We start from the raw sequence: 72,089 nt of genomic DNA, 5'->3' as shown, positions 1-72,089 counted from the left end.
ACATCACTAATGGTCCATACGTCATCAAAATGATCCATACGTATCATAAATTATCTGTACGTCATTACTAATGTTCCATAGTCCGTCCTCATTAAATTATTCATACTAATTCAATAATCATCCATACGTTATCATTATGATTCATACGTATCATAAATTATCCATACTCTATACTCATGGATGATGAGCCATGCACTCATTTTACTCCTAGGACACCAAGTACTACTTTGATAATATTGTTTTTAACGGAGACTTAAGAATTAATATTACAAAACACAGCGAACATCCAGAGTTGTTGCGCCACTTGGCCCTCAAGGTCATTGGTGATATACTCTATCAAGCCTTGAAGATCTACACTGGTGGACGCAAAACGGAGTCTGTAAGAACTGTAAGTAGCATATTTTTAAATTCAATTGAGGGGAATGGAGGCATTGTTTTAAAAACCCACACCACAACTCAGTTTTTCGATCTTTGTTTCTCAGTTTAGGTTTTGGACCTCGCCTTGGTGACTGATAATTCCCAAATGTGGATCCTCACATACAGCAAGAGCTCAATACAATACATAAAGGACTGGCCACACATTCTAGACAAGTTGGGCCAAGACATTATGTCCAAATTAACTACATTCGAAAGGATCGGGTCAGTGAGCAAAAGTGAATCCCTTCTCATGCGGACATCCATGGAAATATAATTGCAGGAATCTGGAAATTGCAAGATTTGACCAAGGAAGGAAGCCTAAGTCCCAATCCCTCCTCTTCTAGACGGCAGGTTGCAGAGATTCACGCCTTGTTTAAACTAAGAATTAAAATGTAATGGTGGATTCCCCCAGAGCATGATTGGTATGTTGTCCAGGCTTGTCTTTGGCGTGCACCAGTCCAAGGAGTATTCAAATGCTAGGCTATGGTCTGGCCATGTCTGGCTTTCTTCATCAAAGGCCAAAAGATGTACACCCATTGCCGTTGCTCAACTGACGCTTCTTCCCCTCTTATCATTGACTGTATTGACGCCTCTGTGAGGCTGCTGGTGAATGAGGGGGGTCAGTTTACAATCTTATCATGCTAATCAATCTTTTGAACTTGGTTTGAATTGGGGTTCAATCCGAGGGGTATAAGCAACAATAACATATTAAGTATTTCAAGTCAAAAGTTAGAAGAGGAAAGAATTATTATTATTTATCAGTGGAAGCAATAATAATTATTATAATTCGATGACTATTTTTATATGCTAAAATATATGTCAAGCCATTGTCGAAATACTAATTTGCATACATTGCTTGATAAATCCGTTATATCGAGGCAAATTAATAATTTATTGCACATATATTCAAAATAAAAATCTGAAATATCGATTGGACCCAATCTTGAAGAGTAGGTACCTAGAAATTTTGTATCTGATATTTAACCAAGGTATATTTCGATGTGTAATAAAAACTAAGATATAATTCTATACATATCTGAGTTCATGTAAGAAATGATATTTCATAGAAGAGTGGTTTGGAGAAAAGAATTCCTTGGATTGCAATAAAAAAAATTTATGCTGTTTAAAGATAATTAAAATTCAACTACAAAATTTGATTAAAAGTGTCTGCAATTTAAGTTCATAGCTTAATAGTGCTGAAAACAAGGCAAATGCAGCTATACAAATTTCTAAAGCATTATTTTTGTACCATTTTATGTAATTTTCGAAATCGACATTTTGATTACTGACTTCATCACTAGATGGCCCTGTATGCCTGTTCGTTGAGGAATGCACTAAGATATTGCTATATCTTAACACCACTTCTGTTATTATAATTTTCAGTAATCAAATAAACTTTGCTGGGTACATGTTATAAAATTAATAAACATTATTATCCTTTGATAGCAAGACTCTTTGTATTTAATTTGTCATTACATTTTATTTTTCATACAGAAACGGTATTAAAAATAACATGTATTCTGTAATGTAAGAAACTGGCAAAAAGAAAATTAAAATCGGCGGAATATGTTTTTAAATTAATTTATTAATTATAATTTAATAAGGGATAGTGAAATACATATCCATAATAGGATTTTCTTATTCTTTGTTGTTATTCTTTGAAGAATGAATTAGTTAAATATATACTGCAATTAAAACTGATGTCGCAGAAAATTCGATTGATAAGAAAACTGAGAAACAGTAAAAAAGATTTATCTAGGTTGCTTTTTTCGTAGAAAAAGGCTATTACAAAAAGACATAACAAAATCAAAAAGGATAATTACTTTAAATATTAATTATTTATCTTTTTCACGACAAATGATTTAATGGCCATCTAATTTTTTAGTAAGAACTTGTGCACAAAATATTCTTTATTTTTTTCCGAAATTTAAATGAACAATCCTCTTGAGGAAATATTATTTAATTCATTTTATTTGAATTTCTAAAGTTAATACTTAATAACTTTCAACTCTTCCACTAGGAGGCATTTCGAAAGTATGTTGTTTACATTTGTATTTCAGAAAATATATAAATCGTTTGCTACTTTTCAACGTTTTATTTCATTTTATTTATTTTTATTCACTTTTCTTACTATCCGAACTCTAATTTTTTTTGTATAGTTTTGCAATTATTTGTTCTTATTTTTTAACTATTATCTGCCTTAATATTTAATATTCGAATTTATTTTTTTAATTCTTATCTGGGAGTATGTAGTTTTATTCTTTGTATTAAATTTATATTCTAATGATATTTCTATTCGATACCTTGAGCAAGATTTTTTTTCGTGCATTCGATTGGAAAATTATTTGTATTTGATCGTAATCTGAATTCTAAATACAAATGAAATCCTTTCTATAAGGTTTCAGTTTAATTTAAAATTTTTATTAAGAAAACGAAAGTTTTGTTTTATTTGAATTTACTTTATTTATTTGAAACAAAATGTATTAAAAAGAATAAAAGAATCAAACTTTTCGGAATCTTTGACGTCTACCAAAGTAAACGATTTCATTACCACTTTTTAAGTGATTATGAATTTGAGGTTATAAACTTTCATGTGTAAAATGAATTTTTAAGAATGAAATAAAAGTATGCACTAAACATTTAAAGAATCTTTGATTACTAAACTGCAGCAGTTATTTTATTTTAAAAATTTAATATCCTAATTTATTTTGTTATAATGCAGTATCCTATTTTATTTAATAAAAATCTTATATTTTTAGAGGATAAAAGAATATGACAGATTTACTTTGTAGCCAAGATAGGAGTCGATAACGATGCTTGAAGAAGTGAAGAAAAGCAAACCAGAATCGAAAGCAGCAACATTTTCAGCTAAAATAGAAAAAAAAAAAATACAAGAAAAAAAAAGAATACATTTTATAATTTAAGAGCAATCCGATTAAAATTTTGAAATTCTTGAAATAGCAGGGTTTCTTAATAAAATAATGCTATTAATAACATTATTGTATCATTAATACTTTTTAGTACATATGCGCAGAAAATTAAAAATTGACATAGCAATAATCTTGTAGCAGCTAGAATCATATGTGCGCTGCTTAGTAGTTATATTTCGTAAGACATTTTACATGACTTGGTATCACTTTTCACTTTACCTTCAATTTTATTTTCTGATTTAGAGTAATATCATAAAATTTTATTGAATGTTTATTTGAAAGATTTTAATTTTTGAATAAATATATTGATTAGCTTCAGTTATATATCATATAATTCTCAAGATTTATGATTAAAAAATGCTTTTATATACAGTACACTCACGAGGATCTGGCTCGCGATTATTCGGCTTCCGCACTATCCGGCCTAGTTTTTCAAAAACTAAGAATGTAGGTTCTGACACTTATCTTAGGATTACCTTTTCATATCTGTGTGTCATTTATAAATAAAAAAATGCAATCAGTTTAAGTCAATTAAGGATATATTTTTTCTCAAATAAATTCTTGAAACATGCAGTGAAGTGTATAAACTACCAGTACAGAGCTTTCTATTTTAACTCGACACGTTACCGGCAATGGCTTCCACGATTCATCGGGCCGCGGCCATTTTTACATTCTACGTGGCTTGAGATAAATGAAGGGTTTAGTACTCAATAAGAAGAGAGGAAATAAACGCATTATAACAGTGAGTTTTAGTATAAAAACTTTGTCTTCTGGTATTGGTGGGTAAAGAAATACATTCATAGAACTCCGGTCTATCCGGCTATCACATTAGACCGGATACTCTGGAGTGTTCAGTATTTTGTACCCAAACAAAGTATCTAATATGCAATAAAATCTGCATTAATAATCAAAAGAAACAATATGAAATAATATTAAAAAATTTAAGCATAAGTATTTTATTTAAATTTTATTCTTAAAAAATTGTTAATTAAATATTTAAAACTTCATAAAGCAAAATTTATTTTAAAATTCAAAAATTGTAATAATATTATTAGCCTTTATAACTCAGTAAAATCAACCTTTGTTAAAATTGTACTTCTGTTAAATAATCTTTACTGGTTCATAGGTATAACAAATTTAATATATAAGGTTTTTAATGTTAATTAAATAATTATCTTTAATTTAAAATTCAAAAGATCTTTTCAGTTACATTGAAACAATTAAAAATTCAGCCACATACCCTTACTCGTAACCAACAACTTCTACGGAAAAGCAATGAAATGAAAATTATTTTTCAAAGTATAAAAGAAACCTGATGTAGTAGTTCTCAGGATATATCTGATCTTAAAGATTAGATTAATATTTTTATCTTTGTGATAAATGAAAAAACATGATTATTTCACTTGGCCATTGTCATATTAAAAAGGAGATTTCTATTTTAAGAAGGTTATCATCAAGCGTGGGAAATTTATACAGAATTATAACTTAGAAGTCTATACAAGTAAAAGAATAAACTACATATGATTTACTATAGAAAGCTTTCACAATTTTAAGAAATATTTCTAATTTTTGTGGAGTTTTGAATTAAATAAATATAATATGATCTTTCTTTACAAAATCTTTTTAGATTACCAAAATGCAAATTTAACTTTGAAAAAAGTGGGGAAAACTTTCGTTCTAAAATTAAAATTAGCATCATATTTATACAAAAAAAAATATTTTAGCTTTATATCTCAGTTTTCAGAAAAAAGCTTTTATAAGCAATCACATTAATAAATTATGCACAGTATAATTTCGTATTTCTGACAATCCTGCCTAACATTTACGAACTAAATTCTCCATTTAAATCGTAATCATGCATACATATTTTTCTTTATTGTGCTAAAAGTTTATATTAAAAGAAAACCGCAAATGAATCACAAATACAGAGGAGATCGTTTAATTGGAATTTTTTAATTCAAATTTATTAGTAATATGAATTCTTTTACTCTTTCTTCAGGTTTCTTAGCAGCATAACGTTAAAATACTTTTCATTAATAGAAATTATTCTTATTTCTGATTTACGTTTTGTAATTCAATTCGTCTATACTGTGTATCCTCAATAATCAAAAGTGAAATAATTTTGTAAAATAAATTTTTATGTATGTGAGAAATATAATTTTAAAATGTAATAAGCTATATAAATAAAAATGGAATGAACCCCAAAAGATTTTCCAAATTGTAAAATTATGTTAAATTCCGATTCCAATCAAAGGAAAGGAAGCATTGACAGTAAACGAAGCTGAGGCAACGTGAGCATTGCTTCTTTTTACACAGGGGCACATTTACGAGCTGGAAGGGTCTTGTAATTTGATGATGCCATCACATCTGTGAAAAAGAAGGTTAATGTAGGCTGATCTTCCTAAATTTATATCCAAGGGAAATGAGGCGCCGACGGTTCAAGACTGATATAAGAACAAAGATTTAGGAACTAAGATTAAGAACAAAAATTTAAATAATACGAACAAAGATTTAGATACAACGATTAAGAACAAAAATTTAAAGGATAAGAACAAAGGCGATGCGAATCGTTGAAAAATAGCTAAAACTGAAACATTTTTGAAAGAGGTAAGAAGTCTTATTATTTTACACAGGTTTGTTGTATTAATTATTTTCATATGAAAACAAGATTTTTTTTAGCTATTTCTAAGATCTGCAAATATAAATTAATAATAAATATTCATGATAAAATAGAAAAGTGCATTTAATGTATTTGTATATCGTGAACATTTTAATTATGAATATCAATTCAATTTGAATTGGATTTCGAAGCAGTTATAAATATATATGTTGTGATAATTTCTTTTCTAATATAACAATTTTAACTGTCGAAAATAACAAGATTTTACTCTTTCTCGCACGATTACTTAAAACATTTACTGCGATTTTGGTATAAATCGGTGAATTATTTATTCATTAATCGTATATTTGATACATATTAAATCTTTCTCTTTTTAATAAGTCAAATTCCATGAATCTTTTAAGGTTTTAAGGAACACTTTAAAAAGGTCGATTTTCGCCAAAAATGGCACTTTTTAAAAAATTCTTTTATTGGATAGACCAGTCTTTGAGCTATCCAAAACAGGTTTATTTTTATCTCTACGTTAATTAGAAGTCAAGATGTTAATATTTTCGTAATGATCGGTAAACCGGAAGTGGACATTTAAATAACCGGAAGTACCGATTTAAAAAAACCAAAAAAAAAAAAATGTTAAAAATTTGCATAAACACAAATTTAGTTTTAAATACAGAAAATTTTTCGCACTGCAAAATGAAAAATGCTAATATGACTTTTAACGGTGTTTTGTGGAAATTTGTACCTAAAGATGTCTTTGTTGATCTCCGAACCCTCAGATTAGGAGCATTTATGTCTGTAATACATTTTGACGAAGATTTCAAAGGATTACTGAATATTCTTACGTTTATTGGAGTGTATAACAGTGCAAATGCAGTTAGAACATTTGCTGAGCAGAAAAAACAGAATATAGTAATCTAGGCGGCATTCACTGCCAAACACAAAAATTGCCAAAAAAAAAAAAAAAAATCATTAAAAAAGGGAAATTATTAAATGCTGAGGAGAAAGAAGGTATAAACTATAAATGTGGTGAATTTTAAGTATGTACACACATAATTTAGTATTAAAACATATTAGTGTATAATTTAAATGCATTTTTTTTCAAAATTGATTTTTCCTTATTTTTTGCTTATTTCAAATTAAATAACTCAAAATATAATTATCACATTACTATGAAATTTGGTGGACTTTGTCTTTATACTATTATCTACGGAATGAACTAAAAGAATTTAGATTGAGGCAATACTTATTAGTTTACAGCCTATTGTTTGAACAATAATGTCATAAATTTACTAAAAATTTCATGATAAATTCTTCGACTGGTTCTAAAATTATTATAACAATACGATTGTAGTTCATTCCCTAGAGAAATCTATGTAGTTTACTTTGGTGTAAGTTTTGTTCGGATGAGAGTAATAGTTTTTAGTGTAGTCAATTTGAAGTTTTTAAAGAATTTGCTTAAATTTATGCTATTAAATGCCAATTTTCAAAAAGTTTTAATGTTTATTTCAAATATTGGCATCCTATTACTCATTTTGAATAGTCTTAAACCCAGAATATGGTTAAAGTATGTCTATGCCATGTTTTTCTAAAAAAGTGCTCCGAACGTGTTCGGATACCTTAAAACGGTTATTTTATTATGTTTATTAACCAGAGCAGAACAGATTGTTAATCTATACTTATATATAAAGCTCAATGTGTGTGTGTGTGTGTGTGTTGGCGCTCTATAGAAAAGACCATTTAATCTACAGCCAGGTCATTTGACATACAGCTATCAAATTTGGTACATATATACCTTAGAGGTCAGGAATGTGCACCTGGGATCCCTTTTTTTGAACTTTACTTTACTTTAGAAAAGCAGAAAAAAAGTTCAGGGAAAAGAACGGAGGGAGGGAGTCCAACAAATGCAAAGAAGCATCGTAAATGAAACTGTCACAGAAGAAAAACACGAAACTGATGGCTGACATATTTGCAGAAATTAAGGTCAAATTTATGAATTGTCAAAAATAAATAATAATAAAAAGTACTTATTCTGCTCTGTAATGTTTCTTGTTAAGTAATCATTAAATGGTTTGTATCATGATAGCAAAAATGTTATTCTATGTTTTATTTTATTTTAATTTTGTGCGTCTTACAATGAAAAAGCACGAAAAGTTATCAATATTTCCCCCCCTAATATATTAATTTTATCATGCTAAATTCTAGGCAATAAAGAAAATTTTTTTTTGCATGTAAATATAAGCATTTATTTAATATGCTATTATTTTAAGTAATCTATACTTATAATAAAGCTCAATGTGTGTGTGTGTTGGCGCTCTACAGGCCAGGTCATTTGACATACAGCTATCAAATTTGGTACATATATACCTTAGAGGTCAGGAATGTGCACCTGGGGTCCCTTTTTTGAAATTTTAATTAGAATTTTAATTATTAATTAAAAACTAACTTTCCCGCCAAAAAAATCTTCCATTTTCCCCACCGCCAAATGAGTAAGGCTTCACTTTTTTTTTCTCCCAACAGTAATGAGCCCAGGGTTAACATTTTTCGGCGGATTATTTCAAACGATTCTGTTTATTTTCTTAATGTTTTATGCATTTAAAATTAAACATTGTTCATTAATCGATCTTTCAGATTCATTCTGAAGTACTTTCGAATTAAAATAAAACTGAGTAAAGGAAATTAAAAATTTCTAATCTGCACAGCGTTACCGTAACTGGCGTTGAAAATTCACGCATGAGCATTGTGTTCTGATTGTTTACAATATTATCAACGGATAATTCTTGATTTAAATTATTTTTAGGTTAGTTGCATGCTTTTGTAATTAAATTGTATTTATGTTAGTTATATATTTTTTGTATATGCTTATAGTTTTAAATACATCGTTTTTTAAGTAGTTAATTTAAATCTGTTTTCGACCTATTATTTTAAACGATTCATTTTATTTTCTTAGTGTTTGATGCATTTAAAATTAAACATTGTTAATGAATCGATCTGTTCATGATGAATCTGGGAAAATTTTGTTGACAAATTCTTGAGATATTTCATAAATTAAGAAAGATATTCTTTAGTGCCCATAAAGTTTAAACGCTCAGTGACTCTGTTATCAGTCATCATATTATAAAAAAAATGCTTTGTTTCAGTAAAAAATATTATTATATTAATTACAAATTAATTCTTTCCACTTTAATTTAAAGCATAAATTCTATGAGAGCTAACAGAAAATTAGAGAGATACATATTACGTTAAGACTGAAGGCCTTTATAATATTATGAGTAAATTATATGACTATTAAAATTTGAAGTTTTGAAATATTTTGATGAAGAATTTATTAAAGCAGGAATTGCGTAAAATATTTAATTATTAAAATTTAAACGAACATTGAGATTGGCGAACCGGCTGGTCGCCAAAGGCGGTTAGTATGACAGTAAAGAACTTGTTGGCATGAAATGTTGTGTTTTGCAATTATATCATTTAAAACTTTATAAGTGAAAGTTTTATTAGCTTATCTTAAATTTTAAGTTTTGAAATGTTTGCCATTTGTTAAATTTACAATTATAACCTTCAAATTTTTCGGTGTTAAAATTATCACCAAAATAACAGGTTAATGCTTTTTATTAGTTTTCTTTTGGTAATTATAGCGTTAGTTTATTTTAAACATTATATTTTATTTTTAGTCTTCTTGAATTGATAGCTATATGGTTTCTCATAAACATGTAACAGATTAATCAAATTTTAAAGTAATAATTTCAGTAATTCTATATTGCTCCACCCGTGAATCTTTATGAAATTGATTTTTTTTTTTTTTTTTTTTTTTTCAAATTTTGTTTCATGATTTAGTCTTTATTTGTCAGTATAAGGAAATGAAATATTTCTGTTATTTCAACTTGTTTTAACATTTTTTTTTTTTTTTGTTTAAAAACTCTTTTAATGAAACATATTTATATATATTGAAAAAATACACTGGCTTACAAGCCAGATTGAAACCAGTAAGTAGCCTGTAAAACGGCTACTTACGTTGCTTGTGCTAGTCACACTTTGAATTTAATAGGAAATTGTGCAGTAGAAGCTTGCACTGCTGCAGAGAGTTACTTTCATTTCATTCAAAAGATATTTATATTTTTTTCTTCTTCTACAAGATGATGGGATTTTGTGCTAAAAATATATATAAGACAGTGATCTGAAAAGCATCAAAAGAGTAAGTGATACCAGATGGTCTGCCAGAACCGGTGCAGTAGCAGCGTTGAAGCGGAATTATAAACAAATTAAAAATGATTTAATTGAAATAAGTAATAATGTAAATGAAAAACAAATATATAAATTAGAGGCTAAAACACTTGCTAAGAAATTTGATGAATTTGAAACTGCCTTGCTGATCGTGATTTGGAGCAAACTTTTGCAAAAAATAAATTGCGTCAGCATGTATCTGCAAGATATGCAAGCAAATTTATTAAAAGACTCATCTCACCTTAAAATCATTATCAGATTTCGTATTGGTAGTTAGAAAAAAACTTCCAAGATATTGAAACTGAAGCCAATCAGATTACTGATAATGGGAAATATAAAGGAAGAGAAAGCACCACTTTGATGAAAAGAAAGGAGAAAAAGCTTGCTCCGACGAGAAACAATCATTCATAATTAATGTTCATAGTGCAATATGTGATGCTCTTATTTCAGAAACTTTTCAAAGGAGCACTCTATATAACAGTATTTTCAACGATTTTCAAATTTTTTGACGGTAACTTAGAAGAAAAAGCTTTTGACATTTGCATAATGAATTTAATGACAAAATATGGTGATGATATTGAAATATATTTTTTCAAAGATGAAGTACAACATTTTATTAAATACGCAAGAAACGAAAAAATTTCAAACCCAACTGATATGTATAAATTGATTGTGGATGGCCTACAATCACAGCTAACAACGTGGAAACAATTTTAAGAATTTTCCGCATTTAAATGAGCTTTCACTGTTATTCCTTGAAAATGAGGTAGTACAAGAAATAGATTATGAAAACCTTATTGATAAATTCTCCAAATTAAAAGTTTTTCAAAAATTCTCCAACTAAAAATTATAATGCTAAATGATAACAAGAAAAGTGATATTTTAAATTGTTTTATGGCTTTCAATACTTGTTTCTGTATTTGTAGAAATTTTATATCCATTATTTTTGAAGTCTGTTTCTTTTATTACCATTTATCATTTTAATACTACTTAATACATATTTTTGTCCTCCCTAGAAAAATATAATTTCTTGTTATCATTTAGCATTATAATTTTTATCATCATCGTCTGCAAAGATATAAACCTAATTTTACTTTCTATATCAAAAAATATGTGAATGAACTAAATTTATATATTAGTGCATTTATGATATATTTTTGTTTCATTATATTATTTTGGTCCACAATGTCTTTTTTTTATATATATATAATTTATATCATAACTTTTTTAGAATAGCACTTTTTAGAAAAAAAGGTGCAATTTTTTTTAATGATTTGTTTTGTAGAGTTTTAACTAGAAAATATTTTTAAGAACTATTTTAAAAATTATCTAATCTTAGAAGAGAAAGTTTTATATATATTCTTTTTTAATATTATTATCTGCATTGTTAATAGAAAATACCACTCAATCCTTCGGTCAAAGGATGTTGACACTGTTTATACCAATTCAAAGTTTGAAAGGAATGTAAATAATATTTTCTCCTAATAGTTACTGAATAGAACTGTCATTTTATCCTTTTATGTTAATATTTTTTAATAATCTTTTTTTAATAATTTTTTCATCTATATGATATATATATAATGCAGGAATTGCACAAAAGTAAGCGCAAAGTTAAAATTAAAAGCTAAAATATGTTTAATTCTTATTATTTTCTTGTTATAAATAGAATTTACGTGGAAGGGGACCTCAAAATAATTTAGCGCATGTGCCCTCATGTTGTCAAAATCCGCCACTGGCTGCATGGGTACTTTAATTCATTTGAGCTGCCTTACTGATGAGGATATTTAATTTTTCTTTTGTATTATTATCATTTTTATGTTTTATTAGAACCGCAAAGATGTCTGGAGATTGTTGATAAAGTTTTTCAGTTCTTTAATTGCTTGCAAAAAGGATTGCCAATTTGGGTAGTCATGTTTCCAAATTGTTTATCGGTTAAGCTGGTCGCAGGCGCCATCTGTTATTCACAATTTTTATTAAAAACTGAATTGTTTATTCCAATTATTTTTATGATGTTAGTTATCTAGGCAAAGGTTTGCCCTTCTTGTTTGGAATATTGGATAATTTTCCATTCTGTTTAAAATATTTCTATAAAAGCTGGAAATTTTTATAATTTTGATTTGATAATCATATTCTTGATTTAAAAAATAACACTAGAGAAAAGAGTGTACTTTATAATTATTCTAAGATTATTTTGATCAGAAAGTGTTATTAGAATTTCTCTGGAGAATAAGTCCTAAATTAAAAATTGTCTGATATGCTTTTCGGGGGTTCTTACCTTACCGTGGATTGTCGCCAAGAGTTATCGCCAAATAGTAAACAAAACGAGCGATAACTCATAGACGCCGGGTACCCATTCGTTTCTTCACTGTGAATGTTATGATCCATTCATTTGTAAGGTGTGAAGCGGTTCTTTTACATCCACTTTGGCAAATAGATCCTAATTTTTTTTGCCTTCGCTGTAATTCGGTTTTGTGCTTCCGCTTTTGCATAAAGTTCCATTTAGTAATGATATTATTAAAAAAGATTATTAATAAAATTGAATAATAAAGGTTTAGTAATAAACTAATTAATTAAAATTAATTACTTATATAGTTAAACGTTTTTATAATAAATTATTCCCTATAGTAATAATTACTCTGTTCGAATATATATTATTATTTTTAATTGATACCTATAATTTTGTTAATATATTTTAAATATTTAGCGTCATTAGTTTAGTCGCATTCTGTTCCTTAAGTTGTATTGAATAATTATTCGTTATATTATTTTCAAACTTTTTTTTAGAAATTAATATTTTTTCTTCCTTTTCAATTCAAATTTCGGTATTAAACTGACTTCAATGTTGCCAAAAGAACTGAAAGTTTAAAAAATTGTTATATGAATAAAGTATTATAAAAATGGCAAAAGGAAAATGCAAAACTATAGGAATATGCTTACTTTATCCCTGTAACATCTTTTTCATCTTTAAGCTTCCTTTCTTCATCATAATGACATTTTTGTGTGTTTATTGTGAGAAATTAGTTTCAGATAAATGGGACGGGGCCCCTAAAATTTGCATAAAATCAGGAATAACAACTTACATTTTTTTAATCTTTTGATTATGTATTTTTATGAAAATAAAAAATCCTGTATAAAAAATGTTTATAAAAATTATTAATCAGTATAATTAACATTTTCTGCATATTGCTAAAGTTTTCATACCAATATAAAGAAGTATTAAATGTGGCATTTTTGCAGAACTGTCTACAAATAACAGTTTGATTAAATCTGTAGGTACATTTTTTTTAACCAGAAATTGAAGCCAAGAGCATTTGTAATTTTTGCTTACTCGAGATATAAAAAATTATATTTTCTTTTTTTTAAAATAATAATTGGAAAATATTGTGATATATTTTTATTGTTATGCAATTGTTATTAACAAGCACAAGCTTTTATTTTAATCAATGGATTTAAACAATTTCCGTTCCATGGTGTTATAAAAGTTCAGTGAATGTCCAAAAACAAACTTCTTATAGTATGAATATTTTCAATGTTTTTCACTTAAATTATCTTGTATTACTGTCACTTAATCAATATTCTCTTGCAAAAAAACTTAAATAGATCAGGCCCACTTAAACGCGGTACAGTGTAAGTAATTTCGTGTAGGGCTGAGCATGCAAAAGTAAATTAGATTAAAGAAAAAAAAAACCTTATAAGTTTTAAATGAACAAGAAAAAAAATCAACTTTTTAAAAAATTTAAATATTTTTGAAGAGATGCAGGGGGATTTCTGACTGAAAGAATTCTTCAAAGCAAAATCTGAAACTAAGTAACAATAGTATATTCTTCTACAAAGCTCAAAAAAATTATTTAAGCTAATACCACAATAAGGTGTGGAGTATAAGAGAATTATATGTATTATAATATTTAATATAAATAGGATTTTAATATTACGTTATACTTGGCGCAGTACCCGTGGCCCCATCATCATTAATTCGTTTGAAAATAAAGCAAAATAACATATTCTTCATTTAACAGCTTTCGATATTCTTACAAGCTAACTTTAAATGTAGTTGTTGTGACTTATAGCACTTCACAAGCCCGTTGACAGTTATCCATCAGCGATTTAAACCGAGTGAACGTCTTTTGTTTTTTCAGTAGCTCCAACTAGGGCCAGCAGTACAACTTAGCTACTTCATGCGTCACATTCGCTTATACAACCCCTTTTTACAGGGAGGCACATTCACACACCTCACAGATAGAACACATCAGAGGAACAACCATGCCCGAACCGAGACTCGAACCCGGGACGCCAAGATCACGGGGAAGACGCGTTACCCGTATGCCAGGACGCCGGCTTACATGTAGTAATTAATTAATTACTACACTAAAGCTTTACGATAAACGGCAGCTTTAGTTTTGCCATGTGGCAAATAACAATGCAATAAAAACTGACAAACTTATTAAGTAAAATAAAATTTTATTTTATAAATTCAATCTGAAAAAAAAAAGTGAGAGAGAGAGCGAGATGATATTTGCTGACTTCAAAGATTGGTCGCGGAGTATTCGAACTCGAAGTTCTTAACCTCCGGTCCTAATAAAGTTGATAAAGTACAAAACACGCGCAATGACATGGAAGATTTTGACTGCAACGAAAAATATAAACTTCAAAATACCTAATAAAAAGTGAACATTTGTAGATGCGAGGAGAATAAAATGAATTTTAAAAAGTAGGAACGGGGAGCGGGGGAAAATTTATTTAATAGAAGTTGCACAAACGCATTCCGAGGATGCTGTCATGCCTGGGAAAGGAAAGAAGATATGTCAACTGAACGCATTACAATTTTTTAATCAAAAGAGAAAAACATAACTCAAAAATAGGTCAAACAGCTGAAGAAAATGCGATAATTTTAAAAGAGTGTCTAATTTCTGCATGCGCGCATTTTTGCTTTTATTATATGTATTAAAAATAAAAATATTTTTAGAAAGCAATTTAATATTAGCATTCGCAAAAATGCGCGATCGATATACGTGATTAAAGAGTGAGCTAGTTTTAATATTTCGATATCACCGCACAAATTTGTTTAAATTAACTTTGAACACTGATTAGAAATGAGAGGGAAAAAAATCGCATGACGATGGAACTAATACCACTATAAAGCTAACTTTTTTTTTTTTTTTTTTCAATTTTAAGATAGAAACATTTTTTTAAACTTTTTTTGGGGGGGAGGGGGGGCGATTCATTCAAAGAATAGATAAAAACTTGTGGTCACAGTTAAATAATTTCATTCCGAAATAAATCTGGTTCAATCCATCAAACTGCGTAGTTCCCAGCTCGTGATTTTCAAAATCTATTCTAAATTCTGAAAAAAAAAAAAAAAAAAAAAGAAAGAAAAGAGAGAGAGAGAGAACCGAAATCTTAAGGTAATTATTTTATCGATGATCTTTATAATAATTAGAGAGTTTGGGATATTTTCTTTTACCAGATTTTTTTTCTTTAATTTTATTCGGTTTATTAAACTCTTTGCAGAGAGAAATTTCAATAAAAATTATAAATTAAAAACTATAAATATAATAGTAGGATTAAAATAATAATTATTCTAATAGTTGCCAAAAAATAAGTGATAGTTCTTTGAGAAGGATTTTTTTAATACTTCTCATAAATAACAGTTTTAAGGATTTGGTGGTTCTCATTTAAGTGTTACGGCGTTTTACTAAAATTCTGAGATCTTCTGTTTTTTTTCGTTATCTCTACTAATAATATATATGATTTTTGTTCTTTTGACGACAATCAGCAGGCTAGGACGTTTGACCTAGAGTTATTTAACTTGGCATGAATGCATTTTGGAGGGGGAAGAACGCACACTTTAGGCGGATTTTGTTTTATTAGAATTTTAATTAAAAATAAGCGAATTTCTGGCATTTTTCAGCTACAACTTCTGAAAATATTTTGACACATTGATAATTTTTACATTAACATTAAAAGATAACGCCGAAATTCAAAACATTATCTTTTTAATTAAGCAAATTTTTCTATTTTAAAGATATTATTTTTAAAAAATTCATTGAGCGTGTTTTGTAGCAATAAATTTCATTGATGAAATGAAATTCAAATCGTTTTTCTTCGTTGCTATTAATATTTCATCCTGGTCTTTTCCCCATTGTTTCTGAGCGAAATAGAAGGATTGACATCTATTTCCAAGTTGAGTAGTCTCCAGTATGAAATATGGTTTTAATAAAATTTCGTTTTTCTACAATTAAGATTTTAACTTCAGAATGGCAACATTCCTGTCATATAATTGAATGCATAATTTCATGAGTAGAAAAGTAAGAAAATGCATAGCACAATGAATTGATCGGTGTAAGGTTTTTAAAATAGTAAAAGTTATATATATATTAATGTTTTGAAAATTTTCCTGAGGAAGCAAGGAAAAACATGAGTACACACACACACACACACACACACACACACACACACACACACACACACACACACACACATATATATATATATATATATATATATATATATATATATATATATATACAAGAATTTTTTTACAACCATTAATACTGGCGAAACAATTGGTCGACAAAGGCGGCTATTTCACTCTCCAGTGGTTCCTTTTGTAATTAATATATAATCGGAGGAAATCATTAATGATTAATTACCTAGGTAGTAAAATGTTGAGTTAACACTCATACAACATTTAATTCTTGCTTTAAACAAATGTGTATATTTAAATAACAAAATTATTTTATAAATAAAAATTAACCAGATTAAATATATTAAAAGATAGTACATCTTATTTTGACAGAAATTATTTCACCTGTCTATTAATAGGAATTCATTAAAATAATAGTTTATTATGCACGATGTATGTTTTTTCGTTAAAAAAAATCAAATTTATTTCCGATTTTTTTAAACCCTAGATTAGAAAATGAATTTTGGATTCAAATTTGAATTCGAAACCTCTTATCTACTCTTTCAAATCACGGTGTGTGCAAGGAGCCTTTTTCACACCATTTAAAGCAAGAAGTAGGGTCATAAACTTTCCACCCCTCCTTCTTCCATTTAGGGATGACGAATATTTTCAGAGCGGTTATTAAGTAACCAATATCAAAAAGTCACAAATACAAGTGATCAATACTTTTCAAAGAGGGGTGTGATTCAAATCCTTCATACGATCTTACTGATGATATTTCAATTACAAGTTTTGGATCACGATAGAAACTAACAATCGATACGATATCACTGAAATTTGCCGGAGCGGTGACGATACGATCTGTCCAATGGAAGCTCTCGAAAGAAATCTGTGATTGGATTGAAAAGTGAACGGACCGGTTATTGGAATTATCGTATCGTATCATTGAATTGCATATCACTGAAATTTATCGCAGCAGTGATTTCACCGGAAAGTGCGAGGCTTCACTGGAAAGTGCGAAGTCTCCGATATTCGTATTTGATGATGCACTATTCCATACAGATCATTTTTTATTGCTCGTGACATGATTGACTTTGATTACATGTACTCTGTTTACTGCTGGCGCCATCTATTGGTAGAATATAGGACTAAAGTAAACATTTTAAAGAAATGACATATATTTTTAACTCATCTTTTCCAGAAAATGGTTCACTCTAATAAATAAATTAAATAAATAGTTTTGAGAAAAAAAAATTAAATTTAAGAAGTAAGCTGAAACAGATAAATTAATTCAATCACACGTTACTTAAATTAGTAAATTAAGTATTAATTACAATTAATAAATTTTATATTTAATATTAAGTAATAATTTTTAATTAATAATATGATTGAAATAACAGATATTTGGAACGCATATTTAAAAATAACAATAGCAATATTATTTGTTATTCAAAAAATCGCGGATTATGCATCTCTACTTCCATTAAGAAAGAGAGTTTCCTGTCTTTCTTTCCCGATGGATACCCGAAGGGTGTTAATAAATTAATGGCATTCATTATTTGGCAGGAAAATAGTAGAAAGCCAGTTTCTAGTAACTAGACCAACATGAGACCACCAAATTGGTGGTTTTGTATTTACGCCTACTTTAGATTTGGAAATTTTTTTTTAATTAAATGCCATTTTTTAAAATTTCAAATTAAAAGTTTAAGGAGAAAATATTTATTACATTTTGTTTTTTAGAAGAATCTTCAGAAAATTCTACTTTTCAACTTTTTCTCTTAAGTAGAATATAATCTTCTATTTTCAAAAAGAAAAAAAAAATCTTCGACTTTGCAAAAAAAACAGAAAAAAAAAAGAATTTTTTTTTTATCTGATTACTTTATTATTATAGTATTGTGTTCAAAGCAGCATAGAATAATGTAGATTTTTCCACGATTCCTTGAAAAAAAATACACAAGGAAATAAACTTACAATTAAACATTAAAAATTGAGAATAAAGAGTAAGTAATATTTTCTAATCTCTTAATTTCAATTTGATATCTTTTAATCAACTTCTTCATTAATTATTAATATGATTTCTATACAGCCTTTTTTCTTTATATTTTTCAATTATCAATTTATTTTCATTATTCATTCTGCAATTCCATACTTTACGTAAAACGTTCATGAGAAATATAAAACGTTCATGAGAAATATAAAACGTTCATGAGAAATACCCTTCCTCCTTTCATTAATTTATATTTGCCATACATTATTTCTTGTTCTTAGTTTTTTTCAGATTATTTTTATCGCTCCCTAAGCAGAGAGTTAGTTTTAGAAATAGAAGCAAAAAACACTTCTAAGGTAAAAATTATGTGCTTGTCCGTACTGAGTCGTGATACAGCCCATAACAAATACATGTATCGGTAAGCCATAAAAAAAGTGTTACTGCGCCTTCCACTTCACGCAGGGTTTACCAGAGAGAGCCGTGGGGGAAATAGCAGTAGTTCGATTTGGCGATACGAAGAGTAAACAAACTGGCAACATTCTGACCATACAGAGTAAGGTAAGTACAACCGTTATTTTGATTAGAATTTCTTTGGTAAATGAATCCTAAATTAAAGATTGGTTGATATGTCACTACGTCTTAAAAATAAAGGGGGGAGGGAGAGTTTATGCTTTTTGTTAATTACTAGGCGCCCTTGACGACCATATTATTTGTTGGGCATATTATTCATGTTTGAAAGAAGCTCTTATACATCATGTTGATGTTCATGATTTCTTCAAAAGGATATTTTTATACCTTAATTTGTTATGATTTAAAAATTACTATTTTAATAGCCTTACACTTATTTTATGTATGCCGCACTTATTCTATGTATAACTTTACTTTGATTCCTCATGTGAACTGCACATATAATAAACAGGATATTTCTTTACATTAGAAGAAAACTCCATAAATATTTCATGAAATAATAAAAATGGTAGTTCCTTGTTACAGTGAAATCTATTGTACAAAATTAGGCAAAAAAAAAAAAAATCCTTAATTATCAAAATATAGGAAAACATTACGCGATAATTAAATTTTTAAAGTTTTTAAATGGAGCAAAAATGAATTTTGTGCTATTATGATCTTGGTATTTATGGCCAAAAAAAGGCCAAAATTTCACTAAATTTTTTATTAATAGAAATTAAAAAATTTGCACAAAGGAGCTCATTTTCATTTTCTAAAACACACTTCAGCCAAATTTGGTAGCTTATATATATAATTTTTTTGTAGCAACAAAATCTTTAAACACAAGAATAGAATCATAATGCCCAATGGATGAAAGATATAATACTTGTTTCAGTAATACCAAACTATAACAGGTTAATACTTAAAATGCAATCAATTAATTAAAATTAAGAAATGAAAAACACAAACAGAAAGACAGCATGAGCACCAAAAATAAACCTATTTATGAAAGGAGAATAAGAAGTTAATAGAAGGATAAAATTAATAGGAAAGTAATAAAAGGATAAAATTACATAAATATCCACACAAAGAAACAAAAATAAAATTGGAACAAAAAAATATACTAGTAGCTGATACAAAGTAAAGAAATAAAATTGAAGATTCCAAACATGGTAAATATAGCAAACAAAAAACACAAATAAATGAATTCAAAATTTGCACAGAATAATACAATTTTGTATTTTGAAAAAAATTTGTTTACTACAAATAAAAATCACCAGAAGCTGAGGTTAAAGTAAATAAATGAATGAAATAACAGACAAAACAAGACAGTAAACAACCCAGAGCATGGACCTATCAATCCACCCTCCCTGAATTTCATTACAAATAGATTGAGATTTCAAATTGAGATTTTTAAAAAAATCTTTTTCTTCCTCAGAGATATCTTGTTCCTTGATATACTAGATTCTAAAGCATATCAACAATACTATCAGGAACATCCGAGTTATGTAAGAGATTAAATGAAAACTACACACAGTCCAATGAACCAGCTGATAGCCTAAGTGGTGACTAAAACAATAAAAACTTGGGGAAACGTGTCATTCGGAAAGAAACATTCTTAGTGAATTAGAATTTTAGTCACTTTTGTAAAATATTTTAATTTTTCTTGTAATGAATGTCCAAGAATAACTTTGCTATGATATTAATTGTGGTTTAATATATTAATAGTAACACCAGCTTTTCGATTTAAAATATTATTTCCTACTTTTTACTGTATTAATAAAAGTATGCTTTAAAAAGTTTATATCTATTCTAGTATTTAATATATTTCATAATTGTGATTTATAAAGGCATATCCTGATAAAATTATTGCTTCTGAATTTGATTACTAGATGGCGCCAGAATGGAATAAATGTTAATTTAAAGCATTAATTCAACGAGCCTTTTTTACTGGCGTAACGCTTAACCGTCTTCACTGCGCCATATATCCCAAGCCCATTCATTACTAACATCTATATACAGATACAGAAATAGTAAAATACAGGTAAAGAGATGTTTTTACTTTTACTGTTTATGCAAATTTAGCAAACGTATATTAATTGAGTAACGCTGAAATTGTTCGAGATATTCCAGATACAGATATTACTGTAAACAACAATGAATCGTTTGCTTACTTAGTGTAAATATTACGGAAATGTATATATTATTGACAGATGTCATCGGGTGATTTTATTGTTCTAGACAGTTACTGCTTCTGTAAATAAAAAATATACTTAAACTGAATTTAAAATATTCATAACTGTCTAAATTTAATTAATTATGATTTTTCTTGTTAAAATATAATTCGGATTAGAAATGTGAATTGTTATAAAAGCTTTTTATATTTTGTTTTATGTTCATGTTATTTTATTCTATCAACATTCATAATTTAATATTTTTTCTCGCAATTTCTCACGGTCATTTGACATACCCTCCTAAGGAAATTAGTATCCTAGGTTAAAAAATGCTGCATTAATAATAATTATAGACTAAATATATATAAAGGCATAGGAAATAAATAAATGTTTTAAATTTTAGAGCTCTTGCACATTGTAAAAGAAAGAGAAAAATCGATTATCTAAATAAATTGCATCTTAGGTAAAAAAATTTAAAAAATATTTTAATAAAAAATTATTCATTAATTTTTATTCTTTATTTTTTATTTTAATTATTAATTATTTTTTATTTATTTATAATGATGATACATTAATTTTTATAGACGGGTTATATAGGGAATTAACATAGATGTGAGAAATATTAGTTTGGTCTATCATATTAGTTTGATAGATGTGAGAAATATTATCCTTAAATATTCATTTTTTGAGATATACTTTATTTTATATGTTTTCTAGAAAGAGTATGAATTCTAATCATATCATTTTTTAAAAAAACAAATTTTATGCTTGATATGTCATTAAATTTTGTAATTATTTAAGTTAACATATAAATTATTTGTTACATAAGTTAATTAAAGTAGAAAGTTAAGCTTTGGTTATGATATGAAAAAATTTCGAAACATCATAGCCAGATAGGAAATAAGATATAAAAAATTAATATTATTATTATTTTGCTATTGTATGCGTTTTGTAATGTATAATTAATAGTCTATAATTGCAGCAAAGTAAGTGTATGTGTCGTATTTTCAAATCATTAAGTAGAATATATAAAGTATTTGACTCAATATTTGTTGTTTTAAAAAGTATTGTGTTAATATATATGGAACTTCCGTTTTCGCAAAAACCAAATTTTGAAAATGCTTCTTAATTATATTCTATCTAGTATTATTATTTATATAATACAGTATTTTATCTAATTTTAATGAATTTTTAATTATCTGATCTTGAGAAGGTAGAAAACGAGAATATAATGCAAAGGAGGGTTTGAGCGTTTTTGTTAACATTACAGACGCGTAACTTCGAATCATAGCTTAAATCGGGTTCCTTCATTTCTCCCTTCTTATGTATATTTCTCTCTAATTGAGCAGAAAAACTTTGTGTATTTTTTTAAACGATGGCATTTCAATCATAGCTTAAATCGGGTTCCTTCATTTCTCCCTTCTTACGTATATTTCTCTCTAATTGAGCAGAAAAACTTTGTGTATTTTTTTAAACGATGGCATTTCAATCATAGCTTAAATCGGGTTCCTTCATTTCTCCCTTCTTACGTATATTTCTCTCTAATTGAGCAGAAAAACTTTGTGTATTTTTTTAAACGATGGCATTTCAATCATAGCTTAAATCGGGTTCCTTCATTTCTCCCTTCTTACGTATATTTCTCTCTAATTGAGCAGAAAAACTTTGTGTATTTTTTTAAACGATGGCATTTCAATCATAGCTTAAATCGGGTTCCTTCATTTCTCCCTTCTTACGTATATTTCTCTCTAATTGAGCAGAAAAACTTTGTGTATTTTTTTAAACGATGGCATTTCAATCATAGCTTAAATCGGGTTCCTTCATTTCTCCCTTCTTACGTATATTTCTCTCTAATTGAGCAGAAAAACTTTGTGTATTTTTTTAAACGATGGCATTTCAATCATAGCTTAAATCGGGTTCCTTCATTTCTCCCTTCTTACGTATATTTCTCTCTAATTGAGCAGAAAAACTTTGTGTATTTTTTTAAACGATGGCATTTCAATCATAGCTTAAATCGGGTTCCTTCATTTCTCCCTTCTTACGTATATTTCTCTCTAATTGAGCAGAAAAACTTTGTGTATTTTTTTAAACGATGGCATTTCAATCATAGCTTAAATCGGGTTCCTTCATTTCTCCCTTCTTACGTATATTTCTCTCTAATTGAGCAGAAAAACTTTGTGTATTTTTTTAAACGATGGCATTTCAATTTTATTGCAATGTTTGCATTTATTTTAATATTTATTTTGTTGAGCCTATTTTTCAACGTTCGTCAAAATAATTTTGATGCAAATCTTACTTTGCTCATTGCACTCATTAATTTATAAGGAAACATATGTAAGGAATTTGAATCTAATATTCTATTATTATATATAAAATACTATTAGATTTAAATTCCTTGCATATGTTAAAATAATTATCACTCTGTGCATAACAACAACAACAAAAAAAAACAGATAAAAATTATATATATTAATATCTATTTAGAGTCATTTAATTAATGAAACAACGAAAGTTAATCAAAATAATATATATCTCAATATATAATATAAAATATATAATATTAAGTATCGACGATCTGTCTTCTAAAATTATTATGACTAGTTAAGTGATAAAAAGTTTACATCTCTAATTAATAAAGATGAGTGCTTTTTAGTGATCTGCGGAACACACACTTGTTGAATTTCAAGGCTATCAGATTTAGCCCTGATATGTTTCGGATACTGACAAAATGCATTTGAGAAATCCTAAGAAAGAATCATTAAGAAAATTATTTTTTTATTGTTTAAAAAGACAAAAAAAAAATCTTTCAAATGATCTGTTTATGCAATGTACAATATTTTATTTAATTTGAACGAATTTTTAATTCAACAGGTCGCGAGAAGATCTGAGAACGAGAGTATAATGCGGATGAGGGATTGACTGCCATTTTGGTTTGTCCTCACAGACGCGCGCATCTTCAGAGAGGTTCTCCGTGGCTTCGATCGGGCTTTCCTCTTTTTCCTTAGGTACGTAAGTTTTTCTCTCTAATTCAGCTGATAAATTTACATGTGTCATGTATTTTCTAAGATGATAATGAAATGATAAGTTTTGTTTAAATATTTGTAAAGTTATTTTAGCATTTATTTTGATCTGCGCTTATCTTTCAGTTTTCTTTGTATCACCGTATGTTTGACGCAGTGCGGATGATCCTGGCTCCTGCTCCTGCTCCATAAAACTCCTACACATTAATCAATCAGTCAACAGAGGCAAATTTAGTGAGTATTTTATCTTATTCATTACAGTCATTGGCTTAAAACTTCATTTGTTTTAAATATCAAATAATTAGATTCGAGTTCTTTAAAAATTAGATCTTTTCTGTCGGTAGTTGTATTTCTTAGTCATTGTAATCCGTTGAATATACTTTTATAATTATATTAATTAAATCGATTTAAATTTTTCTGATGAAATTCCGTTTTTGTATATTTTATAAATAGTAATGCATTTAAGTTCATGATTGATTTCTTTAAGATTTTAGTTGAATAGGAATAGTTTATTTATTTATTTTTTACGTGGCAGTCCTTTTTTTAAAGAATAACAGTATATTAAATTCAAATTATTTTAATTTCAAATTGTTGAAATTAGTTTTTTTTTACATTTAATGTGAATGAAAAGTAAGTAAAGTAGTTCAAGTAAATTATTAAAATGGAAATGAAATGCTCCATTTATTAACATTATATTATATAGAATGCATTATCGACAAAAATAAATTTAACTCCTATAAACTATGAAAAAAATATATTATTGAATATTACATTTCTTTTCATAACAAAAAAATTGCAAAGTAACGGATCGTCAATTAAATGTTCTGAAATGTTAGAAATAAGTAAATTAGTAATATTTAAATAAAAATTTAATTAAGTTGAAATTTAGATGTAATTGAATATTTTCCCTTTTTATGTTTTTACTTTAAATTAAATACAAACCTTAAAAATATCAGCCAGAAGGTGAAATTAAGATAATTTATAATGAAATAATTATATCTCTCTTATTTCTTTATAATAAAATTTATTTGTTTTAAAACTTTTCAGGAAATAATAAAAATTTTTATCATATTTTCATTTTTTTTTTTTTTTTTTACCCTTGCTAGATTGTTAAATTAATTATATGTCACCAACAAAAAGCACAGATTTTAAAAGCTAATCAGTGAAGACTTATTCATTGTATATATGAATATTAATCTGTTAATACTTCTTAAAGATATGCAATCCATCATTATTATTTACATTACCGTAGAGTACCGTACCTTACTAAAATGTAAGATTTATTTGTAATGTAAGATTTATTTTATATTATTATTTATATCATGTAAAGTTTACCAAAGTACTGTATCACTCAGTGCATATATAAAATATATGATATTTAAACATCGATGATATGTGTTCTCAAAATGATATGAGTTACTTTAACGATTAAAACTTTACATTTCTAATACTAAAAATTCTTTTAGCAATTTATTAAATAGACCTGTTGAACCTTAGAGCTAACAGATTTGGCCCTCTTTTATTATTATTATTATTGAATATATGCACCCTATAGTACTTTTTCGAAAACAACCCCCGAAATAACTGTTTCATAAAAATTATTTTTGTACTATTTAAGAATGCCAAGGGTATCAGTTTGTATATTTTACGATATTTAATATAATTTAATGGATTTTTTTTAATCATCTGATCATGCATCTTTATGAGAGCGAGAGTATGACGCAGAGGTGGGCTCAGCCGTCATGTTTGCTTGCATCACACACGCGCATGCTCAGTGTGGTTCTCAGTAGTTTAAAAAGGGTCCCTTCAATCTTCTTGACTCATACATAACAAATGACTCTTGCCAAGCAGAAAGTGTCATAAGATCATTTGTCATTATAAGATGTTAATACTTCAGATCTTTTGGGGCGTTTGCAAAGTTGTTTTAATATTTATTTTGAGCTGGGCCTATATTTCAATGCTGTCAAAGGTAAAGTTGATATTATATTATTTTGTCCATTTTTTAAATCTTTGTTGTTATAAACAAGGCAGCATTTACTGTAGTTAAGTGGGTTTAAAATTTCCCTAATTGAGTATTATATGCCGAATTTACTAAACATCAAATTGTAATTAAATTTCTCCTTTATGTTATTTATATATAGCGTTATAGGTTCATATTAGTTTTATTATTTTCATAAATGAATATTTATTCATTGCAAATAATTTTAATTTCTTTAAAATTTTGAATTATCATGTGCGTGCGTGTTTGTGTAACATGGTAGATTCAGTTATTTTCAGAACACTTTTCAACTGAATCTTAAAGAGAAAAAAAGAAAAGAAAAAAGAAGGAGACGGACTTAAGAGTTTATTTCTGTAAGATCAAGGTTCTTTCTACAGTAGTCGGAATTTGAAATATTTCTTTCATGAAAATGAATCACATTGAATTGACATCGTTTAATACTCTATTAACAAAATAATATAGAAAAAAAATAACATTTCTCTAAAAACATTTAGAAACAAAGATTTTTTTTTATTTGAAATAATGGAATAAAGGATGTCAACTCGTGCATGTGTTAACAATAAAATCCAATATTATTTTTTAGTTATTTTTATTCTATGTTCATAAATAACTCAATGCAATATGTATATAGGATATTATCACGTTTAAAAAATAAATGAAAACTTGCATCTTTATTTTTATTTATTTTTTTGAAATTGTTTAAATGCTCGTGAACCAAAGATTTAATGACTTAAAGAAAACTAATTAAATAAAAAAAAAAGGCCCAGTTAGATGTGTTAGCAATAATTCACAAAATTCATCAACTTTATAAAATACCGAAAGCTGCTTGTACTTTAATGCTTTTGAATGGATCCTCTATTATTAGCATATTATGAAGTAAGAATTTGAACATTTTATTTTTATCTTTATTTTATGTTTTAAAATAAATAATTCTCTCCCCCCCCCCCTAAATTTGTATATTTTTTTTTCATGGCAGTGCTTGTATATGTGCATGATATAATATTCCATTAATATAAATAATATAGATTTTAGATTCGTAATATATCGCTTCACATAAGTTTTTAAAATTGAAAAAAAAAATAATAATAATTCATGTTTGCATAGGGTCAAATCCGTCACTTCAACGATTGCAATCTAAAACGAAAAAGAATAACAGAGAACACGGCTCTTGGTATCTATGCTTCTTCAAATGTTTACCCGTTTTCCCGGGACATCCTTTAGCGCATGCGCCATTCGATTGATTTTTGAATCGCTCGGAATAGCTTTGGGCTAAAAGATGACGAAGAAGGAAGGAGCAATGGCGGAAACATTTATTTTCATTGGTTGATTTGCTGTAAATTTAGAAAAGGGGAACGAGGGTGATAGTTGTAAGTTTGGAAAAGGGAGTTAAGCAGGAATAACTGTAAATTTGGAAATATTACAAATCATTATTATTTTTTATTTATTTAGATATGAATGTTTAACCCGTAACTAGAAGCATGAATTTCCTCACGCGGCCACAGACATAAAATCAGTATGACTCCATTGTTATTTTTCTTTTTAGTTTTTTGTAAACGGCATTGGAAATTATTTTGGAAACACAATATATTCTGGAAATCAATTAGTTACCAAAAATATTAATAATTTTAATATTAAAATTGTTAAACGTTATAATAAATGTTGGAAAGATTTTATAAGAAAAATCTGAACGATCTTTTAATGAGTATTAACTTGGCTTAGATACTACGGAATGACACTAATGTTAATAACTGTTAGAATTTAACAAACAAAAATAAAGAATATATTATTTTAATAATATTTCTTTATTCTATTTGGATTATTGAAAGCAGTTTCAGAGGCATGGAATCCATGATTCTATAAATAACAACAAAAACTTTGAAAAAGAATGGCTCAGTTAAAAGCATGTGTTCATGCTTAGACTTTTGCCAATTGCTGAAAGAAGCAACTTTAATTTACTGAGGAGATGATTGTATTCAAGGACAAAATATCACGTGATAATCAGAGCTAATGAAATTTCTCGATGTCAGTTCCTAATAGAAGAGAAACTAAAATTCTTGTATTTTGCCAAAACTCCATTTTTGTAGCCAAGCGCATTGAAGCATCCGTTCAGAATTCCTGTAAATTACTGTTTTTTACTATAAAGATAATGTGGCAGGAATGTTATATTATAAATTCATAACATTGAGCGATCTTCTCCCTTATGATCATCTCATATAACCAATATCTACTCTAGAGTTTTCAAAATTCATGAGCAATAATGGTATTTGTGCATGTTTATTTTGGTTTTAAAACTATTCAGTAAACTATATAAATTGAGTAAGTCAGTCAAATAAAGTTAAGTTAAATATATATCAATTATTTAACCCTCCGGCAGAATTTAATTTTCAGTTTAATATGGTTTTTTTCACCGTTATTTCAGCGTAGTTTTAAGTATGAAAACTAAATTATTTTTTAAAAATTCTTTTCTTTTCTCTTCTGCAGGCTATTACAGAATTCAGATCGGAGTTGTAGATAAGATGACCTTGATGGCCTTGTTCCCCTTTTCCTCCCAACAGACTTCTGAAACCTTGACTGCTTTTTAAAATATTGCGTTCCTCTGACTTTTACTCCTCTAACCAAAGATAATAACACATCTTGTTCTCATTTTAGTGTTAAGTTAGGGAACAAGACTTTCAGAACAAGATGAATTTCCATTTCATGCCCTCTCTTCTGCACATTGCGTCAGTCAAAATCGCCTCACATCTCTTACTGGATCCTGATGTAAGAATTATGTTGGATAATGAAGTAACGATGATGCATCCATTCCATCTGTTCCAGAGCAGCAGACTTGCCCTATGGGGTTTTATAGAGAAGACGGCAATGGAGAAGCTGCCACTTCTTCCACCATCTATTCCGCCTAAAGTGGCAAAAATGATCCAGCCGATGCACTATGAAGTGGTCATGTGGCTGGAAGACCACGTATTCATATTTCCAGGGGAGGAAGATTTTTGCTCCGAATTTCTGAATTATATTTGTTGGAAGAGTAATGGAACGATTGATAGGGTGAAAACGGCAAAGAAGATCATTCACAGTGACAGGATTGACATCAGCGATCGTTTTAAGTTGGCTTGCAATTATTTTTTTCTGGATGAAATTGTGAATCTCTGGCACAAAATGAAAGCTAACGGTATGGTGCATATTAATGAGAGACAAACTAATACTGCGGTGAGGTTCTGGATCAAGTTGATGAAAGAAGGTGGTACTAAAACTTTGGAGGAATTGATTGCACATTATTTCAGACCTGCATTTTTAAGGTATTTGGATATCCCGTTGAGGATAAGTTCTTATTTTCGATTTTTGTCCAAGCAGTGCAGGAGGGATTATCTCCTCAATAACAACTACCTCATTCACAAAGATGATTTCCGCCAATGTCTTTACCAAATGGACGAAGCAGAACGCCTGGAATTGTTCCATGCTAATCCTGCAACTGCCCTTAAACAGGCTTTGATGTGGCCATTCCAGTCGCTATTCATCAAATTGGCGAATGAGTTGTTGAAATACATGCAACTTGCCGATTTCATAACGATCTTCGATCACATATTAATTTATTACATAATGGATGGCTATGATTACTACGATCACTTCAGAGAATTGTGGCTTATTGTTCCCGAATCTTATAAAATTGAAATAAACAGAGATGAGAGAAGACGCAATGCTTTCCGGAAAATTATGCAAGCTGAGAAGAATGCGCATGTCGCTGAGTATGTATTTCGTGTTATTGAAGGATCTGACTATCCTTAAAAATAGCAATGTGTATGTTGTCAATTTGCAATGTGGTTAGCTGGACATATAAAAACCACAGAAGCCTGGATTTCAGATGTCTGAACGTTATTTGAGACTATTTTAAAAATAGCAATGTGTATGTTGTCAATTTGCAATGTGGTTAGCTGGACATATAAAAACCACAGGAGCCTGGATTTCAGATGTCTGAATGTTATTTGAGACTATTTTAAAAATAGCAATGTGTATGTTGTCAATTTGCAATGTGGTTAGCTGGACATATAAAAACCACAGAAGCCTGGATTTCAGATGTCTGAACGTTATTTGAGACTATTTTAAAAATAGCAATGTGTATGTTGTCAATTTGCAATGTGGTTAGCTGGACATATAAAAACCACAGGAGCCTGGATTTCAGATGTCTGAATGTTATTTGAGACTATTTTAAAAATAGAAATGTGTATGTTGTCCATTTGCAATGTGGTTAGCTGGACATATAAAAACCACAGGAGCCTGGATTTCAGATGTCTGAATGTTATTTGAGACTATTTTAAAAATAGCAATGTGTATGTTGTCCATTTGCAATGTGGTTAGCTGGACATATAAAAACCACAGGAGCCTGGATTTCAGATGTCTGAATGTTATTTGAGACTATTTTGACTTGCAAGTTCAGAATAACATTTATCACTATCTTATCTGTATTTAACTTGTCTATATTTTAATATCATGAAATAAAATCATGTTTTGTTAATGTTGCGAATCTCAATTTTCTTCACGTATTTTGAATCATTTTTCATAATTTGCATTTCGTTGACGAGATAATATGTTATATCTTCATTCTTGTTATTCTTTGATTTAAAGTTAATTCACGTTTCTTTTCCTTAGTAAGATGTACATGTGTCTAAATAAATTTGTGTTCAAATAGGGTTTTGAACAAATTATCTTCTTTTATTGGTAGTTTTGGAAATATAAATCCAGTGTACGCATCCTTTTCAGGTAAGTCATGTCAGAGAAGAAATTGGCTGTTGTTATTAAAAAAATGAAAATAATTTTTATAATTTCAATTTTTTTAGGCATCTGCATTTGTATTTATTAAATTACTTTATATGAAATTCAACAAACAAAAATTAAAAACTGAAGAGGGATTGTTTACTTAAGTTATTATTAAAGTTATTACCATCGACATTTTTATTATTTCATTAGAGTCGGTATTCACATGAATGAATTTTTTTTTAATTTTATGCTTGCATTTCATAAATCATAAGTATAAAACCAAGTTTGTAGCCTCTTTCATATTTTATTGAAGATTTCCTCTGAATTCTACTTGAAATTCTGTGATATTTTAACCTTTCAGATACCGATCTCTACTAATAATAAAGGTGTGTGTTGTGGCGCTCTATAGGCCACACTGTTTGATCTAGAACTACCAAATTCCATCTAGTTATATTTGGAGAGTGAAAATATGTGATAACTTCCAAAAATATTCCCGCACAAATATGATTTTTTAAGCTATTTTAAAGCACAAAGTATCGTATTATCTCTGATAATAATTTAGTTGCTGCAACATTTTTAATTCTAGATTTAATTAGCTTTCGGACATACTTTTAAATATATTTCACAACAATATTTTCATTATTGTAAAGGAAACCCAAATCGTTTCCATTCTTTCATCAAATACTTGGTTGCATCATTTTCTTCCATTGTTGAAAGGTAAAGAAAGATTCTATTTAATATTTACGTAGTTTACATGACAAAAAAGTGTAATTACAATACCACTAAATTTAAAAAAAAAAAAAAAAAAACAGATTATAGCGGTAAAACGTCATGGAATGGGTCTCTCTTAGAGAAGTTCATATATGCAATGACTTGAACAAATGTAAGATTATTAAAATAACATGGCTTTAATTAAAATTTTGATAGAATCATAGACATGAAGTTATATCTAGACGATTTAACTAAAATTAAATATAACCAGACCTTGCAGACCAGAATCAGCTGGTCTACAAGGACGACTAATAAGTAATTTAAACGTTTCTTTAAATTTAATAACTTATCTATACTTAATTAAAATACACTTAATATATTTATATATAATACTTAATTAAATGCAATTAACTTGTGGTGAAATATAGATCATTATGATCCGTGCAGTGGAAGCAACCAGACGGATCCCATTTCTTTAGGTGTTGCCATTGGAGTTTTCCCTTCTTGCTTTTGATTCTGAGGAAAAGTATGAGGGTAAATTAGGGAAAATTGAAAATATAGCAACAGGTACAAGCCCAGAAAAAAAAAGTGGAATTCTTAGATAAAAAAAAATTAGTAATTTATTAAAACTTAAAATCAAAAGGAGAATAGATATTTTCTTAATACATAAACTAAAAGCTAACGTATGTTGGACAGTATTAAATAAAATCATATTGAGTATTAAATAATAAAATTTAAAATCAACAGAAACATTCCTTAATCCAAAATAAATACCTAGTTCAATATTATGTTGGAATATCTATAGTAATTATTTATACTACCATTCAAGTAATACAATATTCTACATGAATTAATCAATTGATTTTACACGGTATGAAAAATTGATTTAAAAAGAGTAACTTTTCATTACTTTTTTTTTTTTAAAGTTTAAGATATTTTGTAAAAGTTGCATTCATTTATAATTAAAGATTGTTTAAACTAATATATTTAAAAATAATAATAAATATTAATTGTTTTATATATAATCTGATGATTTATAGATAAACAAATAAAAACTACATTTTCTAAACCTGTATGAGCATGCAATTCATATTGTTTTTACAACTCAATCTAACTTTTTTACATAATATTTTAGAATGAAATATACGTTTAATCTGCTACAATCTATAGTCATGATATATATATAATTTAAAATTAGGTTTTATTATTCATTAGATGATTTTAAACTTTTTTTATAAGAGCACAATAACAATAAATCACTTAAGTACTTTGTAAGATTTTGGTAATAATTATTAAAAATTTCTAAAAAATTTGCCTTTTATAGTCCAGTGGTACTTGAATAAGTTCTCATGTACTGGTATTAAACGCTTCTCTAACTGTTAAAAGCTGATTTCCTTGAAATTGTTTAGCATTTACAAGGAAAGAAACAAAACATTTTAAATATTAGGAACAAATAAAAAAAAAAAGACTATGAGAAGTAACAATAAAACAAAGAAATTTTTTATTTAGCTCAAGCAAACAATACCAAAGTAATTGAAAGCATAGGCAACTAAATGTAGAGCAAACAAAAATGACAGAAGATAAATGGAAGTTATACATAATTTTAAATGTTTCGCTTTTCAAAAGAATTAATTAACTAAAAATTATACAAAAAAAAATCAAACTTACCTTACTATATTTAGTCGGCACGAAATTGTCCCGCTTTATGGCAGACATCTATGCTCTTCTAGCGTTTTCATCGCTTGGAAACGAAAATACAGAAACACTGGAGCTATTTTTTGTGTAATTACTTTTACAATTGGGAACACAGCACGCACTAGGCATCTTTATTACGATAAATTAAAATTAATATGCAAAAAAGTTCAGAAAACTCAAACAAAGCCAATAACACATTTCCCGTTCTGATTAACCGCACCCTTTTACACCACTTGCCTTCAGAATTTTCCAGAGAATTCATCCAACCTCATGACATCACGAGCTGAAAGGGTTGGGAGTTGTGAGGCCTTGTATTACGAAGGTCGTGTCCTGGGGTGCAATGCATACGTCCTGGTTAGGTGCAACCTCCAGTGTTTAGTTGTCAAGCATGCTTGGTCCTCAGTTTATCAACTCACTGAAGGGATGAAAAGCTTATGAGTCACAGCTGTTCAGATACTGACCGCCACTCCTATAACATAGGAAAACCCATCTCACCACCTGCACGACAAGACTTCCACCCAGGCCCGGAAACTCCAACCACCAACGCAGCGCATCCTCAAGCTCAGACAACTCCATTCAGTCCTGCATAGCCCATGACATCCCTGCTCCAACCCAACCTAAAACCAACCATTCCTGCTCTAACCCAGCCAAGTCAGCTCCTCACCAGTCTAACCGAATTCAGCTCGCCTACTCCAATGCAACCCACTGCAGCTTAAAAATCTTTAACCCAGCCAACTACAACTCAGCCAACATCAGCTCCACATCATCAGCCCAATCACCATTACCTCCACATCATTAGCTTAGCCATCTGCAATCCTTCCAGCCTCAAGCTCCTATCTAGTCGTTCCCACCTCAGTCAGCTAATTCAGCCCAGTCCCTCAGCATAGCATTCACCAAACACAAACCAAATGTGGTTTTACACCAGAATGGTCCACACATTTGTAGAGGGGACCGCAACTGTAACCAGCAATGTAACCTATCTGTATATCAAAAGGAACATTTTCTGTACTTATTGTAAATACTTTTTTTTTTCTCTTCCGTAACCAAGTATTTGATTTAAATAAAGTGGCACGGGGGTCTGGATCTACTCTCACTCTCCATGCCCACCCAACTGTTTAAATAATCGTAAAGATTATAGTCGCAGGGGCATGGAGAGGTGTTAAGGTTAAGGAATGAAAAGCTGAGTCGATCTTGCCCAGCCCGAGACTCGAACCTCAGAACTGCCGGGCTTCTGAAATGAAATGCCAACAGTTCGCGGTTTTCCCATGCGGTGACCCTCCGAAGTACTGACCGCGCTCGAGGCTACTTAACTGCGGTGATTGGACAAGAATCGGTGTTTTCAGCATGATATAGCCGTTGGAGAAAAAAAAAAAAAAAAAAATAGGCACATGCTAAATTTTTATTTCCATAGTTACAATTTTGCAACGCAACAACCAATCACAATGTAAATTGTAATTGGTTGTTTGAGAAGAGGAGAGGGTTCATTTTATCACGTGATAGTAGATTGGTTGATGGGGAGTAGACTAATATTTTGCAGGTGGCCTCAAAGATCGCAAGAACTTAGCATTTGCAATGTTGTTGTTGGTGTTTCTTATGGCACTTGCCATGGACAAGCCCGCTGTTCTAAGACAGCCAATTTTAGCCTGAGGGGGAGCGCCTCTTGTTTCTATAGTAGCGCCCTCTAGGGCCAAGAGAACGACTTAGCTACACACAAACTCTTTTTACTTGGCGAACTTCATTCACAGATCGTAATTTAGACCTGAATCAGAGAATGATCACCCCTGATCCAGTACCCCCAGTGATATTACTCCCGACATGGAGGACTTTGTGACTACGACAGATTTAACGCGCGTCAGCCACCAAGCACGTGGGGAATCTTCGGCCGGCGGAGTTCGAACTCACAACCTAAGGGAGGCGAATCCGACGCTCTACCAACCAGGCTATCCCGGCCTATAGAATTTGCAATACTTTTACTAATTGAGTTCAATGCATATTGTGTATTGCGTTCGGTGCATATACTCGTCAATACAAATCTTCATTTCTGCGCGCTTCAAGTGCAATTTTTTATCTAATAAAAAAAATCTTATTTGTTTTATTATTATTATTTTGCAAAATTTGCTAAGCGACCATTTGTATTGTGCTCGACTTTGTATATGCATCATCTCTTGAATTTAAAAAGTAAGACTTTAAAAAAATAAATTCTGCTTTTAACTTAAAATTACATTAAAACACTTTATATTTGATTTGCACTTTGTAAACAAGATCAAAAAATCAAAATTATGCCATTTTACAGAAGAAGAGTCTCTAAACGGTAAAAAATAAAACGAGAAAAATAGTAATAATTTTTTTTATAAATATCTTTCTCTCTCGTGTAGGCTTTTAAATTTATAAAAAGTACCGGAAAACAAGTATTTTCCACAAAACAAGTATAAGTAAACAAAAAAAAAATCTTCACAATTTTTTAAAATTTATCTTAGTCTATTTATTAAAATACTAGCCGCCTTTGGCGACCAGCCGGTTCACCAGTATTACCGCTCGCTACAATTTTCAATTAAATATTTCAAATAACTTATCTCTTAATATTTTCTTCTCAAACAAAACATTTTTAATCTTCAAATTTTGATAATCATACGAAACTTATACTGTTGTTTAGATCGTTTCGTTCAATTTACTATATATATTTTTCTAATTTGTTGTCATTTCCGGTAAAACTTCAACTTTAATTTAAAGTGGAAATGCTGAAATTGCAATTAATGTAAAGATATTTTTGAATGAAACCAAGCATTTTATTTTATTTATCATTTTTATTGTTATTTATTTATGTATTTATTTATTTATTATTATTATTGAATATGAGTACTGCAAGCAGAATCTCTCGGTATTTAAGTCTTATGTGAACTACAAAATATTTTTCATAATTTATGTAATATCTCAAAGAAAAATTCAACAAAAATTTCTCAGATTCAGCATAAAATTCAGTTTTTAGTTTTGCTTTCAAAAGGATTGAGATGAAATCAATAATAATATTTTGTTTCGACCTATAAATATATTTCAAAAATTATGAAGTTTAAATTTAATGCAGTAAGGTATCATATTCTGAGAAATATTCTGGACACACCAAATTTTAAATAAATGAATGAATGTTTCTATTTTCCACGATCAACTAAGGCTGATTTATGAAACTTAGCATGTTAAAAATTTAGAAACCCTCAACATTTTCATAATCTTAGGCCAATTAATCTTGAGAAACCTGGGCGTTGATTGGTCTATTTTCTTTGAAACGATCGATGGAAAATCTAAAATTATCTTTTTTTATTGAATATTGATATTCAAATTTTCATAAATCAGTCAGTTTAAGTGAGTGATTTAGTTGATTGGAAATTAACTCTTTTTATTTAAAATATTAGTGTTTTAGGAACATTTTGTTAAACGTGATTTCCACAGCAGAAGCTTTATGTAAAATCAAAAATTCGTTATTTATTAGAGCATTTATTGAATTTACATAAAATATAATCATTTTCCATTTAGACCATTTTAGCAGATCTGTGTCTATTACTAAAGGTTTACAAATTAGCTGTGTGGCCATGATTTGAATGGATATCCTGTTCATATTAAACAAAACTTGCCTTAAAATATAACTGATTTATTGGATTAATAATATAGATAGTGTAAAAGATCATAAAATAATTTTTCTTAAATTTATTTTTTAGAAAAAATAATATTTCATGTTTGTTTCATTTCCTACAGACACGTGCTGAAAATTATATTTTTGCAGATTTTATTTCCAAAAAGATTTAATTTATTTTTAATTGGAGCTTTAATCAATGTGATGGCAACACTTTGAAAAAAGCTAATTTCCCCCCATGAATGCGAAACGTGCTCTTTCAGCTTGAATTTTATTTTTATTTTGTACGAAAAAAATTGTTGAAAAATATAGTTAAAATATTTATTTAAAAATTCATTAAAAATAGAAATTTAATTTTAAGATTAAAATATTGGTATCATTTAAAAGATAAATTTTTGATCTTTAACTTGATGTAAAAATCTTTTTTGTGTGGTAATATTTTCGGAAGTTATAGCAGAAACACGCTAAAATTTCGCTTAATTTTTAAATAAATAAAATTCTAATTAAAAATTCTAAAAAATAACCCCGAGGTGCACATTCCCGGCCTCCAAGGTATACACGTGCTAAATTTGGTAGCTGTAGGTTGAATGGTCTGGCCTGTAGAGCGACAACACACACACACACACACACACACATTGAGCTTTATTATAAGTATAGATTAGCTGTTAAATCTTCAACTTCATAAGATTAATTATCTTTTTATTGAAATTCGATCTATAATAATCGGTTTTCCTTATTTAAAAAAAATTACAAAGAACAGACGATTTTTACCTCTTTTTAAGACATTTAAAATCAATGAGGACGCAAAAAGTATTAAAAAAATGAATAATTTTTTTCTCGTAACTTACCAAAAAGTACAAGTAAACAAGGAAATAAACAACATTTACTATTTTTTAAAATTTCTTTTAGTCTATTTATTAAAGTATTGGCTGTTAAAAATTCAACTTCATGAAATTAATCATCTCTTTATTGAAAATCGATCTATAACAATTGATCTGTAATTATCTATTTCCATTAACTAAAACAAGTCACCCTTTTACCAATGTTTAAGACTTTTAAAATCAATGAGGAAACAATAAGAATTAAAAATTTGATAACTTTTATTTATTGTTGCTCTCTACAAAGCTCAGATAAACAAGAAAATAAATATTCTTCACTTCTTTTTTTAAAATATCTCTTGGCCTGTTTATTAAAATATTAGCTATTAAATGTTCAACTTCCTAAGATGAATTATTCTTTATTAAAAATCGATTCATAATAATCGACTTTTATTAATTAAAAAATAACGAGCAATATGCGATTTTTACCATTTTTTATGATTGTAAAGTCCAATAAAAAAACAAAAAATATTAAAAAATTTATATTTTTTTTTCTTTTTTTTTTTCACGAGAATTCACAGCTTTTCCGCTGTATATGAGATATATATAAAAAAAATGATTTGATAGCTGTGTTGAATCAGTTCCGGAACAGTGTAATTTATTTATACGAATAACGATAAGACATCTCAGGAAAAATTGAATTTAAGCATTCATGTTTGCTTCTTAACGAAAAAAAGACTCATATAAAATCTGTGGTCATCTGGAAAAAAATGAAACGTTTTCTGTAAGATATCAATTATAACAGTGGAAATAACAGTTTAGTGCTTGAAATATAATGAATTCAAATACGAATGTGATTTTATGATTTATATTTACACTATAGAGTGTATATTTACTTTTTCTACGCCACTGAAGTCAAAGTTCGCATCAAACATCTACAAAAAATAATCTGTCAGGTAGTTTAAATTGAAAAGAAACGAAGAAAGAGACCCTTTAATATTTGAAAATAATTACAATCATGTGCAATTCATAAATATGATAATGCAATGCAATAAAATGCATAGAATGTTCAACTTTTTATTTGAATATAATGCGATTCATATGTTAATATCCACTCACCTCGAAGCGCTCTCAATTATTACATAATATTACACTGAATAATGATGTGAGATTTAATTTGCTTTCTCATAAAAAAATTATGATGTATCAAACTGAGATTGACAATGATGAGGCAAAAATGATGCGAAAGATTTTTTTTATTAATGAAAATATTATTATTTGTTTATTAGTTTTACCATGCAGAACCAAAAGTCGACCGTTTTTTGACATTAATATCAATCTCTCGAATATGAATATCCATTTAATTATAAAAGTAACATGGATGTTAGTAATAAAGAATACCCTCCAATTGTTAATAAAATTGTAACATCTATCTTGGATCAGTTTTTTTATTAAGAAACAAAACATTTTCCGAGTAGATATTTAAAAGGTCACGTGATTCGTAGGCTATCTTTAACCTTTTCGCACAAAGTCGTAAACTCATTTTCGTTATTCTCTAATTTATGACTAGTTAATCGAGGAACAAAAGGACGAATTTTTATTTTATAACAGTTTCAAAATTTTGTTTAACATTAGCTACAAATTAGTCCCAGTGTAATGTAGATATATAGTGTCTCACAAAAGTGATGGGACACTTGTGCTTTACAAAAGGAAAGTGCTTTAAAATAAATAAATAAACATGTACAAAAAATTTTTGGGTGTGTTTCATATTTAAAGTTAGTAACAATTATTACATAACATACATTTTGTCAAAATATTAAAATTTTAATTTAATAAAAATACAATTGTTTAGAACGGTGCAAAAAATGGCTCACATAAGTGATGGGACACTTACTTTTCCATCAAATATTAATCCAAAAATTTTACTTTTTAAAAGGTTTTAATATTTTGTTGGATTTCCTTTTACTTTTAAAACATGATTTAATCTTCTTGGGATGGATTCGACTCATTTTATTGTGATTTCTGAAGTGATTTTACCCCATTCTTCTTGAAGCACCGATTTTAATTGTTGTTTTGAAGAAATGGTGTGTTTGCGAATTCTTGATTCCAATTCTTGCCAAATAGTCTCTATGGGATTTAAGTCTGGAGATTGTGGTGGTATTTTTATTATTTCAGGACAGTTATACAGCAGCCAGAGTCTAACGTTCAAAGCAGTGTGCTTGGGGTCATTGTCCTGGTAGAATTTAAAATCGTTAAGAAGGTTCAATTTTCGTGCTGAAGATTTCAAATTTTGCTTTAAAATGTCAATATGCTTGTACTGATCCATTATACTGTCAATAAAAACAAGATTACCAACTACAGCGGACGACATACACCCCCCTACCATAACTCCTCCTCCACCATGTTTTACTGTTGGCACCAAGTTCTGTTTGCGAAATTCTTCCCTGGGTTTTCTCCACACCAAGATTCTACCGTCAGAACCAAATATATTAAATTTACTCTCATCAGCAAATATAACTTTATTCCAGTAATTAGAATTCTTATTTATATTGGATTTTGCGAAAGCTAGTCTGAGTTGTCTATTCTTTTCACTTACGAAGAATTTTTTCCTGGCTACTCTACCGTGATATCCAGCAGATCGATTTACCCTTCTAATAGTCTCAGGATTAACAATTATTCCATATAATGCTTGTAAATCAGCATCAACTTTAGGAGCACTCTTTCTTGGATTTTTTTTAATATTTCGAACGATAATTCGCTTTATTCCATTGGATAGCTTTGATGGTCTGCCAGGTCTTCTTTTAACCCGAATAATATGATTCTTTTTATATCGTTTAATGATATTAAAAACTGTTGAATGATTCAAGTTAACTGTTTCAGCAGTTTTTGTAATAGATTTTCCACGTTCAATATGCAAATTAATAACTAATTTTCGAATTTCAGGCGAAGTTTCTTTTCGTTTAGCATTCATGGCTGCACAGAGCTAAAAAACACAAAAATTCCAAAACAAACGAGATAAATACTACAGACGATTTTATAAATTATTGCCAATTGCTTTTGAGTAAAAATAAAACCAACAAAAATATTTTTATTGCTTATTTCAGACGATTTTTGTTGCATATCTAATGGTGTCCCATCACTTATGTGAGCTATTTTTTGCTCCGTTCTAAGCAATTGTATTTTTATTAAATTAATATTTTAATATTTTGACAAAATGTATGTTATGTAATAATTGTTACTAAATTTAAGTATGAAACACACCCACAAAAATGTGTACATGTTTTTTTAATTTATTTTATTACAGTTTCCTTTTGTAAAGCACAAGCGTTCCATCACTTTTGTGAGACACTGTATAATACGTTGAGAAGACGATAGTAATTGCATAAGTTGCATTTAAAGTGTTTAATTAAATATTTTCAATATCGTGAACCTCATCATTCTAACATTCCTGAATTATATATTTCTACGTTATTTATTAATAACTCATAATTAACACATAAGCTTTTTAATTTTTTTTAAATTTGATTTAACAGTTTTTTTTTAAAAAAACCTGAAAGAAAATCATAATTACTTTTGTCTTCTTTTAAAATACATTTGAATCAATTAAAAAATTATATGTCATATTTTAACAATAAAAAATACCTTACTAGTTTTTCATTCTGGTATCTACCGTTTTCTTTCAAACGTTTTCTTTCTGGATTCCTTGCTAAATATAGGGCAGCATTACAAAATTATCCAAGAATTCAATAAAATTTTAAAAAATCAATAGTAAAGAAATTTATCTTGAATTTAATGAAAATATCTTGACATGTATCTGCTAAAGCATTTTTCTAGTGATGAATTAAGAACATGTAAATAAAATGATATTCATCAGAAATTTGTATTTTTGATGCCAATATTGCAAATGAGCCATTTACAAACCGAAAAAAAAAATGGATGTGTGCAACAAGAATAAGACATTAAATATAATGGACTTTCAATGTGGTTTTCTCTAAGCGTGTCTGAACAGAATATTTTGATGTTCATTGCTTTATTATTTTCGGTTAACATATATGCATATTCCTCTTGTGAGGGTCTTTGTGTACATCTAATAATATCCACCACTAAATACAATAATTCAAAAAAGATAAATGAATCATGATGAATAGTATTTTTCAATAAAGTAAAATTTTCCAGTCCAGATACTGTTTGGCAACGAATTCTGAGACGACCACATTTTGACGATTCCATCTCATTAAGGGGTTGAGACGCGGAACGATGAGCGCATTTCCGGTATTCTCTTTGACCTTGGAGTTCCCCCCATTAGATACTTTTTAGTTCGATTTTTTTTTTTTTTTCATGTGTATGTGAGTGTTGTGTTATTTCTGACCGCATTTTATTTTAACTCAAAATTTCGTATTGATATGGCTAGTTCAAGTGGCAAAAAAGCTTCCAGGAGTGGTAAGAAGAAAATTTTATATATCTTTCAATATTGTGACCAAGAAGCAGAAAACGGGGAATAATTTATTCCTGTCGCACATTCTTCGAAACGATCCAGTCAAATTGCCAGTCAAATTAAGAAGATCTGACTAGAAGCAATAGATGAACTTCATCCAACTTTTGTTTCACCAAAAAAAAAGTGAAAAGGGATGTTCTTAAAAAAACATCAATTGATGAATTCAATTGTAGCATCGTAAGACGAACTGTGCATGATTTTTATATCAAGGGGGAAAAAAATCCCTTCTTTGAGTAAAGTTCTTCCAGTTTTGAAAGAAACAATGAACTTTAAGTGGAATAAGGAATATTTATGGAAAATTCTACATAAAATTGGATTTAAATGGAAAAGATGCCAGAATAAACGGAAAATATTAGTTGAACGCGAAGACATAATTTCAAAGAGAATTCAAGATTTGAGAACCATTATAAGATATCTTACAGAAAATAGACCAATAATTTATATTGATGAAACTTGGGTTGATAGTAACCTGACTTTTAATAAATACTGGCAGTCAGAAAATGTAGATGGCGTACTCCAAACAGGCAATGCTTCACGTCGCATTATTGTGCTGTGTGCTGGGGGTTCCATGGGATTTTTGCATAAAGCAAATCCCATCTATAAAGCCAGTAATACGAAAGGGGACTATCACGGAAAGATAAACTCGCAACTTTTTGAGAAGCGGGCGAAAGAAAAATGGATCCCTAATTTGCCAGAAAATGCTGTGGTTGTAACTGATAACACGCCATATCATACTGTACAGGTTAGTAAAGTTCCAAATTCAAATAGCCGCAAAAGAGAAATTTTAGATTGGTAGTAAATTCCATCATTCATTCACCTGATTCCTTAAAAATAGAATTATTACAAGTTGTAAAATTAAATGCTCTCAAATTTAAGACTTATAGATTTGATAATATGTTAAAAGAACACGGTTTTCAAGTACTTCGCCTTCCACCATACCATTGCGACATCAATGCAAATCTAGTATAGTCGGGCAGATATAAAAAGACAGATTAGAAAAATCAACCGCACAGTTGACATGGAAATGAACAAATTACACCGAGAAACGGAATAGGCCATACATAAAACGTCTAATGACAGGTGGAGTCTCACTGTAAGCACGTTGAAAAACTTGAAAAGAAATATTGGGAAAATGACGCTATTATTGAAGAAATGTGCGAAACTCTTCAAATTACTTTAATAAATGAAGAAGAAAGTGATAGCGAATATGACAGCGAAGCCACCCTTTCAAGTGAGGAAGTGAGGAAGACGATATTTAAAGGCAAAATTTTGCAAATTATTTCCTGTAATGTATTTAAAAATGTTAATATTTTTAAGTAGAAAAATCATTAATGATAATGCTTTTTAAATATCAAAATATTTAAAATATCATATATTTTAAAAATAATATTTATAATATTTTTAGGATATTCTAAATTTACAGCAATTCCTTAAATGAAAATCAAATGTTTTAAATAGAATAAAATCTCGATTATCCATTGTTGTTAATCTTAAAATATGCCAAAAAAAAATTAAATAACATATCAAAAAGAAGCATTTTAATATAAAAAAGATCATTATTATTTTGTAAAAAAAAGTAATTACAAAATTTTAAGAGCAGAATTTTTTTTTTTTCATAATTTAATGTTTATTCCTTTTACATTAAATAAATATTGCTCTGAATTATTTTACAGTGCATTAGTACCTTTTTCCTTCTGTATTACTAATTATCTGTAATTTTAACATTTCATAAAACCGCGAGTCTTCATTGTTGAATGTAAACTTCTCCTCCTTATTTTGACGAATTAAACCCATCCTAACGCATGCGCAAAAGCGCAGAGGGCTTTACAATCCGTTGTTGAACAGTATATATATATATATATATATTGAAGAAGCAGACATATGTGCAAGCGATGAGCACACAGAACGACACAGAAAGGAAATGAGGAAAAAGCCCTTGGACATTTTATTCCTGGTCTTATATAACCTAAGATTTTGATAAGGAAAATATTTCTTCATAGTGTTAATATATTATTAAGATTTCGATAGGGATTTTCGTTACACGTGCCAACAAGGTAGGGGAAACACGAGGATCTTTTAAAAAAGAATGTGTCCCGTCAGCGATATTTGGTCTCTTCAGGCGGAGTGTGGGAAAGATAGGCTTTTAGCCGATTCAGCAATTTACAAAGCTACTCTTGAATTAATTAAGTAGAGAATATATATATATATATATTTGTGTGTGTGTGTAATGATATTTTAAACTCTTAATTTCAATTTTAATTAATTTCCAATATTTTATCTTAATTTAGCCCATAGTAACTTCATTCTAAAATATTCTCTTATTTCGTGATCCAATTCCACTTTCGGTTTAATTAATTCCTCTGTAAAATTAATGCGCCATCAGAACTACGTTTCAAATGAAAGTGATACTTCGGTGCCCTTAAAAAGGTGTCAAAGGTCAACACATGTATTCCATTGGCGCATGGCCGGAAATCCTATGTTATATAAGGCGAGTGATCATTTGTTTCGCCCCTTTTTGCCTTCTGTGCTTGAGCCGCGCTGCGTCTTGTTAATAATTATGCTTTCTCGAAATGGATATTAACGAAATGGATAAAACGAAATTAAAAATACCAAGTCCCTTCACTGCTTCGAACCTGCATTTTATTTAAACAATATGTTACATATTATTTAGCCGACAGGATTCGAAATTCATTGCATATATATATATATATATATATATATATATATATATATATATATATATATATATATATATATATATATATATATATATATATATATATATATATATATATATATATATATATATATATATATATATATATATATCACTAATTTTCTGTCGTGCATTTTAAAGCTTCAAAAACTCCAAACCAAAGCAACATAATGTTTTAGCATGATAAAAAGAAAAAGAGTATCTCGAACTGAATAGCGAATAATTTTCATACAGGGTTAAAATTGTTTACATTTTTTTCAGAAATATGTTTTTTTCTCTTCAATTGAATTTTATTCTCTTCGAAATTAGAAAATACAAGTAGAACAAAAACCATAATTGACAAAAACAGTGATTGCTGTTCGATATACTCGTAAACGGTAAAACAGGTTTAAATAGAAAGACAGATTCAACTCGAAACATACACACACACACACACACACACACACACACACACACACATATATATATATATATATATATATATATATATATATATATATATATTAACTAAGACCATATTCTCAAGGTGTACGATACATACGAAACATTACAATACCGATGCTTTGCTAACAAAAGTACGAACATCTTTGAAAACAAGATTTGGGATTTCAACAACCATTCATTGTGGTTTTGTATTATACAGAACAAAAATGTATGTAGTTAATCTTGAGTCTTTTATGCGGCTTTCGAGAATGATCATTAATAATCTCGGAATACATTTTTTGCTTGACAGTTTCCGACATTAGATACAATTAAATCGGCAGAAAATTTATCTTAAGAAGATACTAAGAATATTACAAATAGGATAAAATATATTGTTTTGTTTTTCCCAATTATGCAAGTTTATTTTTGCCTTGAATTTGATTTTTTTAAAGTTTTCCAAACCTATTCTACTTGTTAAAAAGTGTAAAGTAATTTTAAAATACCGACAAAGCAAAAGTGCGGGTATGGAAAAAGAGATAAATAATTACATTAAATAAGCTTTAATCATAAAATTCGCTATGCTAAAATTAGATTAAAAAATTATAATTTAAGATAATAACTACAGCAAAATAAAAATTAGGATAAGGTGTGAAGGGAAAACTATTTAAAGCCACTTTCTGGTAATGAATTATAAGTAATTTCATAAAACTTATGAAATCTGCAAAATAAATAAATAAAAATATAACGAAGTAACACACGATTATCAAAATTGAATGTATCACTCACGTATGCAGACTATCCAGATATATGATCTTTTACTATTAAAATACAACGACTCTGCTGGCAAAAACCTGAATTTTTCAAACATAATTTTAAAATTTTAGATCCTTTTCTCTAACTCAAAATATAGAGAATGATTTTCAGCTCTTATTTCTCTATCACCAGGCACCAAAATTTCTATTCTCTTAAAAACCAAATCCTTAGCTCGGATGTTATTATATATAAAGGCAAATTTTAATGTTTTATGCCATTTTTTTTCCAAAATTGCCCGTTGCGTGAACTGAACATTAAAAGTATAATTCCTTTCACTTTGAAACTATCAACCCAAAAACAATCAATATGAAAATCCACCTATATAAAATTTCCTGAATCTATATAATAAAATATACATTGTAGTTAGAGAGCGCTAAAGCTGCTACAATTAAAACACAAATGAACTTAACCAAATTAGAAGAATTATTATTAGAAATAAATATTTAGTTTACAGGCAAAGAATCAAAAAGAAAGATAAAATGAATCCTGCCTGAAGACTTTCTCAAGGGTCAAGACAAGGATTCAAACCAGGGATTTTTTCTGTGAGGGGTCTGACTTTCGTCCAACAAACTTTAATTCGTTTGAATCCTTGCTTGAGGGTGACCCTTGAGAAAGTCTTCGGGCAGGATTCATTTTATCCTTCTTTTTGATTCTTTGCCTGTAAACTTAATATTTATTTCTAATAATAATTCTTCTAATTATTTTTCTATTTATTATCAGGCGGAAATGCGAATGCTTAGACTTTTTAGAATTCGGTATTCCTGAAATCGAATTTTTGACTCCATGTGCTCAGAAAGACGATTATTCTCCAAACAAAATTTCAAAAAATAATCAAAAAATTTAAAACTTTTTTAAAATTTCACTCGTGTGTGTGTATGTAAACAGTAAACAGTGCGTGTGTAAAAAGAAACGCCTTACAAATGAAAAAAATTCGAAATACGTGGAATCAAACAAAACTTCGCAGTTTTTAAAAGATGAACTTCAACCACGTGATTATTATTCCAACCATCGAGCGTGGTCTCTCCCAAACGTTCTCGCATACTCTTTAATAGACTTGTCATGCCAGAGATCGCCTTACATGGCTTTGCTGTACAATAGTTACGAAACATTAATTTTTTTCGTAAATTTAGCCTTTTTATTGAATCTATTATTTCATCCTTGATGAGTTATTTGGCAATCAATTTCTGGCATACGTTAATAATCTCCAAAAATGCAATTTGTGTTATAGATTCGTTTTTCCCAATCGATTTAAACACATCTTAGACACAATACTGTATTTGTAGCCAAAAAATCTCCTACCAAATTATGATGTATTAATAAATTATATTACATGTTTCTGAAAGTGCAAAGCAACCGATAGCCAATTCCTTGTCGGATTTGGCTCAATATACTACATATTCTCTACATATATGTAGTATAGAGTATACTCTATACTACATATTTGTATAGATGTCTATACTACAGACTTTAAATATGTGCACCGGATTTTATCTATCAAGTTCTCTTCGTTCTGTTATTATCGTGTTGATTTATATTCGAACAACCAGATAGACGGACTTCCTCTGAACGAATTTCACTCAAAATTTGATAGAAATCTGGAAATTTGGTGTAAAGACCGTATACCAAATTTAAACCATCTAGATCAAAGTGTTTTAGAGTTATCTTTGTCACAGATAGACAGACGTCATTTTCCAAAAATGTGTTTTTCGAATTCAGGGAGATCTAAACGTGGAAATTCGTCAAAAACTCGAGTTCAAATTTTTTGACGATTACTATATTTTTTTATACGTATACGAGAAAATAAAAATTTATGATATATTGCAGTCTGTGATGATGATTATTAAATTAAATAGTAGGTATTTTTATTCAGCAAGAGAAGTTTGAAGCGGTAAAGAAATCAAAATATTGTTCCTATGTTATATATTTTGGTGCAAAATCCGAAGAAGCGCAAAATTATAACAGATTTCTGAAAATCAACTTCCTAGAAATATTTCATGAAGCTGAAGCTGAAAATGGCTCCATTCCATAAAAGTATTTTGTTGTTTGCTATATCAAAAGCAAGATTCTTGAGAGTTGGAAAAATGTCAATGCTGAAAAAAATTATGATTATGTATTATATTTATATCATTAAGAAAGAAAAAAAGAAATTATATATAATAATTATAACATTATAAACAATAAAATGTATAACAGAATTTATCAATGGAGGCATTCGATTGTTGTCTAGGGCATTCAATCACAAACATCTGAATTCAAAATTTCATTTTCCTATTTAACGAATAAATAAATTTGTAAAAATACAGCCTCCTCCATGAATTATAAGATATTAGAATAATATTAACACTTTATCAAGTCTAATTTGTCAGATTCCTACCCCTTTTATTACGTGCATTTTGTTATTAGAATATTTATAAATGCCAGATGTTTACTTCAATAATACCGTATCAAACATGGTTGCCGAGACATCTGGAGGTTGCAAAATATCAAAACACGCCCCCGAATGCAGCACAGTATTGATTTTGGATGCTCTTCAAAGAAGCTTGCAAAGAGCTAAGCGAGAAGCAACAAGTACTATATGAGTTGGAGTGATTCGCCGTTGCCATGACAACTACCCCTGGAATCGCATTAAAAATGGCGGCTTTGGTTTGACCTGTTGCCTCTCCGCACGAGCGTAATCTCCGATCGATTAAAAAGCCTCAAAGCAGGAAGACTGACGTCACGTCACTTAGGCCAGCCCACTGCGCTTTAGATATGTGCGATCGAAACGGCCATAGTTTCCTTTTTACTGCGTGAAACATATTTATCTCGATAATCAATAATTCTAGCTAAAAGAGAATACTAATGAAATAATCGATAAATTCGATCTTCGCTTATGTTTTCCATTTATTTTCAGAGGGGGGGAAAAAAACCAGGTGGTTTCTTCAACACTTTCTACATATTTTAAGTGATAATAACACTTGTTGCAATATGCTCGTTAATTCTCAATGGAGCATAAAAGTATAAAAGAAGCATTTACAAGTTTTCTATGATAATAAGTTATAATCAATTTCCCTGCATCTCTTAATTTGAAAGCAGGGGGATATATATAAATCAAAGTGAGGAAAAAGAAAAAAAAGTAAACAAATATTATTATTTTAATATGGCATCCTTTAAATATTCATAAATTAACTAACACCAGTAAAAGATTATTTATAATCAACACTTATAAATGATAATGGAAACATAAATACATATAAAATATTTTATCGAAATATATTTCTCCCATAGTATGCAAGAAAAATAATATTTATTAAGTAATATTTTACAGCATTATGTAATAGGATTCATCGAAATAATGCAATGAACTTTTCATTTGAAAATTTCATCGCAAAAAACTACAATTTAATTACAAAACAGTACACTATAAATCTTTATTAATAATAAAGATTTATATAGTTAAATCTTTATTAATAATAAAGATGAATGCGATTGTATCGGTGTGTATATTGGCGCTCTACAGGCCAGACCGTTTGACCTATACTACCAAATTTTGCATAACTGCCTAGAGGGTAAGAATATGTAGCACTGGACGATTTTTAAAAATTTTAATTAGAATTTTTATTAATTGGCAATTAAGTTTAATTTTTGGGGAATTTCTGAGAAAAATATCAAAAAAAAAAAAAAATCAATGTACAAAAATGATATTTTTACCAATGCAAGATTTTAAAAATGTTTTTTTTTTTTAATTATGTAAATTTCTCAGTTAAATAAATTTTTCCTGGACTTTGGCGATTCTAAATTTATTTTTACTTATTTTAGAACAAAAGATTACCTGTTGCATAGAAATACTGATATTCAAGTTGTGTTAATTCTTTCATCAAATATTCAATCAAATATTCTTTCATCAAATATTCAATCAAATATTCTTTCATCAAATATTCAATCAAATATTCTTTCATCAAATATTCAATTTCTTCCATTATTAAAAACTAAGGATGAAGAGTCTGTTTAATATTTGTGTAGTTTATATCTTTACTTATAATAAAGATAAATGTGATAAATGTGTGTGTGCGTGCTTGTGCGTGTGTGTGCGTGTATGTGTATGTGTGTGTGTGTGTGTAGACTCACAATTGCCAAATTTGACAGAGATATGCTTTGGAGGGTAGGAATGTGCATCTCGGAGCGAGTTTTTTTAAAGTTTCATTAGAATTTTAATTAATTAAAAATTAAGAAAAACTAGGGCTTTTCCTGCGATTACTCCCAAAATAATTTTTGCATGAAATAAATTTTACACCATTATAAAATTTGGCAAATTTCCTTTTTAATGATACAAACTTAATATAATTGTGAGAATTTTTCCTTAATTTTGATAATTTTTTTTAAATAATTTTTTGCCTAATTTTTAACATTAAATTACATTGTTGTCCTGAAATTCAAACCATTTTCATTATTTCATCAAATACTTAATCCGGTGATTTCATTGTTGAAAATTTAAGAACAAAGATTCTGTTTAATAACTGTGTAATTTACAGGGCAAATAAAAAACAGAATTACATTATAATATCGCGAAATTTAGAAGAAAGTTTAACAGCATATTTACATTTCTAATAGAATTATGATGTCAAGGGATTGTCCCCATTAGAAAGGTTCATGTACACGATAAACAAAACATAACTAAGGCAATTAAAATAACTCGGCTTTAAGGCCAAAGGATTTGGAGGAATCAGGAATTGTGAGTTATAATAACCTTTTTATCTGAAATCAGATATAACCAATATTACCGGTGAATCAACTCGTAGAATAGGGCAATTAATAACGAATAAAAAAAGAGTGAAGTTACACTGCCACAAAAATTAGAAAGAGATGAAAAGACAATTGTATTTTTAATACCGCTATGATGTCATAGGACTAGACTCCATTAAGAATATGCATATGCGCAATAACAGAATGTATGCAAGATTAATTAAATAGCGCGTATTTATTGTATTGCAGTTCGTCAAAATCAAGGGTTTGAAGTTATGTTTAAGCAATTCAATTGACATTTATCTTAGCCAACATCTCTAGCGAGTTAGCTGGCCATTAATTACCAGAATTCGGGAAAAATTTGCATGATTATTAAATGAGTAACCTTAAGAAGTCAATTTTTTAAAATTTTGTAAAGATGTAAAATACATTTTTATAAATTAATGTTTTCGGATATGATCACGGAAAAAGGCTACACTTCAATTTAATTTTTAACTAATTAAAATTCTAATTAAAGTATCGAAAAAAATCGTTTTTGAATTGTACATTTTCGTCTTCCACAAGGGTCAAATTTGGTAGCTTTCACATGATCTAGCCAGTATAGCGTCAACAGACACACATACATATTCATCGTTATTATTAGTACAGATAAAGATAGAAATATTAATAAAACCAGCAAGAGGGGTCTCAGCAAAACTTTCTCACTTACTCTCTAATAAATTTGTAATACCAGAGAATACCTTGCATGGCCCTGGCGTGCAATGGCTACAAAATATTAACTTTTGTTATGGAGTTGCCAATTTTGCAGAATCTGTAGTGTGATCCGTGGTAAGTTTCTTGCGATTAATCCCTAGCATGCTGTTAAGTGTATTCGAATATCTGACAGGGCCAAATGTCCTCCCGCTGGTGTGGTGTGAAAGCTTGGAGAGGTGGTGGAGAGCTCAAGTGTCGTCCTCGTCATCTGACCACGGTTCATAATTACGAGGTCCGTCTCAAAATAGCCCTAGTGTTGCTTTAAAACGGGATATTAATATAACTAAACTAAGTAAAGAATATTCGAAAATCGAATTTGTACTTTAAATACATTTTTTTGCAATTGTGTGCAAACAAAGATTTGACACAAAACTGCACTTGTAGTTACAAAATCCAATATCTAATTTAATATATTTAAGACATTGCGTTTCTGAATTATCCCTTTTATATCTTTCTAAAACTCAGACCGATAGACAATCAACTCATTGTTAGTTTTGGCTCAAACTTTGACAGGTGCTACATTATAGAAGCTAAATCTATGTACCGAATCATTTCGTTTTGTAGTCATCGTATTAACTTATATTCGAACAGCCGAACAGACGGACTTCCTGGGAACAGATTTTACTCAAAATTTGATAACAATCTGCAAGTTACAATATTGGTGTAAAGACAGTATAGCAAATTTCAACCATCTTACTCGAATCGCTTTTGAGTTATCTTTGTCACAGACAGACGGATATTTTCCAAAAATGTATTTTTCAAACTCAGGAAGGTCTAAAACGAGGTAACTCTTCAAAATCTCGAGTTCGAATTTTTTAATGATAACTATACTTTCTCTATACTATGTATATGAAAAGTGCAATATATTTTTATAATGGTTATACAAAATTAAAAGAATATTTCAAGAATATATGAGCTGATTTTTTTTACAAGTTTTATCCATTTTTTTTTCCAAATTTCATTTGATGTAGAAGAAATTGTAGAAAAAAAAATTAAAAACTGAAATTTATTAATGTGTAATTGAGCATTGAAAACTCAATATATATATCATCAAATAATGACATAAATAGACATAAAATATTTGTGCGACACAACATTTATTGAGTGGTATGCAAGAAAATAAATATTTATTTAGTTCATTTGGTATATTTTTATAGTATTAATATCAATCAAATTTATTTGTGTCAATCAAAAAAAAGACACAAATAAATTCTAATGATTCCATTAGAAAAAGAAATAGGTACTTTATAAAAATACAATAAATACAATGTAATTTAAATTGTATTTAAAATCATTAATTTCAATTTCTTGTTTTATAGAAAGTTGGTTAACTTTTAGAAGGAGCTTAGAAAGTTTTTTAAAGTTAGTAAAAGTTAGATTATTATACACTTTTTTAACATTCATTTTCTTAAAATCATATTAGCTGATTTTTTTTTTTTTTTTAGAAATTTTATTTCATAAATAAGAAAATGTAAGACCGTTTAAGCATTATTATTACAAGTAAATACTTTTCAGCTGGATGTGGATTTTTAATAGACAATTTACATGCTACTCTTCTTCAGAAATATTCTTCATATTTTTGTGATAATAATTTTGAAATAATTACTTACTGTATATTATAATTGTTTGGCTACTTAAATCATCCAATTCTAAACTTTTTATTCATGAAATGCAATTTCCATCAAGAACCATATATCTTTCCAGTAACAATTGGGTTTTGTAAACACGCCGTTTTTTAAACGTAAAATGAATATAATAGTTTCAAACAAAGAATGCAGGCTGAAATTTTTGATTTACCTTTTCAATGTCACTATTAGAAACACATATTTCATTAAAAAAAAGAGAAATGTCAGAGTTTGCATCAAAATTATAATTATCATTCTCATCAAAGAATGTTAGGTAATTTGTCTTTGTTCGTCTGATTTTTAATATAAGAACAACACAGACTGAAGACGAATTTTTTTCTTAGTATCATAGATTCATCCTAATGGTATATTGTATTGAGGATCAGTAAGTTCTCGATGCTTGTCGAAACGATTCTTTAATGCAGCAGTTTCCACTTTCCCAGCAAAAAAATTTTCAGGATACATAATAGTAAAATATATTGTTATTTAAATCGCTTTACTTGTAATTTCTATTGTTTCTAGTTGTATTTCTCGTAATGTCCTCCATTTGCATATTTACAATTTCTCCTTTTTCTAACGAATTTTTAAAATTATCCAGTAAATAAAATGCAACATCATCTTATTTCAATGTAGAAATTACTGAAAAAAATTGAGTTTATAATAATTTTTAAATATCAACTTGGCATATACTATATCAAACAAATTAACTCTTCAGTGCAACGTGTAGCCATTTGGCCACACGTTTTTATTTTCATTTTTAAATTTCACATGACTGTTCCAAAAGGTAGCAATGAATGTTTGGAAATCCTTTCTTAAATGCTTTTTGATAAAAATTTGTAAAAAAGACATATAGATTATAGAAGCGGTACTAGAATTAGATTTAAGCTGAAAACCTGGAAAAAAACCAGGACGGCTGCTGTACGAATAACTCTACCATTAAAAATACAATCAAAATACTTTTTTTTTTTTGCTTCGTTAAAAATATATTGATAAAAAGGGACTTTTATTTTATTATATAAGGGTAGCAATGAATGTTTGGAAATCCTTTCTTAAATGCTTTTTGATAAAAATTTGTAAAAAAGACATATAGATTATAGAAGCGGTACTAGAATTAGATTTAAACTGAAAACCTGGAAAAAAACCAGGGCGGCTGCTGTACGAATAACTCTACCATTAAAAATACAATCAAAATACTTTTTTTTTGCTTCGTTAAAAATATATTGATAAAAAGGGACTTTTATTTTATTATATAAGGGTAGCAATGAATGTTTGGAAATCCTTTCTTAAATGCTTTTTGATAAAAATTTGTAAAAAAGACATATAGATTATAGAAGCGGTACTAGAATTAGATTTAAGCTGAAAACCTGGAAAAAAAACCAGGACGGCTGCTGTACGAATAACTCTACTGTTAAAAATACAATGAAAATACTTTTTTTTTTTGCTTCGTTAAAATATATTGATAAAAAGGGACTTTTATTTTATTATATAATTAATATAATGTGATTTGTGTGACTCGAATATTATTTAATTTATAATGTAACATTTTGACACATTTCAATTTTTTTTTTTTTTTTTTTTTTTTTTTAATTTCACACAAAACAATACTTTACAAATTTTTAAATATTTTTTTTTGAATTACATGCAACTCTTCAAAACATGCATGTATATTTTTTGTAAAAAAATAAAAAGTCATGAGTTATAAAATAAGCAATAATTTTCTGCATTGTCAACAGCATTTACCAATTTTTTTTTACACAAACAAGTTTTAACTTTGACATAAATTTAAATTAAAAGCATCCAAGACTAAACGAGCATCTTGTGTTTCAAAACCAGTGAGGCTTAAGGATTTAGTAGTCAGAGCATGAGTATATTTAACCATTTAAATCTTTTCTAAATCGTAAATTTTTTAATTAGCTAACATTTTGTTTAAGTTTTCTCAGAAGGAAAAGTGATTCTATCTATAACTTGAGAATTTGACAAATCATTACAAAAAAATTGTAGACCATAGTTTGGACAAAAAAATTTTAATATGACCAATTATAAATTTAAGCAAATGTACTGCATCTATTGCATAAAACAGAGGTATATTAGGATTTACTGGGTGTAAATAACATATACTTAATTTTGGAAGCTATGGAAACAAACTGCTTCGCTTTTTATGACATTACTTGATATATAGATTACATTATAATCGATAATTTCTAAGTTTTGATGGCCAATAAAATTATTTCATATATTAATTTTTCAACTACTGTTTTTGCATAAAAGAAATATACATCTTTGTACCTAGATTTTGAATTTTGTGCCATGAATACAAATGTAAAATTTGCCTCTTTTTCTGAATTATAAGATGTCCTAATTATGTCACCACTTTTAAAATCTAAAACAGGTTTCAGTCATCATTAAATTAAATATATATATATATGAGTTGATAAAAAAAATCAAATTTTTCTACATCATGCATATTATAAAATGAAGTAAACCAATTGTGTTAGTGGTAAAATATCTCTAATCAAAAACTATAAACACGTAGTGAGGTTGAATGTAAAAGACTAATCAAAACCGAAAGAACTATATTATGATTATTAGTAATTTTATTAATTTCACTTAAATTGATTTGTTCACTTTAAAATTTCTATGATGGCTTATTGATGCAAAGAGATTATTTTTTCAGTTCTGACATCTGTCGTATGTTTAGAAAAATCTAAATAAACGCTGAAGAAGTGCATTAAAAAAAATTCCTTTTGGAAACCTGTTCAAATTTCAATCTAATAAACCTGTTCAGATTTTTAAATTAAAAGCCATTACTTATGAAACATCGTCCCGCATATTACCTGTTTGCACTGGTATTAAAGCAACTCATAATGTATGAGAAGGGAAAATTTCCCCAATACATCTAACGTCATTTAGCAGGTTGTTTACTTGGATGACATTTTATTTGAGTGTACCAGTCTATAAGAACTTGAAATATTACAGACTGAATTAATACAGCTTTTAAAAGTACGGGAATGCCTCTGAAAACTGGTATCACATTCAAACAATAATCACCTCGATTTACAGTTTGGCCAGTTATCTGAATAAGGCAATAAAAAAATTGAATGTTTTGTAGGATAATTCAATTTTGACACTTTTTGATATTCACATATTATCCAAGTAAAAATACACACACACACAGAGAGAGAGAGAGGGAGAGAGAAGGTGAGAGAAAGAGGGGGGAGAGAGAGAGAGAGAAAGTGAGAGTATTATATAGTCGAAGCTGAGTAAATTTAATGCTAATAGCAATCATGGAAAACTATAAGTAATGATAGGGAGCAATACTTCTTTTTCTTTCCTTCTAAATAAATTAATTAAAATTTGAAAAAGCCACTTCTAACTTTGCATTTAAAATAATTACATTACATTAATGCAACTTAATTTACAATAATTAATTTGAATTAAATTATTAATTTAAAATAATTTTTCATTAAAAATAATTTTTAAAAGTAATTAAAAATAATTATAATTTAAATGTATAAAATTATAATTCTATACATTTAATTTTTCTTTATTATAAAAATATTTTAATTATAAATTAAAAATAATTAATAATAATTTTAATTTCCATTAAAAATAATTTTTAAGCCACTTTAATTCACAACGTCTTATTCACGGCTGATTAGCGTTTTATATTGACCCCCCTAAACGCCTCTAAAAAATATCCTTATCTAAAACTATATTATTGAGCATGATCAGCCCTAAAATGTAAGTCTGTATCCGCTCTTATTATAATGTCGTATTCATATAATTTTTAACAATTTAAAATTTCTTTCGCGTGAACATGTTCGCACTGGTAGAGAGTAACTACAGTTTTTGTCAATCTCTTTAATTCGTAAACTATGTCAGCAACTCGAGAAATGCGTTATTGCAGACGTAATAATATTTCCGATTTAGATGCATTCTACCCCCCTCCCCCCCTTATGCACACACACAGAGACTCCACAGCTGAAGTGATTATGTTCCCGCCGAAGTAAAAAAAATTGTGCTCGACGATGTTCACTTGAGATACCGTTAGTTTTGTTATAATTCATTACAAAGATCTCTGAATTGGGCACTCATACTTTCTGAATTCAAAAAAGGAAGGGCAGTTGCTGCCCCTAAAGGTGCGTTGACGCGAGGCCAGCCATTGACCGCTATGGTTGTATTTTTACTGTTGTTCCGGTATCGTCCCAATGAAATTTTTTGAGACAACATGATTGGAACAAGGACATATTTGCTAAATTTGACAAATAGTTGTTTCAATGAGAAAAATATTTGCCATTGCCGCATTAGGTCACTTGATTTTTATGAGGGCATGGATTTCTATTGCGCCGCAATGGGTGGACTCTTTCGAGGATATTTTTAAAGGTTCAAAACGTACCTTCGAAAATTGAACTCAATTTTCATTTCAATAAAATATTATGCATTTAAATTTCTTAACAAAATTGTTTAAACTTTAACTGTGACTGCCTTGCTACATTGTTTTGTTTATTTTAGCATGGATCAGTGACTTGAATGCAGGGATGACAGCCATTGCAGATAAAAATCCCATAACCCTCTTGATCAATCAATGAATCAGTCGTAGCTTGGCAACTTCTGACATAAGGAGCAGGTAGATATCTATCTATTATCTTTCAAATATTAGTTTAAGTATTGTACAATATTTTATTGAAACTTAAATGTCTTATTTATCTTATTGTGTAAGTATATGATAAGATAATACGACACGGAGCCGGTGTTTTATGCCATGTTTGTTAATATCACAGATGCGGGTCTTCAAAGTGGATTTCGGGTGATTTAGATCTCTTTCAGTTCTCTCCATTTGTGTATAATTACACCATAAGTTTTGGAGAAAAATTTAATATACTATATCGTGCTTTATTGCCTCATAATAAGCACGATATTTTATTGAATTTATAATTTTTTTAAAAAATTGTGTTACTATTTGAGTGTATGACAATATGATGCAGAAGCAAGATTGTGTACCATATTTGTTAGCATCATAAACCCGGGAAGGGGATGAAAGTGGATTTCGTTAGTTTAAATGGGATTCTTTTCAATTTCCTTTGTTTATGTATAATTTCGTTCAAATTTAGCAATTTTAATGTATTGTATATTTTATAAGATAATGTGTGGGTCCTGTTGAAACACCTGTAGAATTTTTTAAAATTGAAGTAACCTATCTCGTAAGTAAATTTCGTGTGTATTTTATTTTGTTCATTGTAATCATTGGTTTAAACCTGTTTTTATGATTGACAATTAATTGGACTTAAATTCTCTCAACTCCAGATGTTTTTTATTGTTGCTGTACTCTTACCATTTATTGCTGTTAAGTAGATTTAAAATTTCTGATGATTGAACATTAGCTGATTAAAAATTAAGATATGATTAATTTTCATTTTTATATTATAAATAACAATATATTTATTAAGTTCATTTTTTTTATTTCACGAATGAGTTTTATTAAATGCAAATAATTTTAATTCCACTAGTCCTCTCCTCGTGGATAAGTTAAACATGCAGTTTATTCCACTTATTATGCTCATTCGCTTAAATCTTTTTATAAATATTTGTATATTAAATTCAAATTATTTAATTACAGATTGTTTGAATAAATAATTTTGTATCTGGTTTCATTCTCAATATTAATGGATATCTCTTGTATCAATTTATAAAATAAAAATTAAACTAAAATGCCTGATTAATTAACATTTTCTCAGTATATCAAAGTAATGTAAACTACATGAAATTTAGCACCCATAAACTATGAAGTAAACATATGTTCAAATATGATATTCTCTTTGTTTCATAAATTAAAAACATACTGATTTTATAAAACACTATGTACATTAAATATCTTGCTGATCTGAGATGCTTGCCTAAAATCATGGAAATAAGAAAATGATAAAATATAAACAATAACTTTATTGAATTGAAAGGCCTGAAAAATTACTGTCCTCTGTGCATATCAAATACATGCTCACACAAAAAGAAGCTTAGCATCTATATGAAACTAACATGTGTCTGAATAATTATCATTTGAGCATAACAGAATGCACATCTACAAAATTTAAATTCCCATATGTTATCAATGATATGTATTCAAAACTATGAATATTGAAAGCTTTCTTGAAGATTTGTTTTCTATTATAAACATATTTCTGAAATTAAATCAATGATGTTTTAAAAAGTTTTCTATATTTTGGGCATTTTTTTATAATGCGATATATTTATGTCTGCTTAAGATATAAATATATCGTTTAATTTTTAAATGAGGTATAACAAATGCTTAGTGCATTTTTTTATGACATGTATTACATTGGCTTAAAATCATTGGTTGACAAAATTGCAGTCTGTTGTCACAGACTGAACCATAATTAGTTTTATGAATTCATTTTTAATGCAGTTGTATTTTTGTGTGTATATGTACTGAGATAGGCCTAAATAATTTTGCTGGTTATATAACCTTGCATTTTGAGTTTGATATACAATTTATTACTAAAGATGTTATTTTGAATAATTAATCTTTCATTACAAACTTTTTGAGAAAATTGCATAACAAATGACAGTTTATTATAGAAATCTCTGAATTTTTTTAAGCTAATAGATCATATTCTAATATGAATATCTATGAGATGTTAGCTAAGTTAAAATCAATTTCCTACTGGATCATTATTAAATGGCAAATGAAATGTATTGCTAGTAATAAGAATTTTTACTTAGTGGTGATTTGTGATTATATTTTTTAACATAAAGTGAATTGATTCTCATCAATGCAAACTGTATACTATTGTTACATTGGGAGAAGGGGGATGCATTTAATTTTTTATAGCTAAACTTTATTCTTTGAAATTAACTAGAAATTTGCAATAACTGAATTTTAAAGAATATAATTTTACTTTTACCATTCATAAAAAATATTATTTAACTTCATTTTTGTTTTAAATTTAAGTTTTAAAGTATATTTAAAAAGCCTTGCATAAAGTATTTTAAAAATACTTAGAGTATACTCCCTTTTTTCCATTATAGTTATGATAGAATACCATTATATTTAGATATATATTATACCAGTTTCATTTAAAATGCTTTCATTTATTACATTTTGAGTTGGGGATTAATAATTGTATTAGTAAACGGTTCCGAGCAGAATTGACGGAAAATAGTATGAGCACAAGCCAGTGATGCTTGTGCTCACACGAAATGCTACCTTTCAAGTTAATATTGATTACTTTATACATTTAATAAAATCAAAGATTGAATTTTGTATTACCAAGATGGCATTATTAAAAATATTTAAGTATTTACTTAAAAATAATTTATTTGAATTGGATCTAACAACAACAACAACAACAACAAAAAAAAAAAATGCTTTAAAAATTTCCAAGATCCATATTTCAGTAAAATCGTATTCTATTGTATTTTAATAGCTTTTGAAGCAGTTTTTGTTATTTTACTAATAACCATTTTTGTAACTGAAAGTTATGTTTATTTTTACTTTCAGCTGTACCTTAAGCCCATATTGTACTAATTTATGTTCTGTAATAAATTGCAAAATGCAATAAATTATTAATTTATTTTATGAAATTTGTTTCAGGGCTCTGCAAATCAACTTTGCACCAGGACTTACATTTATTCAGGCTGGCCTTGTTTATATATTGAGGTTTGGCTTTTTTTTATGCATAGTAAATTATTTTAATGTATGTTAATAAATGTTAAATGTTTATTAAAATATTCAAATTTAATTTCATACTATAAAGGTTTCAATCAGCATATATATATATATAATTTATACTTAATTTAAATATCCTTTCAAGTAACTTTTCAACTTTAAAAAAAAAAAAATGCAGAAAACTGGAATACTGATTATTTTTCAAATAATTTTTTACTTGAAAAATTAAATCAGATCATAAAATTTTTTTTTGGATAATCATAATTTCGAAAAAATCTTATTTAATCATAATCATTTATCAGCTTAAGTTTGTAGTGAAATCATATATTTATGAAAAACTTGATGTATGCCTATGATAAATCCACCAATTCACATGTTTGTTGACATTGGTATATTACGAAATTCAGTAAATCAATAACAGTACATAACATCTGCATTAAAAAGTAGTTCTTTTCTTCTCCTTTTTTTCATGTACAATACAAAATGAAGTAGAATTATGAAAAATAAATCAAAAGTAACTCAGTTTATGATGCATATATTATTACTTATGAGTAGATTTAGTATTTAATGTATACCTTTGCAAATACTCTTTGCTAAAGAACTAATACTATTTCTATAAGTTGTGATTAATAAAAATAGCCTTGATTGATGCATTAACTTACACAAACTACAAGGTAGATTTTTGCATATCTCGAAATGTGAGTAATGCTCGATTTAAAAAATATTGTAACTTGAGTCCTTGAGCCCTAGAGTCTTGTATTTTTTTGCTTTTGAAACTTTATTTCCAAGAATGCCTCTAAAGCTGCAAGTTCAGACAAGATAAAACATTTTTGAATAATTTTAAAAGAAAGAAACTTTTTCCTATGTTTTATTATTAAAATTGGAATATGAAATAATATAAGATATAGTTGTAAATGTGATTGTGTAAATGTTTTGTATGTACTATAAAAAGTTACATGATTTATCAAATAATTGTTAAAACTGAAATATTTCAATTTGTGGTTTCTACAAATTGTTTAACTGCAGCTTATCAAAAATCGAACATTCACTTAAATAGTTTTGAGTAATGAAATAATATTCACTCACCAGCTATTAATGGATATTTTTTTAAGAATTTGATTGCTGCCGTTTATTTTGTGTTGATTTTTCTCATTACATATTGTTAGTTTTGTTATTAACATTAACTTTTGGATGAAATTGTGCATTTTTCTGAACTAACAAATAAAGGTAATAATATTCTTTAGAAAAATGAATACAAGAAAAATTATGGTGTTTTGCTTTTTTTAAGGTCATATTTTTTAATAGAGATTTTTGAAATGTTTTATTTCAGATTTCAGTCTGCGTTCTAAACAAATTAGATTATTCTTATCTATTTTCATCATCTATTTCATATGATGAAGCTTGTATTTTCTCATTTTACTCTCCTTTTTTCTCTTATTTATTTATTTGCTGTTAAAATTTTCCACATTTAGAGGCAAAAGGATTAAAGACTGGGATTATGTCAAATATTCAAATAGGAAAAAAAAAAAAAAAAAATATTTTAAAAAAAATTATTATTTGGAATTGACTTGATTATTCTCGAAAACTCCCAACTTCATCATTCAGTATCAAACAACAAAAAAGAAAAAAGCAGTCTATCACAGACTTTTCCAAGCTAAGGAAGAAACAGAGAAACTCAATCGCTCAAAAGAAAACATTTTCATCCGGAATGATATTCATTGAAGGATTTCAAAAAAAATTATTATCAATGATTATTAAATAATATATTAATCATTAATAGTAATGAAATAATTCATAACAACTCATAAAGATAACATAGTAATTCGTAACATAACAAGTAATAAGCTATTAAAATGGTTACTTTTCCGTTTCCGAAAGCTGTAAAAACTCGCCAAAATATTGGCGATTTTTTTTTGTTGTTGTTGGCAATTTGGCGAAAATAATTTCAACTGTCGCCAATGAAATGCCTTCGGAAATGGAAAAGTACCTTAAAATATTATGACTTTAATGTCGATTACAATTTGATGCTGAGAAATACTTTATCTAGTCAATTGTGAATATCAATTTAGGAATTAGAGATTTGTTTGAAACTTGTCGCCTTTGGTAACCAGTTGATTCGCCAGGTTTACTGATCGCCAAAATTTCCAATTAAATATTTCATGAAACTTGGTCTTAAAAGTTTTTCTCAACAAAATATTTTTAAGCTTTAAATTTTGATAACCTTATAACTCACCGCTCTGTTAATTGTGCTATTCTAAACTTTAATTTTCTGTTGTCTCCCCTTACTCCAATTAATGCAAAAATGTTTTTGCTGAAAACAAATATGTATTTTTAAAAGAATATGGAAGGATAGATAGAGTAGAATCGTTCCGAATTGAAGTCTCATGTGTATTACAGAATAATTTTTTATTAATTTATGCAATATCTTGAAGGATATTCAAGATTTTTTTTTTTAATTCAACATCAAAGTTAGTTTACTATATTAAAAAACAGGGTTGTCATGGCACCAGAAAAACTGAGGGAATTTAAAAATTATCTAAAAAAAACCCGGGAAAATGCAAGGAAATTTAAAAATTTTTATAATAAAAAATTCGAAAAATGCAGGGAATTTTAAGTTACTTATTTTTTTTCTCTAAAAATTGCCGATTTCTAAAGATTGCTGGAATGGAAGATCGTAGTCATAACTTCCAAAAACGAATAAATACCTCTCTTCCCTTTATTCACCTCTAAGGGAAATCACCTCTTTTTTTACTCCCTTCCCCTTTTTTTTCTGTTTAAATCATTTCAGTTTTGATTGCGAGACAGTTGTTCTTTTTCCATGCGATTCCCGAATTGAACCCTATGAGCATGCGCGAGGTTTCAGTAACTACGTTGAAAGCATAGAATACATTTCTCTGGCTGGAGTAACACCATTCAAACTGCTGACGCGTTGCGGTGATGTTTAGTCGCTAAACACGTTGAGTTTATTGAATGGTTTCTTTATTATTTGAGAAATGTGAGCGTATTCAGAGTAGAGTAGAATAACTTATTCATAGTAGATTTTTTTAAAAAGCAATAATTACTCAAAATCCGTATTTAATACGAATTGGGCAAATAAATATAATCAATACTGATTTTTGCTGAAAGAGTTCGACAAAATGGGTAAAATCCTAGATTGGCCCACCTCTTGGCGACTTATTTGAAATCTCGCCAAGTTGACTACTAATTGAATATTTGTTATTATTATTATTTTTCAATTAAAAAACGATACTTGAAGGCCAGAAATAATAATAAAAAATAAATATAATAAATAATAATAAAATAATAAATAAATAAAAATTAGAATAAAAAAATCAAATAAATATAATATAAAATGAATAAATTAAAAATAAATAAAAACAAATCTGTCTAGGTTGCCACATTGGCGACGTTATCGCCACTCGTTTGGCGAGAATTCAAAAAAACGCCAAGAGGTGGGCTGTGCTAGGATCCACCCGACAAAATGTCCCGCAAAATCCATTGGTTGTGTACTGCTCGCTTTATAAGAAAACGATAAGCCTAAGTAATATGGGAAAATATGCACTTGTTAGTCATGCCTAAAAAGGGAACCAAAATTGCATGCCAGTTCCAAAAAGAGTCATAATTAATATTAGGCTTTGTATCTAAAGGAATGAAGGACAAGATGATATGACACGTCCGAAAACGTCAAATTTAATGTCCGAAAATAAACCGATTTTGAACTTTTTAGTTCTAGAACAATAATTTGAAGTTAGATTTTGATGGACATTAAAACTGGTTGGGGCACATTCGTCCATTAATACTTTCAATAATATATCGAAAATTTTTTCACATATGCTCCCTGAAAGTGAAATAGCTAAAAAAAATGTATGTTAGGTTGCACAAAAATGCCGTATGAAATTGATAGCTGAAAAATCTCCCGAAATTGATGTCCAAGTACATGAATTAGAAAAAATGAATAAATAAAAAAAAGAAATTTTGCTTTGTAATTTTTTTTTGTTAAGTAATTATTAAATCATTTGTATCATGATAACAAAAATGTTTTATTTCACACCAGTTCTTAATTTTGTGTGACTTACAATTAAAAGGCATGAGAGGTAATATATCTCCCCCCTTGATATATAAATTTTATCTTGCTAATTTCTAGATAATAAATAAAGATAATTTTTTTGTTTGTAAATATAAAAATTCTTTTAATATGTTATTATTTCAAATAATATTAAATTATTGCTTCCTTTCCTTGCTTTTTCTACTCCTAAAAATCACATTACAAGCTTCTTTGGCTATAATACATTTTATTGTGATTTAATAGCGATTTGAACGCTTTTTCTGATTTATTTTGTGAGATTGCCTCCAACGTTCGCGTCGAAGCTGTTTATATCATTAAAATCACTTTTAACTTTAACTTCTTTTAACTTTATTTTAAATTTAGGGAGTAAAGAGAAGTCGCAGGTAAATGCAGAGGCTGATTTAACACGCATTTGTTTTTTTTTTTTTTTTTTTTTTTGCTATGTTTTAACTTTATTGAATGTGAGTTGCAAATTTGGCACAGATTTTTGCTTTGCTCAATTTTCAAAGATTTTTCCCATAATTCTCATTGACACAGCAATTGTTTGTTTCGAAATCGCGTACTTTTCCTACATTTTTTGGTGTTCTTGGGGAACTTGATCTATCTGTATGATTATATTCTTCTAGAGTTTCTTTTCCGTCCATTTGCCACAAAACACACACACACACAAAAGACATTAAATCTTCTTAAACAAAATTCGCATTCATTAAACAATGCGTTTCACTTGCATTTTCCCCAATTTTAATTACAGTTTTTTTTGTTCCATCATGAAAATTCAACCTAAAAAATTCATTGATTCTTATTAATTAAAGTTCTAATTAAAATTTCGAAAAAATTTGCTTCGAAATGCATATTTCTACCCTCCAAAATATATATGTGCCAAGTATGATAGTTTAGGCGCAAGCGGTTTAGCTTATACAGCGCCAATGCACACACATTCATCTTTATTATAAAGAGCGGTTAAACAAAATTAATATTTACGGGCGCCAAAGGCGACTATTTAAAAATATTTGTTTCTAACAGAATTGTGGAATTGAATTCGAAAATTGACATTTGAAATTTTCTTTCGATCTTTATAAGTATACAGGGTGTCTCAAAAAGCTTGACCGTGGCTTTTATTCCTTAAATATTGATCATAGACATATACTGTAAATTACAAAGTTGAGTAAAAAAGGGTGTAAAATGTTATGAAATCGATTAAAATTTTCAAGGGATTAAACTTCAAAAAATACAAAATTTATATTTTTATACGGACCTCGTACAAAAAAAAAAAAAAAAATCCCAGTGAGTAAAATGTACCCCATTCTCTAACAAGGTCATGTACAAAATTTCAGAATTTTATCATGAAAATTCTCAAAGATATGTTAAAACAAAGTTGGTGAAGGGTCAATCGCAAATTAATATACAAATGTTTACAGCTTCAGTGCAGATGACGCGACGCAGGAATGCATCATAAGGAAATAAAATAGGCTTCATATCTTAAGTTTTAAATACAAATTTTAAAATCTATGCTTCCTGAAAAATAATTTAAAATTTTATATCTTGAATTGCAGAATATAACTTAAAAATAGCACAGTCAATGAACTTGTAAAAAAAACTTATGTAATCTCTCCTTTAAGTTATGTAATCTTTCCTTTAAGTTATTATTTCTACAAATAAATAGTAAAATTATTATTTATTTATTCAATTATTCCTTTCTTTGTTAATTTGTGTACGCCCCCTAAAACACGAACATCCGACATGATTTTTCCGCTTTGCGAACTCATATATAGGCGTCGAAAAGCGGTTTAAGTCAGCATTTATGTAATTTCATATCTTTGTGATAAATTGCTGAAATTTTGTACATGACCTTATTAGAGGATGGGGTACATTTTACTCATTGGGAATTTTTTTGTATGAGGTACGAGAAAAATTTAAATTTTGTAATTTTTGAAATTTAATCCCCTGAATCGATCCTTTAATCGATTTCGTAACATTTTACACCTTTTTTTACGCAACTTTGTAATTTACAGTATATGTCTATGATCAATATTTAAGGAATAAAAGCCGCGGTCAATGTTTTTGAGACATCTTGTATGTCCAGGCATTATTTTTTCTATGTATCTCCTTTCAGATCTGTAAATACTAATGTTCATCTTCGATAGATTATGAAATTAATTACTGCAGACAAGATATCTTTCAAAGTCGAAAATATAGTTGCAGAGAAAAGATGTCAAGTGTTAGGAGAAAAACAATAACCTCACCAATTTTATTAATTTTTCCATACAAATAGATTTTTGAGATTATTATTTTCAGTTTTAACATACTGTTACAAAATTTTCTTTTACTACAAATACCGTCAATTACTCGTAATAACGTAACGCATTTAATCGCTATAGTTCAGCAGCTTGCTTGCTGTCTAATCCTCTCCAAATCTCTACGTGTCGGCGACTCCGACTACTCTCACACACCACTTCTGACGATACACACAACTTCTTCCCAGCTTGATAGTTGGTTCGACGGGGCGCCTAGCCCCGGCAGGGGCTTATCCCCGGTAAGGAGAGACTTCTCAGTGCTTTGCTGTCTATACTTTGCCGTGGCCGTCTTCGACGAAATTTGGAGATGACGAGTGTCCGGACTCATTGTGATTGTCTGATATTAAGGTGAGGGTGGGGTGGGGGGGGGGGTACGCTGCCGTTGGGCTTAGTAAGTTTTTACTGCTTGTGAGCTAGAATTGGCTATTGAGATACTGTTTAATTTGAGTTTGAAAAAATAAAAGTTAGGAAGAAAAACTAAAGGGCTGAGATAAATTAAAGTAGTATATTACGGGGTCTTCTAGAGTTTGTAGATGGTTTATATTTAGGGATTTTAGCTATTGCTTCATTTTCATTCTTATCCGTGTTTTTAAAGAAGTTAGTGGCTAGATTTTTAATAACTTCTTCCCAGCTTCAGAGTGCTCGTCTTTTATAGTTCCGGGAGGCGGGGCTAGAATCTTCAGACCAATCAGGGCGTACCTCGGTGTATCTCGATTATTACTGCATGGATCGTGAAACTTCTCGAACTTTCCGGTATTATCCATTTAGTCGCCAAATGGTCGCCAAGCTCAGCACGCACAGTACAGATCTTACAAAGGTTTTAACGGTTTTTCCAGGATGACACTATTCGTGCCGGATAGCAAAATTACAGATTTGTAACAATACTCACTTCAAATTTGTTAGATATTTTATAGAAATACAGTAAATTTTATATATTGCTTTCTTTCTTTTTCAGGACAGTGCACCTTGCAGTTGCAGAAAATGTTCCTTCAGTTTTAGTCTATGATTGCTTCTCATTCTTCGCAACAGACATCTGAATTATTAATAATAGTTTCCTGAAATGTTACCTCCCTGAACACTCAAACCAAAAAATGTTTCGCATCCTGTTCTCATTCTTCATTTGATTGTACGATTTCTACCATTCTTTCTAACCGGTGTTGATATTTCTTTGAGGAGCAAGATGGAATTCAATTTTATGCCAACTTTAACGCACATGACATGTGTGAAAATTGCTACGTATCTTCTAGAGGATAGAGATATATCGGAGTTGCTGGATAAGGATACAGTGATCCCTTATCAGTTCAATTTTTTCGATCGTTGCAGATATGAACTATGGAAACTTATAGAGCAGCAGGCAATGCTGAAATTGAGTTTTCTTCCAACTCCGCTTTCGTTAAAAGTGGCCAAAACAATCCAACCGATGCATTTTCAGATTATGATGTGGTTAATGGATCACGATCTTATGCCCCGGAGGAAAGGTTTTTGTATTAATTACAGGAGAATACTCTGCTGGAAAATCAATGGGACGATTGACAGAAAAGAGACAGCCAAGAGATATGTTCAAAATAGGAGTATTGACAGCAGAGATCGCTTCATAATGGCCTGCAATTACTTTATGATCGACGACATCTTGTGTCTGTGGGGCGTCATTCAAGCAGTTGGAGTAAAGAGTACATCCAAGAGGGGAGTTAATTCAGCAGTAAGACTATGGATGGATGCGCTTAAGGATGGGAAGACCACCCCTACGGGTCATATGATCGAAGAATATTTCAGTGTTGAATGTTTAAGAGATTCAGACATACCCTTGAGATTAAGTCCTTATTTTCGTTACCTAAAACCGATGTGCAGGCAGGATTATTTACACATTCTCGCCTTTGGCCAGTTGCATAAAGATGATTTTCAAATGTGCATGTGCCAAATGGACGAAAAAGAATGCGCAAAATTGTTCAAGATAATACCGGCAGAAGCGCTCACCCGTTATCTGGAATGGCCATTCCAGTTTCTTTTCATGGAAATGGTGACCAAGATATCGAGTAACTTGTCGCCGCAAGATTACGTGAAAATCTTGGATTACATAGTGAAATTTGTGATTCTGAATGGAGATATTTATGCGGAAATTTTTAAAGAATTCTGGAGCATTATTCCTGATTCTCAAAAAGAAAGAATAAAAGGCGCGAGAAAGTATAAGGCCTATGAAGTGATCCTGGATTATAAGAAAAATCAGTTACCATCTCTTCAAGAGGAAGTGGCGAAATATTATTTCATTTAATATTATGCATATAACTTTGCTGACTTTTTGTTTTGAAACTTTACTAGCTTAGATTTCTTAATCTAAGCCCTAGTCTACGATCCGATCTCTTCGGGTCTGAAGATTCGATAATAATGTGTAAATATATATATATATATATGTGTTTAATTTATCTTTTATGGCTTTACATTTAGAAACTTCTCAATCGAAGCCCTAGTATGAGAGCCGGTCTTTTTGGGTCTGAAGACTCGATAATAATATGTAAATATTTATATGTGTATAATTTATTTTCTGGCTTTACATTGAGAAACTTCTAAATTGAAGCCCTAGTCTGAGGGCTGAAGACTCGAAAATCAATTTTATCAATTTATTCATTTAATAAAATGAAATGTGTTTTACAATAAATGTAGTTAATGTTATGTATGTGTATGTTATTTTAATCACTTGCCATGATTTTGAATTGAAAATACTTGATGGTTTTTAAGTTGTTGGAGTAATGCCTTAAGTAGGCATTATCATGTTGAAAAATTTACAAAATGTTTATTGTTCATTTTTGTTGACTTTTTATTTAGAAACAAGCTCTAGTCTACGAGCCGATCTCATCGAATCTGAAGATTCGATAATAATATGTAAATATTTATATGTGTATAATTTATGTCTTCTGGCTTTACATTTATAAACTTGTAAATCGAAGCCCTAGTCTGAAAGCCGGTCTTTTCGGATCTAAAGACTCGAAAATCAATTTTATCATATTATTCATTTAATAAAATGAAATGAGTTTTACAATAAATGTAGTTAATGTTATATATGTGTATGTTATTTTAATCACTTGCCATGATTTTGAATTGAAGCTATTCGACAGTTTTTAAGTTTTTGGAGTAATGCCTTACCTAGGCATTATCTTGTAGAAGAATTTACAAATGTGTATTGTACATTTCTTCACTGGGCAGAACATTTTTCAAATAAACAAAACAAACAAAAAAAAAACATCTTTTTTTTTATGGCATATGAAAACACTTTATTTTATCATGCTTTCTCATATTATCAAATACAGTTTTGACATCCCATAATTATAGAAAGCTGAAATGATATTTGCTGATCATTTCTCAGATTAATTAATATTATTCTCAAGATGAGAGGGGGGGAATTAGAAATCATCCTTTTTTATATATAAAATATGATAATAACTGCTGATAAAACAGTCACTAGTAATCCTTGAAATTTTGAGAACTCAGTAAACAACAGCTTTCGGCAAGTTTACTACGAATAGATGTAAACTGTTTTCTCAAGTATTTCAGCAAGACTTAAAAATAGACTTGTTTCATGCTACTTGATTTGTTAATGGGCTTACTTTTATCGCTTCTACATTTTATACTTCTCCATAAATAATATATGAAAAGATTAATAATACATTTTTTTAAAACAAATTATAGTGACTATCTGAAATGGGTAGCTTGCTTAATAGTGTATCATAGGATTATCGCATTCTTTGCAATGCAATTTAAAATCTGTGAGTGTGAAAAATAAATTTTGGACTCAAGGGAATGTGAATTGGCTTGCAGAAACTAGCTTCTTAACTTCTAAATGTTATCAAAACTTAAGGAAATGAAATATTTTGTTTTTCTTTTTTACCTGAATGTAAATAAAAACTTTAAAAAAAAAATCATTTAAAGGGGTATTTTTCTTTCACTTATTTGCTTTCAATATATGGTACTAAATACTAGATTCAGTACTAAATGTAGTTGATTACACTGGGGTATAAAATTCAACTTGTTTTTTTCTGGTACAGTAATAATAATAAAAGCATTGGTTATAATAGAATTTTTAAACATTCAATTAAGATGTGTAAATTCATCACCTAATTTTTTTTGTACTTCCTAGATTAAATGAAACGTTCCTCCTTGATGCAATGACTTTTCTTGTTTCTATTGTTGCAGTCACATAAAATAATTTCGTATAGCCAGGATGCAAACCCATTAATTCATAATGGTGATAGCAATCCTTAATAATAACAATGAATATATAAAAACAGTATTCAACTTACAAAATTATATTCTTCAATACAATTTTTTTCTTATCTCTCCAGTTTTAAAAGGTTCACGATTTGGCCATTCCTCCTTGATGCAATGACTTTTCTTGTTTCTATTGTTTCAATCACATAAAATAATTTCTTATAGCCAGGATGCAAACCCATTAATTCATAATGGTGATAGCAATCCTTAATAATATCAATGAATATATAAAAACAGTATTCAACTTACAAAATTATATTCTTCAATACAATTTTTTTCCTATCTCTCCAGTTTTAAAAGGTTCACGATTTGGCCATTCCTCCTTGATGCAATGACTTTTCTTGTTTCTATTGTTTCAATCACATAAAATAATTTCGTATAGCCAGGATGCAAACCCATTAATTCATAATGATGATAGCAATCCTTAA

The 72,089-nt window shown here is 28.7% G+C and overlaps 3 protein-coding genes across 8 annotated transcripts in view; 2 read left to right on the top strand and 1 right to left on the bottom strand.

Annotated features, from left to right (window-relative positions):
* Positions 1–4,675, bottom strand: part of LOC129981604 (protein ABHD11-like) — a 20,749-nt gene extending 16,074 nt beyond the window's left edge. Inside the window, exons 1-2 of the mRNA XM_056092512.1 lie at positions 4,588–4,675; positions 3,203–3,285 (exon numbers count right to left, since the gene is read on the bottom strand). Coding sequence (XP_055948487.1) covers positions 3,203–3,279 — 77 coding nt within the window. The 5' untranslated portion in view covers positions 3,280–3,285; positions 4,588–4,675. The remainder of the gene's footprint in view (positions 1–3,202; positions 3,286–4,587) is intronic.
* Positions 4,676–19,059: 14,384 nt separating this feature from the next.
* LOC129981629 (uncharacterized) lies at positions 19,060–30,719 on the top strand. Of its 3 annotated transcripts, none has more exons than XM_056092545.1 (4): positions 19,060–19,133; positions 24,065–24,198; positions 24,340–24,447; positions 28,694–30,719. In XM_056092545.1, exon 4 carries the CDS (start codon positions 28,895–28,897, stop codon positions 29,990–29,992), a length of 1,098 nt encoding a protein of 365 aa, XP_055948520.1. In that variant the 5' UTR covers positions 19,060–19,133; positions 24,065–24,198; positions 24,340–24,447; positions 28,694–28,894; the 3' UTR covers positions 29,993–30,719. The 3 variants fall into 3 exon arrangements, with proteins under 3 accessions (XP_055948520.1, XP_055948519.1, XP_055948522.1); XM_056092544.1 differs by lacking the exon at positions 19,060–19,133 and adding an exon at positions 20,904–21,066; XM_056092547.1 differs by lacking the exons at positions 19,060–19,133; positions 24,065–24,198; positions 24,340–24,447 and adding an exon at positions 25,746–26,182.
* A 27,153-nt stretch (positions 30,720–57,872) lies between these two features.
* Positions 57,873–70,620, top strand: LOC129981910 (uncharacterized). 4 transcript variants are annotated; one of them, XM_056092961.1, is made up of 3 exons: positions 57,873–57,984; positions 60,967–61,032; positions 68,357–70,620. In XM_056092961.1, exon 3 carries the CDS (start codon positions 68,582–68,584, stop codon positions 69,668–69,670), a length of 1,089 nt encoding a protein of 362 aa, XP_055948936.1. In that variant the 5' UTR covers positions 57,873–57,984; positions 60,967–61,032; positions 68,357–68,581; the 3' UTR covers positions 69,671–70,620. The 4 variants fall into 4 exon arrangements, with proteins under 4 accessions (XP_055948936.1, XP_055948938.1, XP_055948937.1 ...); XM_056092963.1 differs by lacking the exon at positions 57,873–57,984 and adding an exon at positions 58,068–58,164; XM_056092962.1 differs by lacking the exon at positions 57,873–57,984 and adding an exon at positions 58,226–58,558.
* The last annotated feature ends 1,469 nt before the right edge of the window (positions 70,621–72,089 follow it).

This window comes from Argiope bruennichi, chromosome 8, assembly GCF_947563725.1.
Source record: "Argiope bruennichi chromosome 8, qqArgBrue1.1, whole genome shotgun sequence".
Classification (NCBI taxonomy): domain Eukaryota; kingdom Metazoa; phylum Arthropoda; class Arachnida; order Araneae; family Araneidae; genus Argiope; species Argiope bruennichi.
This window is presented reverse-complemented; position numbering and strand designations above follow the sequence as displayed.

Coding starts and splice junctions, on each gene's coding strand:
- LOC129981629 (XM_056092545.1), top strand. CDS start 28,895: ATGAATTTCCATTTCATGCCCTCTCTTCTGCACATTGCGTCAGTCAAA.
- LOC129981910 (XM_056092961.1), top strand. CDS start 68,582: ATGGAATTCAATTTTATGCCAACTTTAACGCACATGACATGTGTGAAA.